Raw genomic sequence first — 72,089 nt, 5'->3', positions numbered from 1 at the left:
CATTATTGAAAATTTAAATGGAAAATGAAATTTCATATTTTATGGAGAATCTGTATATTTCCGTTGGCGGGCGTGGGTTTCCTCATCACAGCTCTCAATATGGAACTTTTCTTTTGAATATATTTTCTGGACAGACCAGCCTATTTTTACTAGATGGATCAGCCAAATAATGCCAATCACCTAGTGAGATACTTGATTAATTAATAGATTACCGTTAAAAGACCTTCAATAAATTATGTTTTAATGGGGAGGGTATATAGCAAATTGTAACATATGAAAACAGGCGAGTGAACAAGAACGTGAGTCGATATGTGTGATAGATAAAATTCATTTGCACGCTCTTGAAAAAAGCTACATTTTTAATGTTACCGTGGTCGTGTCCTGAACACAACCCTTTAATTTTTTTTCATCCCTGAACGCTTTGCAAGGGGGGATTGGTAGTTGCTACGTTTTTTACAAGGGGTAGGTTAGAATTTTGTGACAAAATGCTACGAAGAGGAAGGGAGGAGTCGAAAATCGCCGAAAACAGTATTTGTGTATTTGTATTTTTGTATTTGACAAAAATGTTTCGATATCATCTCGTATCTGAATATGATTTTTTATTAATTTTGTAGCAATGAACGTATACGTATAATCATGTATATTAAATTTTAGATTTTAATTTTTGGATTAATCCCGAATTATTTTAGTATATAAAGACTTTTTGATGAATCATTTGACCAATTGAGCTCTCAAACAGAGGTAGGGTTACCGCCTCTAGTGGTATTTTGACCAGCAGAGTTTTACTGAGCAGGGGATAGACGCATGGGTATCCCTTGAAATCAATTCGAATTAAAGTGATCACTCGACTGAATTATGGAGCGCTTCCATTGCTTTTTATTGTATAAAGCGCTTAAAAACAAATAAATATGCACTGTTTTATTTCTTAGGTAGCTCGCAGCACTAGGAGGAAAAATATCTGATTTTCTTCACATTCACCGTAGAGTGTCATGTTTTGGTGAATGTTTTTCTGTGAAGTTCACATTAAGTTGTATGTTTTTGCATTTGTTAACAGTTTTGTTGCTTTAGTTGGATGAGGTGATTCGCTTTCTCGGATATTCACAAAGAATCCAAAAGCACCAACCACTCCCGCTGTGAAGGATAACCACCCGAGCGCGCTTTGCTCTGCTTCTCAGTAAAAAAAAAACACGGGGTGTGAAATCACACTTCAGTTTCTTTCGAGAATCTTTGCGAGGAACATTAATCCATTGAAGCGAAGGTTCAATGGGGTAAAGTAAACCCAAATATATATAGGAATTTTCCTATAACAAATCTCTATTTCTTTGTGCGGGGTTGGGATTCGAACCCAGGTGAGCTGCGTACATGACATTCAATGTACAAATTCCGCTATGCCCGCTCGAATCTGATATTGTTTCGATGCTAGAATTAGGTTGTTAAAACATAGTTGATATCAAATATGCAGTAGTTTAGAAGTTTCGCTATTCTAGTTACCTCATACACAAGATATTGAATTTTCAATTGTCTTCTCAAATAAATTTTTGTCGAAAAAGTATTTGTCAAAATTTTAGTTTCTGTTAAAAATTCGGGCCCCCTTCAAAACTCCGGGCCCGGGGGGAAACACCCCCCCCCTCTCGGCGGCCCTGTATCCTACCTTTGTCTCTAAGCGCAAACCACTCTGCATTGCTTCGGTTGAAACAGTTTGCTGTCCCAGTGCGGATTTAACAAGAGATCCGTCAGCGGTTCGGCATCTCGATAAATTAAAAATCCTGGAGGCTGTGACTCGCCCAAACTTAAAAAGATGCCAATACGAACAACCCTGCCCTTTCGTTGCATTTTCAATTTCATGGCATGTTGTGCTTTTCATTTTCGCTTTACAGAAGCCAACAAATGCTACGGCGTTACATTTAGCTCTCGGTGTGTTTTTAAAATCGCTTACCAGACAATGCATTGCGTATGATTCCATCCTCGGATATGGCAGATGATATTTCAAACACGTATTTGTATGATTCTCTGGGCGGATAGCAAGAAGCAGTTGCATGAATCTTCCACTGCCACTTCTTGCTGTTTAAATTGCTGTCAAACCAGTATAGCTCGCCAGACTAAATCCGTCGATATTTTCATCGACTTTGGCCAGTGTCGGAACCTTCCATAATGCAGCTGTCATTTTGCCGGCCAGCTGTCAGTTTGCAAGAGAAACAAATTTTTGTTTTTTTTGCGTTTAAAAATCGAATAAAAATAATTAAATGTTAAAAACTATATGAGTATACTCATAAAGATGCCCTCTATCGATTGATATAAAAAACAGGATTTTTTTTTTCCAAATTAAAGATTCCTATTGAATACATCCAAGCATTTTAACAAGAAAGATACTTTGATTTAACAATTAAAACTAGGAGAAACACTTTTCGGCATTTGGAAGGCGTGCAAAGTATTCTTTGGAAAGACATTCACACACGGAGAACCAAAATTCGGCTCAGATGCGAAAACCTTAGTTGATTTACTGAATTGAATTAGTTATTATTTAGGACAACTAAGCAAATTCTCAATTTGCTGATTTTGATTAGTTGTTCTCGATCTTCCTGAAAAGAGCTAAAATGCTAGTTGTAATTTCTGTTTTCTCTGCTGATTTGTCGAGAATATGATGCTGTCACTTTTAGCGGAGACACATTCTCCATCTTCTCAACTAAATTTTGTGCAGAATTTAGTGCTATTTACTGTTATTTCAACTAATATATACTCTAAATTCAAATTTTTTTGGTATTAAAATTATCTAGTTATGTAGTTGAATTCCTGAAAAATATGCTAATTTTAGGGAGGTTGTTTTATTCAATCTAGTTTTTTTCTCAGTTGATTTCAACAAATGTCAGTTTTGAATTTAAGCCATTCTGTTTTTAAATTTAAAATTTTTCGTAGTTAAATTTAGAATGTCAATTTTTTAAATTTACGACAGCTTTGGTTAAATTTCGCGTTTTTTCTACTGCTTTAAAAAAATAAAATTCCTGCTTTTTAGGCTTATATTTCGACTTTAATTTGATTCAGTTGAAGTCCTTTAGAATACAATCAATATGGGTAGTTTCGAAATGGTTTTGACGAGGGTGTCGGAGGACAATGTTTAGCACCATTTTTAAATCCAAAATGGCGACTTCTGGTTTAACAAAATTTTCTTTAAGGGGGGGGGGGTGGTCGGTTAAAAGTTTCAGCGTAAAAAAAACACTTTTTTGCGAATTTTGTTAGACCTTTGTGATTAGCGAATTGATCAAAACTTTTGTACATTATAGTGTATTTGTTCAATAACATGCTGTAATTTTTCTAGGAAAAACTATCGACAAGCAACTCGGTGACGAAGCTTTTTGTCTCTGGAAAAAACATGATTTGCGGTGTTATTTCTTCGATTAAAGGGGTGTTTACTAATAAAAAGGCGGAATTTTTCGTGGAACGAAAAAAAATGAGTAAAAAACCCCTAATTGAAAATTTATCTTAAAAACTCTACGTAGGAGTTAGATATTTTTTTAATAGAATGTTTATGCAAAGTTTGAAAGAAATCGGTTGAGTAGTTTTTGAATGGCAGGTAACACCGCAAATTATGTTTTTCCAGAGGCGTTCTACAAAAATCTTCGTCACCGAGTCGTTTGTCGATATTTTTGCATAGAAAATTTTTTATTGAAATAATTTACTGTGATGTATAAAAGTTTCAATCAATTCGCTACACGCTAAGTTTTAAAAATCTCAAAAAAGTGTTTTTTTTCATGCTGAAACCTTTGCAACCCCTCCCCCCCTCAAACATTGCAACGTGGAGGGATGTACACGTCCCTTCGCATCGCAATGTTTGTAAGGATGTAAGGAGTATAACTAGTACAAAAAATATGTGAATTTGTTAATTACTTATTAGTTATAAACAATTAAAACTCGAAAATCCCGTTTTTTACAATAAATTCGGCTGTGTCTGAAATAAAAGTCCTAGAGACTCAAACATTTTTTTGAAAGTATCTAAAACATTGAACTAAATAATATATTTTTTGCAGAATTTTTCGTAGGTCAGTTTTTTCGAAAAAATGCGCATAAAACTCGATTAACGAGAGTTTTTGGGGTCACTGATTACGATTCTGATGCCAGAATTCGAAAATTCAAAATGGCGCCTACAAAATGGCAACCATTTTTACGAATTTGGCAAATTTTGTTACCGTCAGTATAAAACTAGATTCACGGTTTTTTTTGGGTCGCATAGTCGTTATACTGGATCCGCATTTTGAATTTTACATTTTTGACGTCAGAATCAGAATCAGTGACCCCTAAAACCTATATAAAGCTAAAAATAACAGTATTAACAATGAAAAAAACTCGCGTCGCAAAGGGCTAACCCAATCAAGATGAATATAATTCTGTAACTCATTCAGTATAGTTGTTTTCGAATAGGATTGATGAATATTTGCGAGAATTTTTCCTTGGTTCCCAACCTTGGCTTATAGCAATTTCTCGTTAGGAATATATTCCCGCTAATGGGATCTAAAAACGTAAACCACAAACTTTGACAAATATTCTTTATTTGAATCTGTCATAATTTCTGGATTAACCACATAAAACCCCAAACAACATCGACCTCTAATACCTATTCGTCACCTCCATTTCGAAAAAACTGTGATTAGATTATAGAATTTCACTTAACTTACACGCAGAAAAAAAGATTTGTAGGTTCAATAAAAATATGGATTAAATTCAATAATAAAATTATTGGCCGGGAGACAATAAATTTATTTATTTTGATTTCAATAAAATTTATTTATTGTTTCAAAAAAATATTATTCCATTTTTTAATAAATATTTTATTGAAATTAAAACAAAATTACTGAAATTAAAAATGATTTTATTGAAAACAAAATTTTATTGTTGTTGTGATAAAAAAAATATTTTCAGACCAATAAGTTTATTATTTGAAGTAATAAACAATAAATGATAGGATTCAATAACACATATGTTTGGTTTAAATATTCCTAATTTTTCTGCGTGTAAGGTTGCCAACTTGGATTTTAGAAAGGCGTAAAACATCTGTCTCTGGAAACAACTCATCCGAACCATTCCTAGAATAACCCTAATGATTAGGTTTTTCCGAAGTTCGTTAAACCGAAAGTCGTCATTTTTAATTTTGAAATGGCGCTAAACATCAACCATCGACACTCACTCGTCAGTTATTTTTAAAAATTCCTATACTGGTTCTGCTGCAAAAAATTTTGATTAACCGGGAGTCGCCATCTTGGATTTCAAAATGGCGTTTAACATCCACCTCTGACACATCTTATACGTAGGGAACTAAACGGACGTAAACATGCTAAATAATTTCATAATGCGATGATACTATAATTGTTTCACTGACATTAAGTCTTCTTTCTTGACAATACATACATTGCCACAATATCACTTCACCACGCCAGAATATAAGAGAAAAATAAAAACTTACCACCATTTTCAACCAAAATACTACACTTTTCATGGACAATTTCATGCAACATTAACTTCTCATTTTATCTGTGCACTACTTATTGACAATAATCGTTTTGAACTAAAACTAAACAACGTTAATTCACAAAATATTTCGTGCAAAAATCTGCCACAACATCAATTACTAACAATTTATTTTTTTTGCTCAAGTGAATTTGACATGAGCAAAAACTGTTCTGTTTTTAACAATATTTCTGGTTATAAAATTCAGTAAAGGTTTTTGTTATTCGCCGTGCTGAATTTTCACAGCATATATACACAGCCCCGAAATAACAAAATAGCATTCTTTATCTATTTGGTTGAGAATGCTGTTTTCATTCCTAAATTCAACCGCAAACAAAGTTGAAAATGCAAATTTTAGTTTTAGTTTTTGTTTTGCTGGATTGTGTCCTGGATTTTATTTAACTAAAACCTTCTCTTAAAAACAAACACTTAATTAGAAAAATAAAAGCTGAATTTTAACTAAATCGCTTGTTATTTTTAGGAATTTGTTGTTAAATTCAACTAATTTGAAAACAGAAATAGGATTTAGCACTAGAGCTGATTTCTATCTTTCTGTGCATGGGGGATCAAATCTTTGGAAATAAATTCGCAACGGGGTCATTCACAAGAGCGACATTTGGGGAATTTAGTAGTAGAGAACATATTAGGGACAGCAAAGAGATAGCGGACAATGATGACAGAAATAAGACATTACACCATTATGGCACACGGAAGACAACTCGGCTGGTCTTTTTTAGGGGCCCTACTTCCAGTCCATTATTTGCATTCTGTTTTCAATAGTGCAGCAATAGATTTTCTGCTAGTCTTGTAGTAGAGATCAGAGAATGATAGAAAAAAGGGAAGAAATAATTTATATTTGGATATTCATCGCCAGCCCATCCAGAACCCAAAAAAAATGTTTATCTGAGATCTGGCGCCACAATACTTGTCTCATGACCAGACAACATGTTCTATGTCGCGATAATCCCTAGCCACAAATTCAAAACCTGTTCTCCACAAGCCTAATATACCGGGGATGCGCATCCAACGTATAATGATTTGACATGGGCCTCACCCGAATTAAATTGCAACCCATATCTATCCCCTTAAAGTAGACGTTCGTGGACAGTTTTAGGATTAAAGAATGTTGCCACCTTCCTAAGTCTCTACTGCTCCACGAGATTTGCCTTCTTTCGAGTGTGCCTTGACGAGAAAAATACATTAAAATTCATTGAAGTGAATAGATCTTCCATAAAAATCACCTTCTAATGATTCTCAGATAAAACACTCAGGAGTTTCCGTGTTTTCCCCGGAAAATACGAAGAGTGCTATCCACGCTCCATCGAACGGAGGGACCCTATACAATTTATACTATCCGTAACGATGAAATAATGGTCTACAGGCAGGGTGTCAACGATCCCAAGGATATCCTAAACTACGGCTAATTCTGAGGCATTAACTGAAGCAGATGGGGAAAGCGGTGAAATTTTGATTGAATGTGCCGAAGCCAGGAGACTCGACGAGTATTGATGAGTCAGAGCACTCCACCATATTCTGGTTATTGAATTGAAAAAAATTGGAAAATTGATCCTATGTTGCCACTTCTATTTCAGATTTCTAATGTGGTATTCATGTCGAACCAGATGACAATATATTTTACTGTGGAGACTTGAGCGATAGTTTGTACTCGTGCTGAATCACGCTTCCTTGAAAATACGACTAGCTTTGTTTTGTTCTTGGAACCCCTTATACCCGGTTGATAAGTCCAAGCAGACAAATTATCTAAAGTGCCTTGCAGATCGATGGCTTTGGATTCAATTACGGAGACCTCTTCATCATCTGAAAGTTGCCTTAGCGTGTTAAAATTTACAAGAAATTCATAAATGTCTTTTACAAGCAAATTGTACAAAAGGGGGCTAAAAGGTAAACCCTATGGAAGACGCATGCCACTTGCCTTTTTGAATTTTATAAAAATTGTGTGAAATGATAAAAAAGAACAAGAAATCTTTCTATTTATCCGAATCATCGATTTAATTTTTTTGTCGGTTCACATGCGTTGAGATTCTTGCAGTGAGAATAATCCAGCAGAACTAGACTGTATGAAAGTTGTAACTAATAAAATAGTGATAAATTTGCTAAGCAAGAACAGTTTCCGCTTAAAATAATTGAATAATCTGAAGTAGTTCCAACAGGAACTCGCTTTGCTTCGAAGTAATCCTGAGTAATCGAGGAATTTTACAGTAATCGAGTATTTAATTATTAATCGGTTTTTCGAAGGAGTAATCTTTATAACCATGAAGTAATCTAGGTATTGCTTTTTGGAATGTTGTCTCTTTTTTCTTTGCCATAAGATAGCACAACTCGATCACTCAAGAAATTGGCGCTTGTCATAATCGTGTTTCGCTATATCTCAGTAACCCAGCAGAATTTCAAAATTCTGAAAACGCGACTTTATAGAGATTTTAAAATTTATTAACATGGCATATCTAACTTAGTTCACCCCAAAATGGCGTTTGTCATAAGCTAGCACAACAGCGACGGTTCGTCAATTGAAACTCTTCATTGCCAACTTTTATACTTGTCTAAACATATCGCGGAGGGTACGGCAGGTTTGCTAGTGCAATGTTGGTCCAAGCGTAAAGTGGCGCCCAGCGACTGTTTCGCCCGCGCGCTGTTTTTGGCATGACGGGTAACACAAAAAATTAAATATTTTAAAAATCTTGTGTTTGCTCAAAACATTGTTTCTTGGAATTAAAAGCTGATATTATAATATATGCAACATTTTACAACTTAAACGGTAAGAATATCGCGTGAAGAATCCGATTAAAATTGCATTTGTTTGAAAAATTGTTTAAAAAATAGTAGAAATAGTTAACATTTGTTAAACATTTTTTCGACATTTTCCAGACTAAATATTTGTTAAACAATCAGTCAAGTTTTGTGCAATTCGAAATTAAACTTTGGCTGTAAGAAATATTACAATAAAATGATGTAGAAAATTTCAATTAACAAAAACTATTATAAATGCTTTGAATAACGAAAAAATATTTCACGAAGATGCTCACAGGTACCTAAGCAATAAAATTAAAACATGTTTTGCAAAATTCACCACATTGTGAAAAATGGGGAGGGGTCACTTCAGATATTTTTACTCATTGGTAACTTTTCCAATTACCAATTCACAAAATTTACCAAACACCCTGTATATTGCGTTTAAAGGTAAAAAACGCTTTTAATCCACCTAACAGTGTGATGAGACATTTCTTATCACTCTCTTCGGATATTATATCGTTTGAGAACATTTAGAACTTGATGCTTCGCGATGTTTTTGATAACACATACTACATGGGATAGTGGCAGGACTCAGAGAATCGCTCAAATCAGCATAGGACAACATCAGTGCTAGAAATCTCAAACCAATTCAATGGGAAAGCGAAAAAATGGCCCATAAAATAGACATACCATCGAATTATTGCTAATGCTCTGTTAATAAAATATCTAAATTGTGGTGGGAAAACTGAATTTTCCTAAAGGGGTTATATATTGCACTGAGCCAAAAAAATCAAAATTTTTTTTGAATCAATTTGAAGTTTATACTTTACTCAAATTTCCAACGCGACTGAGAACTAAGAAATCAACGCTTTTTCTTGAAAAGGGCGATACTAGCAGTGAAACCATTCAAAGAAAATCAACAGTGAATATTTCCAGATTTGGTTTTATTTCCTATTTAAGAACTATTGTATTTTTTACATCCTAGATTGCACGATTCAGTGATCGAAACCCAAAACTTCATAAAGTATTTGAAATTATTAAATAAAATGTTTTTGCTATTGAAATTGACAAAATGATAGTATCGCCCGTTTGGCGATTGTTTACTTTTTCGGTAACACCTATCAGCATTGAAGTATCGCCCTTACGTTTTTTACAATAACTACCGTTTTACACCACCGATTTCGTCCGGGTTTTTTCAATAGCGATCATTGTTACTATTTACAGCTGGTATCAGCTTGATAATCCTAAAAAAAAACGAAAATAACAGTTTCGCCTCTAAACTGCTAGCAAAAAAAGTATCGCCCTGTTTGTTTGCATGGAGCGTGGAGGGCGAAACATTAAATAATCAAACAAAAATACAGTTTCGCCCGTTGTATTTTTTGCTGTAGTTTAAGAAAGCAATATCGTAGAATCCCAATTTTTAGGTTAATTTGTTGCGTTTCAAAGCCCTCATTCGCATGTATGAAAAAAGCCTTATGTTTATATTTGGAAGTATCGCCCTTTTCACAAAAAAAAGCGTTGAAATGAAATCGCAGCTCCTGATATCACGCTATCTCTGAAGTGCATGCTTGCATAGTTCCAAATTTTACTTCGACATCGACTTTTTCTAAAGGTGACTTCCCAGTAGTATCCTTGATTTGAATTATTATCGCTAATCCTAATGCCAAAGAACAAACAAAAACCTCTCGAAAACGAACCGTTTGGAAAAATCATCATCATTACTGGAATTTTCATTTTCACGAATCTTTTCGATAACCTTCCGTCACTTGCGTTAATGCACTGGGTGCACAGTGCTCTGAAAATCTAGCGAAATCGTCTTAGGGCACCAGCGGGTCTAATTCAGAGCTATTTGCACGGCGAGTTAAATCTGTAAAGAATACTAAAAATTAATTTCTATTCCATAATTTTCAGTTCAGCAATTCGAGAGATCGTGCTCACCGCAAGCCATGAAAAATAGACGTTGTGAAGCGATGGTCACTATTTATTAAAAAATCACGGTTAAATAAAAAATTAAACTATTAAAAAAATTTCAAATAGTTTATAATTTTCACAAACTTATTAGGAAAAATTGTTTAATAAGCTTTCGTAATATTGTGTAGGAAAAAAGCTGAAAATTGCAGTATTTTCTCTATCTGCAACATATAAACCCTTAAGTATACCAATTAATTGGTATACGAATTGGAATAGGTTCGCCAAATTTTGGAAGAAATCTATAAAATAACCCCTTGAAAGCTACCTAAACATTGTTGTAGTTCGATGCAATAAAAAAATCCCCAAAAATGAAATGTTCCTATTTATGTGAAACACAGTGAATAATACATGCAGTAAAGACCCATTTTCATCAATCTCATGGTGTATTTTAGGCTGACAAAATGGGGACATTGACTAAATCGGGCATTTTTTTTTCTTTATAATAAACTGAAGCTGTTAAAATATTCTTCCCGTCCCTTGATGTAGTCTGATAACTATTTCTGATTATGATGAACTTTTTATTTTTGCATATTTCCATCTTCATGATACGGAAAACATGCTCAAGAAAGGATTTACTCGAATTCAGTCTTGTTCGTCTGCTAGAGCCCATCAAACCTATGTTCATATTTGGCTCATAAAATTGGGGTGTCAATGTATTATAATAGATATTCAGCATTCGAAGAAGTTTCTTGTGAACGACTGTAGAACGACTTTGTTTCTACTTACTTGAAGTCAGCGGCGTAGCCAGAAATTCGGTTTGGGGGGGGGGGGTTTGGTGAAAATCGATCTTACTGTCTAAACGACATAATTCCGAAACCATAATTTTTGAAGTTTTAAAATTATGCAGAATTATTTTCCAGAAAATAGTAACAAGGTTCGTGTCTTTAGCGAATTTGTTGAGACTTTATTGTAGTCATGAATATTAGCCTGAGAAAATTCACCACAAATACTTCTTGGACGATATACCGTCAAAATAATTTTATCAAATTATGCGCTGTTTAACGTTTGTAAAACTCATCGAAGATACTAAACCTCCGAAATCGGCGGTTTCAAAATGATGCTACCTTGACTGTTTTACTGTTTTTGAACATTTGACCTATACATATAATTGGTCATACAACAAAAATCAAATGCTCATCAAAATCGATCAGAACCTGCTAGAGTCGAATGGAAATCGTCATTTTTCATAAATTTCTCTCTACATTCGGAAAGTGTTATACTCGTTATTAATCATACAGGTATACCTCGATTTAACATACTCACGATTTAACATACCCTCGATTTAACATATTTCGATTTAACGTAATTTTTGCCTCGATTTAACATACATGCAAAATTTTTTAAATTTTTTCCATTATCAATGTTACTAAAACGAAATGTTAAGAATCAATTTCAATTTTATACTATGATCCGCTTCCTATGCTTAAAGAAACATAATTTATTTTCGTTTTTTCGCTAGATTATGTTTAAGATTCTGAGATACAAAAACATTCTTATTTTGATACCGCACAACAAAATGAATACACGAATTTGTGGTTCAAGTTATTTCCTGATAATAGTTTTATGGGTTTTTATGTGTAAGATAGATAACTGGAAAGATATGGTTGATGGAATGTATAGGGCGGTGACGAGATATTGGCGGACGGTGAGTCCCACTAATAGGCATTGGGACTGTAGCGGTTATTACGAAACTGTTGGAAATTTGTAATGAAGTCATTACAGTTCCTCGATGGTGGAGTGGTTAACGCACCCAACTATAGCTTGAAAGGACGTAAGCTCGATTCCTGCTTAAGATAATATCTTTTCTCAGGCTGTATTGAACAGGTGAATTTCTCAGTGCATGTGGACATTTTTCAAAAAAAAACTTCGTTATGGATCGACTCCTCTTGCAAAAAAAAAATCCAAAACACGATAATGAGGAAGATTCAATGTAGGACTCCTGGTAAGCTCACGGTGTTTATTTATCAATACCGGTGCTGGTCATTACTTAATGTAAACAGAGGAAGCACACAAAAGCAATGTTAGTCCGACACTGATTGTGATTATATTCTTTTTATATTACTGCGTATTCTGTATATCTGTATATATCACTCTCAACAACTGCAACGGGTAGAGAATGGTCGTTAGTAAAGATTGGGATTCGAATAAACTGTACTGGCATTTGCGTACGATTCAAGATGATCGAAGACTCTGGATACATGGTCCCCAGGAGTACCATAATAAAGGTTCACGTTTAAATAGAAATCTAGGAGATGGATCCAATAAATGAAAAAGGAGATAGATCTAATAAAATGAAAAGAAGATTTCCGTCTTTGTCGCCTTAACCAACGTGGGAGCAGGAAACAAGTGGATCAATTCTTGGCTTTAGCCATTACATGCTACGCGACTACTTTGGAGATCGATAATAGTGACATCAACATTCTAGCGAATTTCACCTCCATATACATAAGGATTAAACAAAAAAATTAAAATATTTTTTGTATTGTAATTAAAATGTATCTGTCGTGTACAAAATGATTTAATCAAACTTTTTCTTTAAGGAGAACTACAGCGCTACAATGGCTTGTTGTGGTTGTTTTTTCAACAAGTAGAACTCCTGTGCTTACAAAACTTCGTGACTATTCGTTTGCTCGTGAACTCAAGTAGTGTACTCTTTTTGAATTCTGCGATTATCTGACGCACAGGTTTGTTTACCAAGATAAAGATGAGACAAAATAGAAACACAAATTTTCTTACTTACTAAAGTTAGGCATTGTGCTCTTCATGCACACAATGGTTAATCACTTTGTTGATGTTAGAAAGAATCTAGTGAAAAAAATTTAACTAGTACTGTACTGCTAATAATACTATTCTTATAAGTTATCCTGAACTCTGAGATAATTTTGCGACGAACTTTATGATATGAATATCTGTTAGAATTGGCGAATACTTGGCAAGGTTAAGATAAATATGTTGTTTATGTTCAGAAGAGCAATCTAATTGTTTAATTGTGAATGTGGCTTCTATATCACTGTTAGGTGCATACAATCAGTAATATCCTCGTAAATATTTCGTATGATGAACAAAAAAAAATAATTCTATTCGAAAACAAATATTTCGATTTAACATAAAATTCGATTTAACGTACATGATTGAATCGGAAAATGTATGTTAAATCGAGGTATACCTGTATTACGTTTTCGTCTCAACTCGACGCATTCCCAAAATATAAACCTGTTTTAATCCACCTAGTGGTGCAATTGTGCTTTTCTCATTTGTCCAGACTACGATTCCATGGCTGGTTATGTTCAATACAATGGTGGAAATGAATATTACATGCTCAGTACGATTTGCACATACATACAATGGATCGACAGCCACGATCTTGAGATACTATGTGTTGATACTGAAACATCGCTTGAAACCAGCTGTGGATCATGGAGAAAGATCCGGGAGGTCCGGGTCCTGCCGAATTTCCAACTTGTTAAGAAATTTTAAACTAGTTTTAATTTTAAAGTAGCAACCCCTCACTGCATACTCCCTCCGGGCCGGTATGATTGACGATTTTTAGAGTTTAACTTCGCTTCCTATTAAATAAAGACCCTTATTACAGTACATCTCTACAAAAGCGAGCTCAATTTGAAAAGAAATCTGAGGATTATGATTGATAACAGACCTCTGGAATTTTCTATTGGGATGTTTTCAGGCAGGAATTTGATATTGATGCAATTAGACAACTGTGAAATCAAGACCAATAGATCAGTTACATATCAGGACCCCATTCCGACAATTTATCAAAAGTCATCATGATGTTTACAACAACAGGTTATCAATTTACGGATCAGATAATTGTTATTGTAATATTGAATTAAATCAGTCTGCATCCATAAATTTTCAACTTCAATCCAATATTTTTTTTGGGTGTGGTGGGGGGGGGGGGGAGTTGTATGGTGTTAAACTCCAAAACCTTCTCTTGGCTACGCCGTTGCTTGGAGTTATTTATTTCGCTTTTCATTTTCCGATATGTTTCAGATCGATCCGATGGTCATAAGTTAGTAAAATTGCAGTCAGAAGGTTCGCACAAATGAACATTTTTGCACTGATAAGTTATCAAGTTCCTTCCAAACAACATGGAAGTGTTCGGTGATTATTTCTAGCGATTGTAGATAGAAAAATGAAATACAAAATTCGATTTATCGAAATAATGTTTGGCTTATTTCAATGGATTATTACTATATTGAACAATAAATAGGCGACAAAGAGTAAAGCACAAACAATAAGCCCTAACTTTTAAAGTATTCAAAATAGATATTTGAAGTCTTCAGTAAAGTTATTCGCAAAAGTAAGAGCTACAAAATTGCTGAAAGCATCATTTCGATATAATCACTTCCAAGAAAATTTGTGAAAATATCTCACTCATAGGGTGATTAATCAGCAAAAGCACAATACCAAAAGAAAGAGCATATTGCCTCCATTATATTGTCCGAAGATACTATTGACCTAAAATAAGCCGTTTTGGCGTTAATAACAGATTACATGTTTTTGGTCATATTTCTGACAATGGAAAATGATAAAAATCTTTCGTCCGAATTTAATGTTAAATATCTCTTTTGATAATAGTCCGATTTCAACAATCTATAGCTTGTTCGAAAGGTATTCGTTAAAGCTGTCTAAAAACATAAAAATTGTTAACCTGTATTGTCAATTTCGGCAGATAATTAAAAAAACTGCAAAAAACGCCCTTTTTACGCATTCAAACATTTATATCTTGGAAACTAAACATCAGAATCAAAAACAAATTAATAGCGTTCATACTGTTTTTTAGTTCTTTCATTTAAAATTGGTTTGGATAAGATCGATTCAGCCATTGCTGAGAAACACGAATGAGAATTTGTCCGTTACATACACACACACACACACAGACACACACACACACACAGACATTGTCCCAAATCGTCGAGCTGAGTCGATTGGTATATAAGACTCGGCCCTCCGGGCCTCGGAAAAAAATCTTGAAAGTTTGAGCGAATTCTATACATTTCTTTTATAAGAAATGTAAAAATATATTGATGAAATTCATGAACATTTCTGTTCATTTTTGGAAAAAACAATCTCAAAGATCAAGTTAAAAATCGCCATGAATATTATTTTGAATGATTTCCAATACTATGCAACAACGTCGGCGCTGACAAAATGCGCAGATCAGTATCAATCCAGAAAACTGCGCATGCCCGGCACAGTATCGTGTCTCGTACGCAGTAGTAAGCAAAACTAATGTCAGCGTGCTTACTACTTACGCTACGCACGATACTGACCGAAAACACACCGTCTGTACTACCGTTCTAATCTAATAATAGCCCTGCACCAGATCGGTTGAAGTTACGCGTTTCCGTGATCATCCTATTTTGCAGTACCCCATCAGTATCCAGAACAAAAACAACAATGGCCACAATCGATAACGATCCACTGTTCACATCGCTGTGCAGCACGAAAACCCTTCAATCCCAGCAGGAAGGCTTCTTCAATACCTTCTACCAAACGGTAGCGGAAAATTTCACCGGCAAAAACGAACACTGGCTGCGGGACGTGTTCGGTAAGGTCCGATCCGGTGATGATTGTGCAAAGTTGCAGCTACTGTTCGACGATCCGGTGGTTTGCTTCGAGGTTCTCGGAACGTTGGAACACGTCAAGCCGGTATTCCGCGGTAAGGATGCAAAGTTTAGCTGGCAGCGACGGGAACAGGCTCGGAAGCTGCTGAACGAAGGCAAAACACAGCAAGCTTTGCTGATGGCCAGTCAAGCTGTCATGAAAGCCCCTCCACAGGGTGTGGATCAACAGATCGATCAGGGAATGACTTTGGCTTGTGCGCTGTGGACCAGGGCCGAGGTACTTATTCAAGCGTTGGACGGAAAGCGAGCGTTGGTGGATCTGCAGATGGCTGTCAAGGCTGGTTTTCCGGTGAAGGAGAATGGGGAGTATTACGGAAGGATGGCAAAATGTTATGCTCGTAAGTATGTGATGGTTGGGGTTAAAATGTGATACCTACCAATTAAATATTTCCAGTGATTAACGAATTAAAACGGGCGGAAATATCGGCAAAATTGTTTCATCAACTGTCCGGCTTCAACGATTACGCTTTGGGACGACTTCAAGAGGATATTGAAGATTTGAAAATTCTGAAGTCGGAAGAAGTTTCCGCAAAATCTCGAGAAACGGAAGGAAAGCTACCCGAACTGGCCGGTGGTGAAAACGCCTCTTTGAGCGGTGCTTCAGCAAAAATCGCTCTCCGTGGGAGCCGTGAAAATGCCGGAAAAGGTCAATATATCGTGGCATCTGAAGATCTTAAGCCTGGTGAAACGATTCTCGTCGAGGCGGCGTACGGTGCTTGTCTTTATCACAAGTTTTTCGGAACTCACTGCAATCAGTGCTTTGCTAGGTAATCCAACTCTGATTTGTTAACGAAAATCTTAAAAAGTATTTCCTTCAGACTAGTCGCACCGATGGCCTGTCCGGAATGCTGCGGAGTTGCATTCTGCTCACCGGAGTGTCGCGATCGAGCTTGCTCCGGTTATCACCGTTTCGAGTGCCAATATCTGGATTTGATGATCGGTTCCGGAATGTCAATCCTATGCCACATGGCACTGCGTCTCGTTGCTCAAGCAGGAACACCTGAGAAGGCCATTGAGGTCGGACAGGAAATGCGTCAGGCTTTGTGTGCTCACTGTGAGTTTCGTGATCAGGAAGACTACTTTCAACGAGCGTTAATGGCCGCTTTCTTGCTACGTTGTCTTCAGAAGGCCGAATTCTTTGGTCGTCGCAAAACGGAAGCAGCCGAGCCAACGCCAATCGAAGCCCAGGTCGGAGGAGTCTTGCTGTTTCTACTGCAATCGCTGCAGTTCAATGCTCACGAAGTGTACGAAACAAAGATCGCCGGAGATCACCGCATCGATACGGCTAAGGTGCAGTACATAGGCGTAGCCTTGTATAAAACTGGCGCTTTGTTGAACCATGACTGTTACCCCGGAGTGTCACGAACATTCCTCGGAACGACAATGGTACTGCATACAAGCCGATCGATTGCCAAGGGGTCGGATGTTCCGGAAAACTATGGAATGCACTTTTTACGGCAACCGATGGCTTTGCGGCAGCGGAATCTTCGTTCACGCTACTGGTTCAAGTGCGACTGCAAGGCGTGCTCGGAGGATTGGCCCCTGATGGAGAAACTGTCGGATAAACCGAGACTTCGCTGTCCTCAACCGGGCTGCAGTAATGTGATCGATTATCCGCCAAAAAAGACCAAGGAGGCTAAATGTTGGAAGTGCCGAAAGAATGTTGATCTTGAGGCGTCTATCAAAATACTTCAGCAGTGCGAGGATATTTACGCCGAGGGGGCGAAGTTGATGGAGGTAAGTTGGAACTATACGGTGGTTTACGATCTGTTCATCGACAAGTCCCTTGATTTGATCAATTTACTATAAAAGAGCGCATTGCATTACTTCAATTGCGTTCCTTATTGATTTATTCATTTAGCTAGTGGACATTACGAGGAGGTATGCAAAACGCATCACTACTGAGACAAAATGGTGCACAACGAAAAGTTGTATATATGTAATATTTTTTCCTTGATTTGCTGTGATCCGTGACAGGCAGCTATAATGACTGGGTTGCTGATCAGATTTCCTCCCGCGTGTGCCCTGCTGTAATTATGCTTGAAACGACTAACTTAATGCTATGTTTACGTTATCGCTGATGTCATGCAATATGAGTATTATTTTTTTGATCAGTTCGTTTATTTGATGGGCACAAATGCGTTAGCTTCTCGGTGCCAAATTCTTTTGTTTTTACACGTTAAATAACTTAAAACAAGGAGGTTACAATGTTGAGATATTTTTTTTATATTGAGAGGAAGAATTTTTCATTTATCTTAAGACTAGAAATATAATTCGATGTACAAGAGGGGGAGCAATAGTTTTTTTTTTTAGAAAATATTTTACAGCTGCCTTAAATCCAAAAATGCAGTTTTATATGCAAAAGTAGGAACAAGTTTTTATGAGAAATATCACAGCTATCTTAAAATTACAATTACAGGAATACATAACACAAAATTTGATTTTTTATCTGAGGTATATGATATTAGGGTGACCATACGTTCTGGTTTCCCAGGACATGTCCTAGTTTTTCACTTACTGTCCTGGTGTCTTGGAAAGTCGAGGCAAAAGCTTGATTTGTCCTGGTTTTTCTCCTGTAAGCCTAATAACAGGTGCTCAATATAAATGAGTTTTTTCAGTCATGTAGTTGAAAAACAAAAAAAAATTCTTCAACGAATTCAGAATTTTCATTAAAAACAATTAGTTTATTCTTCAAAATAACGTCAATGAATATTGGGGAAGGGACCCTGGTCAGCCGTACGACGCAACTTAGTCGCGATGCTCTCACAAGAGCACTGGTCGGCACTGACGTCTTTCTTCCGGATCCTGGTGGTAAATTGCTTCGTATCCTTGACTCGCGAATTATTTTCATACATTAAAGCACTGAGGGAGCCGAAAAAAACCCCAATGGGACGGCACTGGGGCAAGTTGGTCGGGTTTCTTTCTTTCGGCACGTACGGTATCTTTTGCTGCTCAGCGTCTTCTTGGCGTAATGGGAAGACGTCTTGTCCGGCCAGAAGACGTACTTCCCAACCGTATGATGCTCTTTTAAGAACGGCCGAAGAATTTTCTCAAGACACTCCTCCTGATACACTTGTTGATTGATGGCCAGACCGCTCGGCTTGAACCACTGTTTTGAAATCCCTCTGTCCGATATGGCGATGTACAGCATAACATTACTTTTAAATTTATGCTTAAACTTATATTTTACTAAGGGGTGTGTGGCCCACTTGTCGCTGGAATAGTAGCTGTCATTTCCTGGAATGTGGGTGTTCGAGAGCAGCACGAACGACGTCTCGCGGTAGTTGTTCGTCATCCACCGGCACTGCGATTTTACGATCGCTATCTGCTCGTCCGTGTCATCGGGGGACCGAGTCTTCTTCCGACAGATGATGTCCTTCATCCTGAGGGCTCGGTGAATCAACGCCGGCATCACGCAAACTCGTTTCGTCCTTGTTGTCGAACAGCTTTTTCAACGCTACCTTCTTCTTCTTCGTCATTATCTTCGCCGGCGGCCGCTACCGACCTTCCGCTCCACGCTCAGGATGCCAGGATCTGGTAAACTGTACTCACGGGCACGTTTTCGTTTCGAAAGTGGTCTACCGTAAACTTTTTTCCACGATGGCCAAGTGTTTCGTAAAACCGCACAACGCACTCGCAGTACTTGCTGTTTCGACGCCATCTTCGATTGAACTGACAGCACCCGAGCGAAAAGAAACATGTCTCCCATTTATAGGGAGTCCAGAGAGCAATTCTCTTGGAGAGAAAAGAATTTACACTCTTTTCTTTAATTACAGAAAGGTATTGAAATCATTCTCATTTTTTATTGAACACCCGTTATATTTCTAATTATTGAATTTTCGCTTTATTCACTCTGCTCCAGAGTACGACAAACATCACTTAATACACTCGAATCTCTCAATTGTACCATCCGATGCCTTTTTATCTCTCGTTATTTCTTTATCCAACTTACTTTTTTTACATGTAAATTGAAAACAGAAAGAGGCTTTCGTATGTACGTACCATATGAATGAGCTGTAGTCTGTTTGCAACAACATTTGGCAATCGAACAAATCGACCCGATTCTAGTTGTGGACCAAACTCTGGCCGCTATCAACTTATAAAGGCGCATACTCGTAATGCGATAGCATAAAAACTAGCATTTAAAACTTTGGCCATGGCGAAAAGTTTGGCTATGGTAAACAACATGCAGCACGTCGTTGCACATGAAAATGTTAGAATCAAGATACCCATTTTGATTGACGATGATAAGACTGGTGTGCGTCTGCACGATCTATCCCCGCGTACAACAAAAAAAATCACTATTGATGTCGAAGTACGTAACGGTGAAAGTTTGAAACCTGGAGAAACTTTTTTCCAGGTATATCCAACGGTGTTCATATCGTGAAAATGCGAGTTACGTTACCAATTCCTTCATACCTGAACATTCAATACGAAATAGAAGGTATAAGAAAATCTCAAATCACGCTGTGCACATATGAAGGACAGATCCCTACGTGACAAGCCATGTGCGAAAGCTTCTAATGAAACAACATCAACTGCGAGCAATCCCAACAACATTAACAGAATCACCAACAACCGGAGTTGCAACTCAGCCACCAACGAATGCTGGAACAACAGAATCTACACACAGCGTGTCCAATCATTGTGATGCTACTTATCAATCAACTGCCAGCACCCCCGACAATAAAGTAAATGACAAAAAATACGGATACACGATCGGGACCCGTTGGTCCCACAAACCATTCAAACCAGGTAATCGTGAAAACCCATACAACATGAAGAGGACAGCATGGACGATAAACCGAGTGAAAGCGGACTAAGTGGTTTACATGGCTTCGCGCATGGGCATTAGGGTGGCACAAATTTTAGAATTCAGTAGAACCTATTTAAAACTACTCGCTATACGACCTCATTCAACCGTGCAAAATGTTGATTTGATATGTTGCACTATATTTTAGCACAAGTGGTTTAAAGTTTGTATGTGATTTAACATTGATAAACGATCCACATCATTTAATATTTCGTAGACACGTTTCTATGTATTCTAAAAATATATGCTATGCTAATTTCGGTAGATACGAGTACCGTGTACAACTTCCCCGAAGAAAGTAATAGGCTGTGACTTCTGGTTCAAAAGTTATTCTTTATACTGTGCTTAATTGTCTACATCGTTGGTGAAAATTGAATTTATCTGGATACTCTGGCTGATACTTCAATCAAGTTAACCGTAATATGCTAGTCATAAACCGAATTAGGCAGCTATCAACATAGGCGGTTTTATAGTTCAGATGCGAGCGTCATAAATAGACAGTCTGAAGGACATGAGTTCGGTTCTTAATTTTAATATTTATTTTTTTTGCTGCCTGTAAAGCGGGAACGTTATTATGTAGAATTGTTAGTTTCAAATGAAGTAATAAGGGAGATCGTAACCATTATTTCTGAGTGTTGTTTTATTTTAGTAAATTTATGTTCTAACGTTATATTCACGAAGCTACTCCAATCTTAATCCCTGGATGATTCGTTAAGTTTTGGTTGAATTCAAATCGTGCTTCATGGCCGGAGACACTCTTGCTGGCGTAGGGGAGACTGAGGAGACTTGATCCCCTTTTTTATTTTTCAATCCTACTCCGTGGAATGACAAAAAAAAACTATGTACTTTTTGTAGTTTTATATTGTTTCTAGGGTTGACTGATAATCATAAAAAAATTACATGGAAATATTATACTGGACATTAGATATGAGTATTTTTGGAAAACAACAAAAAAATGGAAAATTCTTTGATTAGTGGAGACTCGATCCCTAATTTGGGGAGACTTGATTATTTTTTGAAAACGTGTTTAAAAGAGCATGTATGGTAATAAGCCTATTTTTACCCTGTTTCTATTATCATCCTATCCATCTGAAGCCTTTGGTTAGAACAGCGTCTGCCATCTTTGCTCAACGCATTGGCTCAAATGGTGTTGCGATAATTGGGGTACTCGATTAGAGTTTTTGCTGCGCTCAAACAGAAGATTTTCACCATTCTCAAGACAATTTTGTCATTATATTGGCTCTTAATAAGAGGCGAATGACCTTAAGGCTAAAACCTCCATAATCGAAATAAAAAATGGCTCCTAATAACAAAGCAAAGAAGCTGAAATAATAAAATTAATAATGAAATTATGTGGTACCCTTCCTAATAGGGCAAAAGTAGGTACCTAACTCCATTCAATGTTATAAATGTATTGTGGTATTGATTAAATTGTTGTGATTAGATATTACTATTTTTGTTACTACATATTACCCATCTCTCACCTAATTTTTATTACGAATTCCCCAAATCTCTGTGCAATTATTTGAAAGCTGTCGTTATTATGGTTGAGGAACGTCAAATGTGGGATGCATGGTTGCTATGTATGCTGTAGTGAACATTTACAGTTAAGTTTTTGTATGATGAAACGTTCATTTTTGACGGTTTTTTTTGTTATTTTATGGCAACAATGACTTCAATTGTTCTGGTTCGAATTTGGTTATTTTCAGTACTGTGTATGAAGCATGGCGAAGGGGATCAAATCTCCACGAGTTTGAAGGGATCAAGTGAACCCATAGCATCTATTTCAGCAAACTTCAGTACAAATATAGTTGAACAAAAAAATCAGCTCAATCATAGCGTATTCATATAATTGACATTCTCCTGTATTTCTGTATGCAAAACTATAGTATGCAGTGGGTGACTTTATCAATTGTATGAAAGTTTGAAAATTTGGAAAATAAATCTTCTTCAGTTCTTCTGAGATTTTTTTCTTTAAATCGGTAAAAATTCGGAAACACATGTCCAACTTATTTTTCAGTGTTAAAGAAACTTATGTTTAGATAAAACTACGCAACTTTCTAGTATATTCGATTAATGTATTCTGATCCGCCTTTGAGTTTCAATGATGGGATCAAGTCTCCCCGGGGATCAAGTCTCCTCAGTCTCCCCTATAGTGGCAGATATTGCCCGGCTTACTCAATTAACCTTAAGTTTACGGGGCACTCTATAGCAGTTCCAGTTGCAGCTCCACAGGGATGTGGTGAACATCGGTTGAGCTTCAAAATAACGGGAATCTTGCCCGCTTCTGGCTCGTTTCAATTTTAATTTGCTCAATGTATATTATTGTACAAAAAAAATACATAAAAATAATTCTTATTACACAATTCGATCCCAAGTCCTTTAGATAACATGTTTCGGACGATACCATCTGGACTATATTTCCGCTTTGCACCAACGGTAAAACTGGTGATCACAACAAATACGTCAAGGTTCACTTGATTGAAGGTTCAGATCGCCGGGTAGCCATAGACAGTACAATTTTCATAACCTTCAGGACAACGAAAGTTTAATTTTGCAATAACTTATGAACCAGTTGTCATAGCTATGAACTGTCTTTAGAAGAAGTTGTTCTACTTGACTGAATCTATAGAATGTAGCATACAATATATTTTTCAGGTGCACCTGGCGGCATATTTATGAATTTAATGAAAATGTATTATTTTCTCATAGTAAACTCCATACAAACTTAGAATCATTTGTGCTAAAACATGCTCTAACAGATTTGATTCAGATTTGGCGTAGGAGTTCGTTGAAGAATTACGAATTTTTCTAACTTGGTTCTGCGATATTCAATTTTTTTCATACATCCTCGTGTCACCCTAATGGGCATGGCTACTTGGGACCGTTGATGTTTCTGCTTTGCTTCAATGACGTGTATGTAATGCTGAAAACTCTTCGCCTGTTCTTGCACAGACGATCTCATAATAATTCGTCTCAGTTGCTCAATTCAGGATTTCTGATTTCTCCAACAACATCATGAAACTTTCGCTGGTGGTGGTGTAGCGAGAACTTCGCGTGTGTGTGTAAATCCTAAAAAATACGGTGATCGAATTCCCACGAAAACATTTCTGGTAGAGCTCTTCCTCCAAGACCCACAGAACTTTTTTTTACTGCCGAAGTTTTGCCTGCCCGACCCAAGATCTTTGTAACTGCCGAAAACCTGTGGAGAAGGCACAGTCGATTGATAGGTAACGAGGGGAGGCAGTCTTTCGTCTGTCCTGGTTTTTTACTCGCCTCATATGGTCACCCTAGGTATATGCTTGATCAAGATATTGCGAAGGGGGCTTATTTTCAACATCGGTGTAGCAGCAGTTTTATCAGGGACAGGGGAGAGAGGGCGTAGGGTAAAGTGCCTATTTTTACCATACTAAGCAGGGTGCCTCACTAATTCAAAAATTTCTCGGCCTACAATCAAAGGAATGCCTAAAAATTGACATCAACAGCTTTGCTTTGTTGTTAAGAACCAATACAATAACACAAATGCGCTGAAAACAGTGAAATTCTCGTATTTGAGCGCAACAAAAACTCGAATCGAGTACCCCTATTGTTGCGCTACCATTTGACTCAACGCGTTGAACAAAGATGGCAGACACTGCTCTAACCAACGGCTTCAAATGGGTGGGGTGACCACAGAAACATGGCGAAAATGGGCGCATCACCCTATATAATGGTAGGGAAAGAAGAGCAAAACTTGTAAATTTCGGGTAAACGGGAGATCAGCTACACGAATTAGCGCCTCTCTCTAGTAGGTCGTGGAGTACCGGGTTGAAGGATGATATTCTGCGAACCCGCGTCATCAGACCATCGGATCGCTCTCGCTGCAATTTCCTTCTACGTAGGCGTATTGGTAAGGGCGATGGCGCGGTCTGATCGGCTCTACAAGGCAGGACAGCCTAATACGCCGCAAATGCGCATCAAACGTTTCGTGGTTAGACATAAGCCGGGACATTACACGAATGAAATCCCAACCCACATCCATCCCCGTGCACCAATGATTCGTTGATACCTTCGGGATAATGGAATGTAGCCATCGACCAAGTTTCCCATTGCTCCAGGAAGTTTGCCAACTGTTGAGTGTTTTCTGAAAACAGATAGTGGCTTGCTTGGGGTTCTCCTTGTATAGCCGTCTTTTTCCGATGCTGTAGCGTGTAAAGGTAATCTCGGCTCCAGGCACGCCAAAAGTGCTCACGCATCCTCGAACATCTGCCTTTTGGGCCCGCCTGGTCTTCCGCCTCCTGGCGAGGATCTTTTCCTCTTTGTAGTCACGGAAACTATAGTGTTCTCCACTCCAATCTGCTTCTCTTTACCCTGCTTCGAAGGAAGATCCGCGTTGCCGTGTCATACTCATTCACGGCAGACAATAGCGCCATTCGGATTCTGATGACCATCTGCTTAAAGTCCACAAACCTGTGGAGTTCCTCCACCAAGTGCTTCGCTGTCACTACTTTTGGCGTCTGTGGAGTGTAACTCAATCCTTGCTCTGGCTGTTGTTGTTGTTGCTGCTGCTTCTCCTCCTGATGCTCTTACTGAATAAGTCCAGCTGTTGCTGATGGTGGTGACCTCACCAACCCACCTCTGGTGAACGGATTCGCCGTGCCAGCTCCGTATGCGTGGGATTCATTTTTCTCCATTTTGTTGGGTCCCAACTCCAGGCCGCCATTTCCACTCGTCGTACGTCGTCGCCTCTTGTGATTCCATGATTATCAATGCTACTAAAATCTTAGCAGCAGGGAGGTCATGCTAGGGTTGACACTAGTCTTCATGGGGAGTAGTGTTCAGAGCCGGATCGGCGTAATATCGGGGAGGCTCCAACCGAATATAATACCACCAACTAAATTGTGACGAGTTTTTAACGTAGCCGGAGACCTGCCAGGGTTTTCTTGGTGACGGAGGCAGCCGTGCTGTTAATCCACTTGCCATTTCAACTCGGTGTCATCCTTCCTTACTCAGTGAATAGCCCAAATTCGCTAGTCCACGACGGAAGCTACCTCGACGGAAAGTTCCCTGACGAAAGAATGTCTCCCGCAACCGTTGACGGATGCGTGTTTCTTTCTTCGATGCAGTCCGGCAGAATGCCGAGGTCAGTCCAGCAATTCCGGGTGGAAGATTGCGTCCGCCTCACTGGTTCCCCGATGATTCAAGCAGGCGATTCGCTACGGACTACTCGGAATAGTCCCCGACGTTGGATCTTTCCTACTCCGACGAAGGGTTCCCCGGCAGTGGAAGATTTTCCGGAACCAATGCTACCCGGCCAGATGTCGAGGTCGGTCCTGCGATTCTGGGTGGAGGGTGACTTCCAGTTCACCGGCTACCCGACGAGCTTTTACCGGTACTTCTTCCTGATTTACTCGAACTAGGTACCGAGGCCAATTCTGCGATTCCGGAAGGAGGATGACTTCCGGTTCTCAGGTGCCCTGATGACCTACCATCGACGAAGTGCATGGTCTAGTCCCCGTGCCACTTGATTAAAGAGATTAAGCCTCGTTTATGGACGCCTCTCGTGCCTCGATCCCTATAACACACGCTATCTTCTTCGAGTATAAGGGTTATGGGAATCGTTCCAGCTATCACGTAGCCTGCCTCTGACGAGATAGTTCGATACGCGCTAGACACCCGCATGGCCATCAGCCTGAACGTGCTGTTCAGCCGAGATGTGTTCCTCTTCGTCTGCAGTGCCGTCACCCAAATAGGTCGTGCGTATCGGATCACCGATGTAGTGACACTCTCCAGTAGTCGCTTTTTGCTGCTGCTAATCGCCGAAATGTTGGGCATGATTCGAGATAGTGCAGCGATCACATTTACGGCTTCCCGCGTGCGTGGTCGATGTGGCTATTGAAGCTTACCCGGTCGTCTATCATCACTCCCAGTTGTCTAACTTCCCGCCTTGAGTTGATGATACACTCTCCGACCGAAATTCTTGCCTGCTGCACTGCCTTTCGGTTGCTTATCAAAATCATCGGTTTTGTGGTGAGCTAGCGTCCGCTTCTTATCGCGCATCCAGTCATCCACAACATCTATCGCCTCCGTTGCGAGTACTTCTACTTCCTCTAGTGATTCGCCGATCACTAGGAGCACCACGTCGTCCGCAAAACCAATAATCTTCATGCCCCTGGAGAGCCTCAGCTTCAGTACTCCGTCGCACATAGCATTCCAAAGAGTTGGGCCGGGTATGGAAACCTGTGGAACGCCAGCTGTTACTGTTACATCTCTTTTTCTGGCGTCAGTTTCGTAGAAGTAGCTCCTCAGAATCCTACAGAGGTACTCGGGAGCTCTCAGTCTGTACAACGAATCGGCGATTGCGGCCGAACTAGTGTTGTTGAAGACGTTTTTTACGTCCAGTGTAACCACTCCGCAGTAGCGGTTTCCTCTTCTCTTTTGCTTCTGCGCAGCCTCCATAGTTTCCACGACCGTTCGTATGGCATCCACAGTGGACCTACCTTTCCGGAAACCGAACTGCATATTGGATATGCCATTCTCTCCCTCCGTGTATGTTGTAAACCTGTTAAGGATTGCTCTTTCAAGCACCTTGCCAACTGTATCCAAAAGGCATATCGGCCTGTATGCTGAAGGATCTCCAGGGGGCTTGCCTAGCTTCGTTACCAGCTTTTGTCGCTTCCAGATGTCGGGGAAGTTACCATCGTCGATGCACTTTTGAAACGCGGTCCTAAACATATCCATGTTCGATATAATTGCTGTTTTCAAAGGCACGTTGGGGATAACGTGTGGTTCCGGGGCCTTCTTGGTTCTCAAGGCTTTTGCCACCACTATCAGCTCCTTGTTGGTTACCCGAGCTTCTTCTTCGTAGTCATACTGTCATACTGAGCTTAATTTCCTTCCTCCGGCCCTATACACTGGTTTTAGAGCATCTCTTTCAGCGATGTTGTGGGCTTTCTGCATTTTCCTCCGGACTCGGTGGTAACATGCACGTAGGTTGGCAATCGCCGAATTCCACCAGAAGACTGGGCGGTGACTGTACCTTGGTTTACCTTCTATTGGCATGGTTGCATCGCACGCTATTGCTAATGCCGTTGTCACTTCATCTGCACATGCCCTGTTGTGTGTATGTGTGTCATTTAAACTCACACAATTTTCTCAGAGATGGCTAAACCGATTTTCACACACTTCAAATGAAAGGTATCACGCTCCCATAAGCTGCTATTGAATTTTTAGTTGATCCGACTTCCAGTTCCGGAGTTACGGGTTGAAGAGCGCGGTCACGCAGCAAATTCCCATATAAACTGGTAACACCATGATGTCTAAATGATGTAATACATATTAAAATGCGCTCCAAAAAATATGAGTTTTATCGTTGACGTAATTTCAAGCATGACAGAATTTGACAAACCGTAATTCACGAAATGACGAAATATAACCATGCTCCGTGTAGTTTTACATGAAAGATATATATTACATGCGCAATGACATAAAATTACACTTACTGCCATTCAGAACAAACGCTATATGAGGAGTAAAATTACGTGATTTACGAAATTCAACGTCATGTAAAATTAAAATCAAACTTAAAAGTAAGTCATTTTTGATGCTCGTATATGTCAGGGTCGGGAGACGTAAATTTACGCGATTTTTTCTAGGTGTGTGGGTACAACATTACTTGGATTTGTAGGTCTAGATCACTTCTGGCCAATCAAAGTAGCTTTGACCATATTGGCCAACTATGATGGGTCTTGATGCTCCATGGGAACTGTCAAGTTTCTAAACAAATATCACACCTATTTCCCAGCGAATTCTTGAACGATTTTTACAAACTTGATTCCAAATAAAAGATACAATAATCCCATTGACTGCAATTGATTTTCATTCGGTTCTGACCTTTGGTTCGGAAGTTACAGTATAGTTAGTTAGGTCACAATGGAATTTCCCATATGAACCATTACAAACATAATACCTCAGAGGCTGAAAATCTATTGGAATGGTCACCAAAATACATCGAATCGCAGGTCTAGATCACTGATTGCCAATCAAACATTCTTTGAATATATTGTCCTCCATCGACAATTGCAGAAATCCCGGTTTCCGGGCATGTTCCGCAGCTAGAGTCACATCTATTCTTCGGTGATGACTGAATCGATTTTCTCAAACCAAGTCTCAAATGGAACGCAGTTGGGTGTTGCATGCACCCCATGCACCATACTGCTTCGTAACACTGCTCTTGTGGTCTTATACAACGTTTGGGCCAACTTGAATTCCTGTGGAAATTCTTTCATTCCTCATTTCGGCTTTCTACATTACTTTCTTGGCATGGTTACGGAATGCCTGCTTCAATATGGCCCAGTATTTCTCAACAGGGCTCGATTTCGGTGTGCACGGAGGATTCTTTGACACAAAGTTGACCTCTTTAGCCTTGTACCATTCCAGAACATCTATTAAGTAATGGCACTAGGTTAAATTCGACTATAAAAGCGTAAATCCGCCGTAAGACCACAGAAGTGAAAGTTTTTGAAGGCACTGAAATTCCTGAATTTGGCAGGAATTTTGAGGATTTACTTAAACTAAACAACTTAGCCTTATTAAGTCTTTGGAGAAGTTTTCGTAGTTTATGACCCGAGCAACACCAGTTGTTGACTAGCAGTTTCAGCAACATAATTCGTTACATAAAGGTATATGGCAACCATTATTGCGCTGGTTTAGCGACCCAAAAAGCGCACGTGTAAAAGCCTTTGCTTATGCAACTAATCGCTGTCGTTGCTTGTTACAAGTGCTGCTTGGGGAGCCCCCTCTTTTTGTTAAAACAACAGTCAGGGTTGTTCTAATTTTACCAAGATCAAAAAATTAACTTTTTAATCATTCTAGCCAGAGTCAAACGACCTTCAGCGAAGTTGTAGAATGACAAATTTTGGAAAAGTTTGCTGAAGACATGTAAGCTCTATCTGTCATACATTTTATTATACAACAAATTTAAAGTCGGAGCTTAGAGTGTTTCTTACAGTTACAATTTTTTTTCAAATAACTTTTGCTGTATTCATTTAAAACTGAAGTAGTCTTCAGACAACTTTAAGATTGTTTCAAGACGAATAATTTATTTCATGGCACCATATATCTAGCTATTTCCATATATCTAGTTATGAGCACTTTTTCGCCAAAAATGGGGTTGTTTGGAATAACAATATCAATCATTTGGGGCAAATAAGAGATAATTCTTTTTAACTATAAATGAGAGGCTGAGAGCAAGAGTAGGTTAAAATTTTTCTCAGAGCAAAAGTGGGTTAAAATATTCTGTTAGGAGAGAAATGGTATATTCATCACAACCTCAGGCAAAAGTGGGTCAAATATTAGGTGATATGAATAAAAACAAGAATCCAACTTACTTTGCTAAAATTGACACGATGATGCTGTTTGCCGAGCATTTACTCAGATCGATATGATAAAAAAATAAGATGAGCTAATACTTTTCGAACATCAAACATCTATCAAATTAGTATGAATAAAAATTAACAATTGGAGCATATGCTTAAAAAATGTTGAGCATGCTCAGATAGCATCTACTTTTTAAGTGTGACCTGATTCCTGTAATGAAACCGCATTCGTTTAATTTTCTACCAGTTCCTCTTCGATTACTTGCCGTTTTTATACGACGGTGGCCCTGATTTTAAAAAAAATTAAGTGTAAAGTAATTTGCGATCATTTTCATAAAAATCACTACAACAAAAACATTTTATAACTAATGATAGTTCCCTAATCTTGTGATTCCAGATAAATAGTATAGGTTAAATCTCGATGAAAAATGGTTGTTTAGTTACTCCCTAATCCATTCCGACGGATCCTATTCAGATATGCTATTTTTTGCATCATACAAAACGTAGTATTCACTAAACAACAGTTTGTTAAAATATATGGAACGTGTATCAAGCAGTCATAATCAAGACTCACGAATAGATAAATTCGCTTCGAATATTGCTATATTGGTAGCCAGATACCTTTTCAGATTTCAATCCAGGATATTTCAGTGTCCTTCGTCAAGCAGGAAATTGGTATTTAGTGACATCTTAGAACATCACCAAGCATAGTTTCTGGTGAGGCAGAAACGGGGACCTGAGGAAGGGCTTCTGGATTTTTTTTTACTACGTAACAGGCCGACAAGGGTACCCGGATACCCGCCAATAATGAATCGGTCGTAAATTGTCTCCATGTGTCCAGATGACTTCAAACGAGACCGCAATATTCATAGATCATCGAACTGATATAATTTGATGTGTCACATGACAGGTACAATCACTAAAAATGTTTAGTCCGAAGAACCGGATTCCGGAATATCCGGAACCGGTCGTAAAGTGGCCCCGTATGCCCAAATGACTCAAAAGGTGATTGAATTGTTCATAGATCATCAAGCAGATGTAATTTGATGTGCTGTGAGATATGTATATGCTGGTTTAAATATTCCACAGATAAGGCTTGCTGTTTCTGGGAATCGGTTCCTGGAAGTCTCTAGGAATTTGTTCCTGGATGTCCCGGATACTCCGAAAAGGTCCAGAAATAGTTCATGAGTATTCAATTTGCATTGCACATTTTTCAAAAAAAACGTAATGTTTGGTATGCCTTTTGGTATAGATGGTGCATTTTGGATTTACTAGGTCCTCCAGAACCGGTGCCAGGATACCCGGATATGGCCATTACGATCCTTGAATGACTTCGAAGGGGCTGCATATAAGTTTTAATCATGTACGGGCTATGAATGATATGAATAAAACGAGAAAACGCTTATGCTAATTCTTGTTTTTGCAAAGTAAACTTATTAAGCATTTGCTCAAATCGGTATGATGAAGCATTTACTTTGATCAAAGTAGGCTCGAATTTCGAACAAAGCATTTGCTCTGTCAAACAAACATATGCCACCGGTTGGTCGTGTAACTTGTTTACAATTTTTTTTAGATTTTCCCGCATTGCGAATTTTTTGCTTATCCGATTCCAGTAATGTTATACGAGGAGGAATTTTTGAACAGCGGTGCTGATGGTAAGTACCATTTTTTTCTTGATTTATCTGCAAAAAATGTACGGTATTTGTGTATTTTTAGCAGATTACGATGAAAACGTTGTACCGAATACCAGCACCACTGAATCAAAAAAACGCAAGCGTGGAAATAAATGTGAAGATGATTTTCATTTCGTTGCAGTGCTGGAACAGATGGGTATTATTTTATTGGAGAAATCTCAGTCGCCTGTAGTAAAGAGCCAAAAAGCCACAGCAGCGCAAAATATGTGCAACGAAATGATGATCAGATACGGAATTTCGATGACTAAAGACCAACTGATTAAAAAGATACACAACATGAAAGCCAGATTGAAAAGCAAAACTGATTTAAAACAAACAGGTAACTGGAATATGGTATTGAATGCTGCTGAGAAAAAGTTGTTCGAGCTTTTAGGGGGCGTCGACAATCCGAGTGTAACAGCACGGAATTGTAGGTTTAGTATAATCGATACGTTTCCAATGTAATAACATGTTGCCCAATTATTTAAGATGGCTTGTCAATCGGGAAAACAAGAAACGACCCAACATCTGTTCTAGAAACTGTTGTTTGGTGAACACCGAGGTCCTCGTCAACTCCAACCTGAAATTTGGAAGCAAGCTAATCTCAAACACCATTTTGAAGTGTGATGCTAAAAACATCAAATCTGTCGATTAAACAATCAATTGGGTTACATGTAACATGCAATCGTTTTATAGAGAATTATCACAAATCGAATCATCAGGTGAATATCACTAGTTAATCTGTCAAAAAGTTAATTTTGTTGTTGCAATATTTAATAAAATATGCGCTATTTATTTAATATTTCTACTTCCCTGAAAACCTGGGTCACCAACGTATCTCAAAAAACACTTCATTTTGTGTGTATTGCTTAAAGCACCTCCTCGCGTTTCATCATAATCGGCCAAAAAAAGTTCTACCAAACGGTCCACGTTTTGACGAGAAAATCTATACAAATCTTTAAAATTTCTGTCATCCCCGAAACGTCGAGATGTGTAAATTTTCACAGCACGGATGGGATCACATTCCCAATTGTTTATTCCAGCAATTAATGGAAGTGGAAGTGGCAGAAAATTTAACGAATACATTTTGATTACAGTCACAATTCACATTTAAAAAGTAAATGCTACCTGAGCACGCTGAATGCCGTGCTCAACATGTTTTGAGCATATGCTCAAATTTTGAACTTTTATTCATACCAATTTGATAGATGTTTGATGTTCGAAAAGTTTTTACTCGTGAGATTTTTTATCATACCAATTTAAGTAAAAGCTCAAAAAACAACGTCAACATGTTAGTTTTAGCAAAGTAAGCTCGAGTTTGATTTTTATTCATATCACCTAATAGCAGACTTAAAGCTAGACGTTGAAAAATTAATGATAATAGCATAAATGACCCTCGGACAAACCCAACGGAATTTTCATATAAATCCGGAACCGGTTATCTGACCTGACCAACATATACAGCCTAAGAAACTTGAATGAATTCCCGATTGTTTGCAAGTTTGGTTAAAATCCGTTGACAATTGTTAAAACTAGAGCGAATTAAGCACTTAAATTGATGACTGAAAAGTATCACGAGGGCGCAAAGGTTAGAGGTGTTTTTTTTTGTTGGACACAACGGTTAACGGCTCGTCTTTCACGAAAGCTAAGCTCGTATGCATGATCAAAGTTGACTTCAACGTAAACAAAATACATGGTTAGTAACGTGCTTGTTGAGCAGCAACTTGTTTGACAGAAATATGATCGAGCAAATGCTATGTTCGAAATTCGAACCTACTTTGATCAAAGTAAACGATTTAGCGTACCGATTTGAACAAATTCTCAACAAGTTTACTTTGCTCAAACAAGAAATAGCATGAGCATTTTCTCGGTTTATTCATATCACCTATTATTTCGCGCAAAAGTGGTTCAGGGCAAGACTGGTATAGAATATTAACCCATTTTTTGCGCTAAGCAAAGAATCAGATATTTCTTATTCGGACTTGTGTGTAATAAAATTTTAGTAAATTTTTCAATGCCTTAGAAATCGTGTAATATAGGATCCGTATTGGTCAACAGGCACCGAAAATTTACGATTACCACCAATTCGAAATCCAAGATGGCGACTTTCAATTACCACAAAATAGTGAGAACCACCATCAATATGGGTGTCATCTGAAAGGGAGTGGTCAGTAGACATCGGAAATCGATAATCAATGGAGTGAAAAGCGCATGAACCTGCGTTATATGGGCTCGATTCTGTCAACGCCATTCTGGTAGTACGAATTCCAAACAGCAGAACATTACTCTAGTGACGAGCGAACCAGCGTGCAATAGAGTGATTTTAAACAGTATACGTCCCTAAAGTTTTTCGATAATGAGCCCAAGCTGTCTTAATGTCACGAAGTATGAAGTGTGTGGTGCTGAATCCATGATGACTCCACCACCCTTGACGTGAAAGTGTCTTGGAATGCTCGAGTCGAATAAATGGTAGTTAAACTGAATCGGATAGCGTTTCCGCGTAAGCGTAACGATTGAGCATTTACTCGGATGTAAAACCTTTCTGTTTAGATCACACCACGTGCTAAAGCTCTCCAATTCGGCATCGGTTTTATCCCATATTTGTCGAAAAAATTTCATGTCATGGGCGACATAAAGGCGTATTTTGATATTGACGTCGTTGAAGAAAAGAAAGAATATTACTGGACCGATATGGCTTCCTATTGAGATGCCGGATGTAGTGAAAAATGGTACAGATAGGCAGTCTTTAATGCTGATTTGGAATTACCTTCCATCGAGGTAGGAACGAAACCAGCGGAGGAGTTGTCCATGAATACCGAGTTTGTCCAGCTTCGCTATTTCGATATCATGGTTGATTTTGTCGAAGGCCGCCGATAGATCTATGTAAATAGTATCGGTTTGCAATCCGTCAGCGAATCCATCGAGTACATATGTTGTGAACGAGAGCAGGTTGGTTGTCGATCATTTAGGCATAAAACCGTGTTGTTGCAATGTAGTGTTTGCAGTGAAAGAAAATCGGATCTAAAACGACTTCTACAGACCACCCCCTTTCAAATGATACCCATGTTGATGATGGTTCTCACTATTTTGTGGTAACCGGAAGTCGCCATCTTGGATTTCAAAATGGAGTAATTATCGATTTCAGATGTCTACCGACTACTCTTTTTCAAATGACATTGATGATGGTTCTCCCTATTTTCTGATAACCGGAAGTTGCCATCTTGGATTTAAAAATGGCGTAATTATCGATTTCCGATATCTACTGACCATCCCCTTTCAAATGATACCCATATTGATGATGGTTTTCCCTGATCGGTGATAAATCATTTTTGAAAACATTCTTAGGATAAAAATGGAATATATATCCTCTCAGGGCAAAAGTGGTACAGTAATGTTTCGATTATATCACGGTCGGTCTGTATTTTAGCGTGATATATTTGAAGCGTGATATATTCAAAGCAAAACAAATAATTATATTCAAACATTAACCCATGTATTTCTATAAACAAAAAATAATAGAAAGTTAAAGTTAGTCAAAAAGAATAAATCATAGTAGGGTAATGAGCCTATTTTTGCTATGTTTCTATTATCACACTACCCCTTTGAAGCCGTTGGTTAGAGAAGCGTCTGCCATCTTTGTTCAACGCATTGGGTCAAACGATATGTTATAAGCGGATATTTTTTCTCCACACAGCTTCACTTTACCGTTTCATAAAGTTGTTGAACCACCCAAAGCTAAACTTGAAGGAATTTGGCACGTTAAGGTTTTGGACAAATATCATGACTATTAAAATCAGTGTATTCGAAGAGACTACGATTCAGCTCTCGTTGTTTCAACATCCATAGAAATAATCCCATTTCCAATTGTTGATGTCCTTTCAAAAGAAAAGGTAATCAAGTCAAGAGAAAATGCATATCTCGGAATACCTACCATATCTTGCGTATTTTGGTTTTCTCATTATTTTATTAGATTTTCCTGCGGATAACTAACAATTAAGCGAAAAAAAAGCAGTAGATTTATTTACCCAATACACCAGAATGCCCTTCAAGGACACGGCAAATAAGAATTTAAAACTAAAATTGGAATCGACTGTAAGATATTTCGGCACTCCTAGACATTACAACAACGTTTTAGTAAAACATGATTTCGAGATTATTCGCGTTTATAGTTTCGCGCCACGTCCTCCGTTCACACAAAGGAATAAGATGAACAGCGCTATAACTTTGAAGATAAAAGAATAAAAAAGTTCGACTTTTTAACCGACCTCATCATATATATACCCTTAACGAAATAGTCCAAAATCAATAATAGGCTCATTACCCTACATGTAAATAAGTGGCTTAATTGGATCAAAACGTAGTGTGCCTTGTATGTTTTTTTAAAAAGCGTGATATAATCGAGGGTGATATAAACGAGTATTGATATAAACGCATAGTGATATAATCGAAACATTACTGTAAAACCGTTTTTTAACCGTTGTGTGTCCGACGCGGTACCCGGGTACCTTTTCAAGTTTCAATTAATTAAATTTCTATGTTTTATCCATAGCTGGAAATTGAAACTTTGTGACATCTTAGAACTTCACTAAGTCAAGCTTTTGGGTTAATAATATTGTTGATATAGTAAGGGTGGGAGTGAGGAGGGGCTCCTGAATTTTTTTACTACGTAACAGGCCGACGTGGGTACCCGGGTACCCACAAAACTAAAATGCCCGTAACTAAGGTAATATCCAACCGATTTCGATACTTTTGGCCGTTTTGGATTCAGGAACTCATCCATTTTTGGACTTGGTAAAAATGAATCGGGTTACTTCATTCGGTTCTCGGGAATCCGGGTTTCCGGAAGCAGGTTCCAGTGCTGGGGTACTATTTGCGAACTTCAAAGGAATACTAGCAATATGGGTATCAAAATTCTTGGAATTGCATCAGTAGGCTGTATCTCGTGGTTTTGGAACCATTTGGTGATTTGACCCCGGAACGGACATTCCGGAGCAGGTTCCCGTGGGGCAGTGAGTGGCCATTCCATTCCAATTACATTTTTCAAATTGCCATAGGGTCCCGTAACAATAAAAAACAGACTTCCGAGACAATTTGAAGAGTTTTGATACAAATATTGCTAGCACATTATTAAAATTTACAAATTATATCCTAGTACTGGAACATTACTCCGGAAAATCCGGATTACCTAAAACCAGATCCATTATTCTGGTTCTATTGTACAGAATCAAAAAGTGGACGAGTTCCTGAATCCAAAATATCTAAAAGTGTCCAAATCGGTTAAAGGAAGCCATAGTTATGAGCATTTCAATTTGTGGGTACCCGGGTACCCTCGTTGGCCTGTTAAAGGTGTTTTTTTTGTTGGACACATAACTGTTAAGGAACACCCTAAAGTTTGCATTTGAATTTCTCGTGCAATGGAAAATATAAAAGCTAGAGCTTGCATGTCTTCAGCAAATTTGTCTAAAATGTGTTGCTCTACAACTTCATCGAAGACAGTAAAGCTCTATCTCAAACCGTTAAAAAGTTCTATTTTAAATATTGCTAAATTTAGAACCAACCTAGCATCGGTTTAAACAAAAAGCAGGGCCTTGAAAAGTACAACAACTTTGCCAAACATGTTGTAAGGCTAAGTCATTTAATTTTGGCAAAAAGTTAAAATTCCTACTAAATTCGCATTCTGGACCACTGTGCACTGTTTCCAGTACATACATTGACTGTTCCGACTGTTGACAAATTGCATGCCAAATCATGTAGTTTTTGACAAACTGTCCTTTCTAACTTCCTCAGGAACTTATGACGAGCAGTAAAAAAGGTCCTGGCTGCCGTAAATCTGATTTTACATAAGTCTAATCATACGTTATGCCGTTTCAAAACACGACTTACCGCAGATTGGGCCATTCCCAGCGTCTGGGAGCATTTTCCGTCTCCTATTTCGCAACGGTTGCCCATTTGCGAATGAAGTTTATTCAATGTAAACAATACAAATTGAACTAATTTCGCCAAAAATTTCAATAGAAGACACCCCAGGGAATGAAAATACATACATCAGTTTGAAACTGATGCAATTTGATTTCATACACCCTTTACGCCGCTGACGCTACTCTTTACATGGCCGTTGTCGTGATTACCGCATTTTCAAATAATTGGCGATGTCTTCAAGACCTTGCCGTTGTCACACCCTTCCTATTTCACGGGGATTCTAACGCATTATACTTCTATTGCCTCTTTTTAGTCAGCCTATTGCGACGAATCATCTGGATCACAGGTAAAGTGTTGATGCGGTTTTACTCCGTTGCCCTTACTGATATAAACGTAACACTATACTATTATTATTATTGATTGGAAGAATAACACCACATAGAATGGATTTTTCTCTCTAAAATTGCTCTTTTATCTAAATCTGTACATTTACTGAACTTGATACTTCTTGTATCGAATACTAAAGTTTTAATTTTTCCTCCCACCTAAACAGGACGAACGCACGGCGGAAGCTGTCGGGGTGCTGATCAAAGGAATTGCACTGTTCAACGAGGTTGCCGTACCACCCCACAAACCGACGCACGTCGCCGAGGAATGCCTGCGGGTTTGCTTCGCTGATCAGGGCAGTGTGTATCGAATGTAATCTTATTTTTAACTTTTTCTTAAAAATATGTCTTGTTTTATTACCTATCACATATTTTATCTAAAACTATCAGAACTATGTTCGTTGATTTCAATACATATCACTAAGTCTTTTGGAAGATATCTCTGTTGAGCTATCCGAAGTGGCGATTGGAGGTTTTACTGTACGATTGAGAGGTCCTATTTAACTTGTTGTTCAGAATCTTCATCCACCGGAAGATGTCCGTTGATTGTTGGCTGCTGCTCGCTTTGTATCAGTCCATTTTCTGTTGTTCCTGCCTCAAATGTCTGCCCTCGTAGAGAAATGTGGACACCACTAAAAACAAAAATTAAAACATAACTAGTACACATAATGATATGCACAACCAGCAATGATACTAACAGCGTTAGCGCAAACACCACCAGCTGGGTTGCCATCGTTAGCCAGAAGAACGCCTGGGGATAGCTGCTGATCGAAGCATTGTACACCTGGGTGTACAAAACCCCGCTAAACAGTGGCACAGCGTTATCGAAGACGGATAAAAACGAAAAAATAATCCCCCGCTGCGAGGCGCCTACCATCTTTGAGATCATGGACCGAAGCACCGGTGCCACCACCGGACCTAGACTGGACACGGTTGCCCCAACGTACAACAACCAATCAACTTCGGCGAAAATGTAGAAAAACCGGGCAGTCGCATGAGCCATCGCCCCGATCATGATGATTATCTGAAATCATTGACACAGGTTAGTATCATCCATTTACTGATATGGAAATGATCTCACCGTATCCCTCATCTGGAGGATTTTGGTAAAGAACGGAACACCGAGAAACATCATCACCACGTAGGCTGCTGATTGGTACGTTTTGAAGTTACTGTACAAATCCGCGTCCCAGTTGAACTTGAGCTGCGTGTACAGGTACATTTTAGCTTTCTCGTCCCGCTGAAATGTGTAGAAGGACATGGCGACCATCAGGATGTACAGATAGGTTCGCCGATTGAGGGTTCGTTTTTCGAAGAAGGTTCGCAGCGATAGGGCGACATGTTGCCGATCGAAAAAGTCCGCTGGCATTCGATACCAGGGGAGCTCCCGGATCGACACCTGTCGATCGGTGGTTCGGGATTTGAGACGCAACGCTGAGTACGTGATCGATAGGAACAAAAGTGAGGCGTTAATCGCGAACATTACGGTAAACGATTTGGCGGTGTGATTGTAAATAAGTCTACCGATTGCGACTCCAATTGGCATTGTGCTTAGGTAGGTTGCGTCCAGAATGGTGATCCGGATGGTTCGATCCGCAACGGAGGTTACGTCTGATATGTATGCGAAGCAGGAGGCAAAAATTGCTATGTCCGCTCCCGTTAGAACACTGGGAATGGTAGCCGTATAGATGATGTACTCGACTGGCCAATTGTCCATCCGAGTATTGACCACGATCATGACGGAATAGACCAACTTTCCCGTCAGGCCTAGAATCAGTGGAAGTTTTCGACCCCGGCGATCGGACCACGCTCCTAGAAAGAGCGCCAGGACGATCGGAACGGCATACATTGCAACATTGTTCCACATGTGGAAAGTTGAAGTTGTGATTTGAACTTCTTTTTTGATGTCCTGATGACTTTCGATGTTGATACAGACGTCGTGCGAGTAGCCATGGTTAACTGTACAAGCTTTGTACAGGAAGAATACCTGCTCGACCACCGATGTTAGCATGAAGGCCATCATGTACAGGAACATTGACGGTTCGACCGTGATTTTGTGGTACCATCGTTGCTGTCCGCGGTCAGACGTCGCGCTCTGTAAGTAAGTTAACCGAACTGTCAATTATAATGAAAATGAGTTTAAATCATAAATTTGCGAACCATTATTTGTTTTCCGTCGGACATTGTGATAAATCATATGCCCGTACGAGACAGCCTGGCAATGAAAGAGTCGAACGAATCGATTGTAGTTGAGCGCTGATTGAAGCGAGTGGTGCCTTTAATCAACTGATACTATATTTAGATAGAGTATGGTGGGTTCTTTCAGAATGAGATTGTGTCGGCTGCTGCTGCTGCTGATGTTGGCTAAGCTCGACGGTTACTGCTAGTACACGATACATCCGAAAAGATTCGACGAATGACACTGGAGAGGTAATGTTGAAGCTGCAAGGGATGAAAGAAATCAGCTTATTATTACTGTGTCACATTTTATGTTAGTTAAACTAAACAATATATCTAAAAAGAAGGTTTGAATCGTGCTAAAATCTGAATTTTAGGCGAAACAATCGAATAAAATTCAGAAAATTTAGCTAAAAGTCATAAAGAATCCGAAAACGGTTTTTTTTTTTTCGAAACAATTTGTTGTTAAAGAACCTTTACCATAACACTTATGCCAAAAATCCAAATTTTCTATAGAAGGTAGTAGGATTGTCTGCATGAATGGTTTAATGCGTTTTACCCTAATTCTTCCCAAATGTTGGGTTTTTAGTTTAACTTTACTCAACATTTCGGAAGCAGGCATAATGCCGCTAATCAAAAGCAATGTAGTGAAAATAAGTGAAGATGGATACATTGACCGCACGGAACATATGAACAGAGCCGTACCGTGGTCTGTTAGTGCCCTTAGCGAAGTCTCAGTTTTGCGCCTCTTTGTTGTTTACTTTGGCACCTTTTCAGTTCGATGTACATCGCGATCGATGACACAATTTGCGTAAAAAAAAACTTCAGTTTTCTCCATAAACGAGAATATTTCAGCGGGCCAATCTAAAGGCATTTCAGAGTAATTTCAAAAGAATAAAATGATTTTTTTTTCTTGCGACCGATTTACAGATGTGGTAAAACTGGCATTGAATTCTACTTTTCACAACTGATGCAACAGAACTATTTACATTCCCATTACGAGAATAAATCATGTATTTTTTATTTTGCTTGAATTTAAACAAGTAAATGTTTGAATTAATGCCTCGGCCGATAGACTATCCAACTCAATTCATTCGCCAATATTAAAAAATGGGGGTGGGAAATACCACATCATAAATGAAACTCACGTGATACATATTCGATAAATCTTGATCGCGTTCAATAATTTTTTATTACTCCAATCTAGGGCCAGATCACTCTAGGGATGTATAACATATTTGGATGAAATCAGCAAAAATGCATTTAATTCCCGTTTTTGAATAAACTTTACACTCCCTCGCAGAAAAATTTGTCTAACAAACGTTCTACGCTGATCCACTTTGTTCAACGTTTTGTTGAGTATAGGACTAATTTTTTATAGGGATTTGACACTTTACACGCAACGCAAAATACATGATGAATTTCTATTATAATGGAAAGAACTGCATTTCATTTCGCTGATTTTTAAAAATGCTTCACAAGTGATCTGCCCCTAGACTACAATATTAACAGTGCACAACCGCAATTAAAAATAAACGGTTTATTTCTAAATAGTATAAACACCAAATTATTGAAAGTATTTTAATCAGGTGATTCTGATTCGGTTAGTGCATAAAAGAACACAATCTACCGACAACCTGCAAATTTTAATGTCTCATAGTAATTTTGAATATTTTTAAAGCCAAGTGCCAAGATTTCACAAAGTGAAATCTTTGAAAAGTATCGTTGATTTATCCACTCATAACACGGCTCAAAGCGCTAGCTTAACGAAGCCTTGGATCTATCATATAATTTTATATTGTATAAAACTTAAAACAAAAAATGTTAAGTGGGTGCCCGACAGATCACGCACACGAAATCCGCTATTTTGCGTGGAGATCTTTCATCTGGGAGAAACATGGGCTTTAAATCACTCTCGATGCCGTTATTAGCATCTTTAATGATGCGATGGTGTTTTTGTTCAGATCTTCTTCCTTGTTTCAACTCCTGGATCACAAACCGTCTGTGATATTAGCGTCCTGCTGGCAGTTTATTCGAGGGTACCGGACGCAGCTTTTGACTACTATGTTTGTCTTGGATATAAGCACCGCTGGTTTTAGACTGATTACGTTTTGGCGGCTCTGTTGTTTCATAATACATTGCGCATGTATGTATATATACAATCATGTAAAGCGACTAAAATGTTGCTACTGATAGCCACATTAGGTTCCCTTATGATAAAATTATCTAAGAGCGAATGATGGAAGCAAAAATTGATACATATTGACGTGACTAACAAATCTATATGTGATCGGCATCCGACCAAAAGAGACGACTGAATCACGTAGCTTACTTTAAGGGGAGGTTTTCATTCAACTGACCAAAAAGTCAGCAAAATTTGGTTATACAAAAAAATTATACAAGGAAATAGTTTTAATGATTCAAAATTATAGAAGGAAATAGTATTATGATTCACTTATATTTTTATCTTCATTTACAAATTTTTTCAAGACGAAAAAACAAAATGGCGCCCGTGGCGACGTTCTGTCTAAGGTTAGGTGTGCGTGGAATACCAAAACTGCATAGAGCCTGCTGCTTAAGGATCGATCTAGAACACCAAACCACAGTGAACAGACGTCCATCTTCTGCATTCAACTTGTGTAAAATCTCTAATGGTTTCGAAGATAGTTGGGATATCCAAACCAGGTGCGCTACTGTCATCATGTTTTTTTGTGGCTGAGTTCGACAGAATTGACAGCGCTTATTCCTCTACCCAGTCAAACTAGTCCGGAACCGGTTCGGACTTCCAGCATGAATTCCAGATCAAATTCAATAACCGATAGAATCTGAATCGGTTGTTTTCTTTGAGCAAGATTCCATACGGAATCCATTAAGGATTTCGAACCGGTTCCGGAATAGATTTGACGGATAGTTGGAATAGGTTGGTGTGGCGGTGCTAGTGTTTATCGTATATTAATTCAAATGTCTGTTCTCTGTGACCAAACTTATTATAACGCTCTAAAGTAAACTAAATTTATTGGAGGAATGACCTAAGAATGAGTAAATAACTAAATAATAATAAGAATGAGTAAATAAATGCACAGTGGCCCCCCATAGGCCAATAATACAAAAAACATATTTCGGCCAAAGCATGTTTTTATTCTCTCGATTAGATGGTTATGGATGTATGTTTTATTATTTCATACTTGATTTCGACAATAATGAACTGATTTTTTATATATAGAAGAATGCATAAGGTGGTTCGTTATTAACCGATATGTTGAATAATATTGATATTCGATTGCTAGTCAGATTTTTTTTTGCTTTTCGAACTGTAGTTACCAATATTAGTATTTTTATCAGATAACGTTACTACTAGCTGTGTATTGGACGATAATTATCGGGTTTTGGTGAATATGGCGTGCGGAAGAGTATGTTTGTATATTTATTCGGAGAATTTAAAAATATTGAATTTGGCTTCAACTAATTTTTTCCCTCGATATCCCTCGCGAATTTTTCTTTAAAATGGTCTTCAGACTGTTCAGTTCCACATAAACTATTCTTTAGCTGCGCAAGTTTGCGCCCAGAATAGCTAGAGAATCTAAGATGTTGTATATGTTTGACAAGATAATACAAGACAAATAACATTATTTCACATTTTAAAATTATAATATTTTATTATTACCTCAAATCTTTAAATTAAATAGCTTAGTTATTATTTAGAAATTAAATAATCGAATTATTTATTTCTTTACGATCGGATCATTACAACTTGAGTTATATTAATTTATCGGACGCTACGTTTGAAACACAGGTTGTTACGGAATATTCGATAAACGGAGCAAACGGCTCACTCCACTTCGTACCACAACGATGTTCTCAAATATGAATTTTATGAGAAAGCCCAAGTTTCAATTGCCAAATAAATTTGAATTCATGAACTGTTGCTCCTTTTTAAAATAAATGGTACCATCACGAGGATATTTTTATTCATGCGAAAAAAAAAAAATATTTTTACCGTGGACAAACTCTTTGTAAGCATAAAATCTACTTTTAGGGAAAAATTAATTGTGATTTCAAATTTTGTCGTTAGCTTGCTATTAAAATCACGAACACATTCCAAAATTGAAGATTGGTCTGTGAGTTGGTTCACGAGATATCATGCTCACTGCAAACGATATCAAAATATTGGCAGTCAAGCACAAAAGCTGCATTTTCGAGAATTGTCAATGAAAAATCATGATTTTTTTTACAAGCACATCAAAATGTGTACTATTTGATGCTCAAAAAATGTTAGAATAAAAAATAGTGATAATTAGATGCGAATGATTGGTGTAATAAGCAAGGCCATATCACACTGTTAGGTAGATATGATCTCTTTTTGCCTTTCTCATATAAAGAAAGGCTATGCAATCACTGTAAAAATCGACTTTTTAACCGAGGCCCGGAGGGCCGAGTGTCATACACCATTCGATTCAGTTCGTCGAGATCGGCAAATGTCTGTGTGTGTATGTGTGTGTGTCATTTAAACTCACACAATTTTCTCAGAGATGGCTAAACCGATTTTCGCAAACTTAGTTTCATCTGAAAGGTATAACGCTCCCATAAGCTGCTATTGAATTTTTAGTTGATCCGACTTCCGGTTCCGGAGTTACGGGTTGAAGAGTGCGGTCACACAGCAAATTCCCATATAAACTAGTACTACCATGATGTTGAAATGATGTAAAACATTAAAATTGATGTAACATTACTCTAGTTTGCGGGTTTGGATCACTAATGATCAATTAAAGCAGCTTTGACCACATTGGCCCCCTATGACGGTTCATGACGCCCCCGGGGAACTCGCCAAGTTCCTAAGCTAATATAACACCCATTCCCCAACGAATTCTCTACCGATTTCATTTTCATTCAGCAGCAGTCAACAGTATTTCTGATTTTTCAGTATTACTGACTCTTGCTTCCGGAGTTACAAGGGTGTTAGTAAGGATACACTTCCCATATAAATCGGTACAATCGTAATACCTCAGAGGCTAAAAACTATTGAAATGGTCACCAAATTACTTCTAATCGCAGATCTAGATCACTGATTACCAATCGCACATTCTCTGAATATATTGTCCACTATCGACGATTCCGGAAGTCCGGAATTCCCGGCATATTCTACAATTAAAGTCATATCGGTTCTTCGGTGATGACTGAACCGATTTTCTCAAACCAAGTCTCAAATGGAAGGCAAAATATGCAGTTGAACATTGCGTCGCCGCGGCTCCCCTCCCCCCCCCCCCACCTTGCCCTTACACCTCCCTCCTTCATCACTCCCCTCCCCTTGGACCACCCTCATGCCCGCATTTCCTTCATCCAACCCGTATACCGAAATAAGATGAAGGATTTCTGACTCATCCTCCACTCCCACTCTACTAACCCCCCATTCCCTCCAATTTCAAACCCATTCCACCAACATTTCAAAATATAATCACATGAAGATAACATTGAACTCATGCTGATTAAACCAATTAAATATTATTCTTTTGCCTTTCTCATATAGAAAGGTTATGCAATTGCTCCAAAAACCAACATTCTAACCGAGGCCCGGAGGACCGAGTCTCATATAACATTCGACTCAGTTCGCCGAGATCGCAAAATATCTGTGTGTATGTATGTGTGTATGTATGTGTGTATGTATGTGTGTATGTATGTGTGTGTGTGTGTATGTGCGGATTTGTTAACAAAATGTACACATCGGTTTCTCGGAGATGGCTGAAACGATTTTTACAAAGTAAGATTCAAATGAAAGGTATCATATTCCCATAGGTTGCTATTGAATTTCATTTTCAACCGACATCTTGTTCCGGATTACGAGTTGAAGAGTATGGTTACAAAACAAAATTTGTTGATTTGTCCACATCGGTTTCTCGGAATTTTCTGAACCGATTTTGACAAACTTGATTTTAAATGAAAGGTCCATCAGCTGCTATTGAATTTTGTGCGGTTCCGAGTTCTGGTTCCTGAATTACAGGGTGATACGTACGATCACGCGAATTCTGCAATGAATGTAAGAAGGTGATTTTTTTTTTCCAAAATGTAAACACAACTGTTGAATTTGTCCATCGATGGATCCGGAAGCATCCAAATTCAGAATAACGGTTTCTCGAAAATGGCTAGATCGATTTGGTCAACTTAGTCTCAAATGAAAGGTGTTGCGTCCCCGGAAACTGATAATAAATTCCATCTCCATCCGAATTTCGGCTATGGAGTTACGGGTTGTGGAGTGCGATCACATAGAAAGCTCCGATTCAAACCGATACCGCGATGAATGCAAAAATGTGCTCTTATATATACTTACCAAGTGTAATAAGAATGAAAGACATTTCCATAATGTTATATTGTACGAACCAGCTATTAAATCATAGTTTGGAGAAATGAGAAAGGCACAATTGCACCTCTAGGTGGATTAAAACAGGTTTTTATATTAACCCATTATTGCCCAACTTATTTTTCACGCGCATCACAAATAGTGTTTTCCGATCGAAGAAAAATGATATGGTCATTCCAGTAAAATTATTTTTGTACTCAAAGTAGCTGATATTATAAGGAACAACCAGTTAAAATTTAAGATTGATCGGTTAATCGGTTCCTGAGATATCGTGATCGCCGCGGATGAACTTTTCAACAAAATACAACTCCAAGATAATCGAGTTTTACTGTCGGTGCAGCGAGTCAACGGTCTAGCGTATCAAACACTACGTACCGCCTACAAGTGGTGAATGGGTAGCGGTCTATGAATAGCTGTAACTTAAGTTATAGTATTCCGATCTTAATGAAACTTTGCGAAAATTTTCCTCAGCGTATGTAGTTTCAGAATATCTAATTTACAAAAATTCGATTTTTTTCATCCTAACAAAAATGTGTAACCCATTAAGTGAAAATTGATTAAAAACAAAACATAAACACCGGTTTAACCACTCTAACTTCTCTAAACATATTCTTCAAGAGTATATGAACAATATTAACTCGTTGATAATGCCTGTTCTGCATTATTAATTGAGTAATAGGAGTTATTCTTCGCAACCTACTATATATAGTAGGTTGGGCAATAATGGGTTAATGTTTGTATTCTTTTTAGTAGCTTTTTTTTTCATTTTCATTGATTCCAATTTTTTTCCTAATTTCCTATCGATTTTTCATTATTTTCACCATCTATTCAATAATGTTCGATTTTTTTAATCTTCGCAATATGTTTTTCTAGTTTCCTGTTTTCCTTTACCAATTTTTTATAGTTTTTTTTTAAACATTTTTTGACAACAGTGTTTCAAATAAACCACACATTTCACACCAAGGAGCCTGTTAACAAAGAAGCGGTGGAAACCAATCATTGTTATGCACGTTTCTGGGAGTGAGTAAAAAAATCAAAGCAATCCAAGTGGGTTTTGACTCTTAGGTTTTCACTCCTGGTTTTGGCTCATCCTGTCCACTCCGGTTTGTGATTCTTGTTCTGTCGCCGATCATAGACCTAATTTAATTTCAAACTTTGCTAACAGGTCTTCAAAATTTGTATGTATAATTTCTCAATTATCCCAGCAGAAGGTACAGGGTGCGCCAGCTGGATGTATCCTTTTTGAACATTGAACAACTCCGCCATTTTTAGCCGTTTTCAAAAAAACAAGCTATTTAGTACATTTTTGGCAATTTATTATAAACCAGATTTAGAATATAACGTCGATTAAATGACCAAATGACCATTAAATGAGCATTAAATGACCAGTTATCGTACCACCATTTTATACACAAAAAACAGCTCTTTTGCGAGCATTTTGCATGACATTGGACAGCATGTCGGGCTTGATCGCAGCAATTTCAGTTCGTATATCAACTTTGAGTTCGCCAAGGTACTTAGATTTGCTACAATACACTTTACTTTTCAAGTAGTTCCACAGAAAAAAGTCTTGCACTGTCAAATCCGGCGTACGAGGAGGCCATTCCAAATCACCATTTATTGAGACAACGTGTCCTGGGAATTTGCTCTGCAAGAACTTGATTGCGGTGTGGCAAGATGCCCCGTCTTGTTGAAAATAGAAGTTTCTCAGACCTTTTTTCTGTATTTGTGGACAGACTAAGTGCGCCAAAATCCAACGGTGGCGTGCGTTGTTGATGGTCTCTCGCTCTTTGAAAAAATAAGGACCGATGATTGTTTTGGAGCACACTCCGGCCCAAACAGTTACTTTCTGGTCGCGAAGTGGTGTTTGATGTATAACGTGTGGGTTCTGTGTCCCCCAAATTCGACAATTTTGTTTATTTATTCCGCCGGAAAGGGTGAAGTGAGCCTGCCATATTTTTTACGATAAGCACGCACAGTTTTCACTATTGATCGATCGTTTTCAATGTAAAGCGCTACGATTTCAGTGCGTTCTTTTGGTGTAAAACGACTTATAGCTAAAATGGTACTAAATGATGTTTCAGACATGTGTTTATCTGTCAAAATCGGCTGGAAAATGGCGGAGTTGTTCAATATTAAAATAGGATACATCCAGATGGCGCACCCTGTATATATTGAAACAAGTCATTTGTTTTTAATTTAATTTTCTTTAACAAATATATTATTATAACAATAATAACGGGCAAACATATCTCAAATCCGGTGTAATCGAAAAGAAGCTTTCGCCATGAAGGATCTGTTTTGCTTTTGTGCTTGATGAAATGAAAATTGACAATTTAAATTGAGCACGGGCTTTTAAACTGTATGCTGCAATTATAATCTAGTAACCTGTTTTCACTCCTTGGCGGTTTTCACTCCTCAGGAGCCAAAAAAACCATGAGTGATGAAATCATGGATTTTAATGATTTATCAAACTATGGTTTTTTCAACGCATGCTGATAGGAGTGATTTTTGAAACACTGTTTGACAATTGACATTTGTTTATGTGGTTGATTTTGTTGTTTTTAGCTTTTTTGTACATTTTTTTAATATTTAGTTTTCCTATTGTTTTTTATCTTTTTTTAATCTTGTCATTTCCCTACTTTTATAAATACTATTACAAAAATGGCGCTTTTCAAAGCCACTAAAACTGTCGAAGAGGTAATAAAAACTCCCAAAGTATAAAAAACTCTACGTTTTTTTCCTTCATTGGCACTACAAACAACTAGAGCAACAAAATGGTACATAAATATAAAATTTCAGTATACTATACATGCACAGAAAAAAATATTTTGTAATTTTAAATTTATTTTCATGCACATATTTGGAGCATGAATATAAATGTAAAATTTAGTTCCAGCACAAATACACACAACTTGTCGTGCTTTTTTCAGCGATATTTATTGTAATTTTACACGTTGATTGAAAGTTACAGTTTCATTAAACGGCAAACCAATGCTCTTGAATGTATTTTTAATCCCATATTGCTGTAAAATAAATGACATGTAATATCAAACGAACGAAAGTGTAAAATCACATGCATTCTGGTGCTCTCATTGAGTGCATCGAATTCAACTTAATTTTCAATCAAATTTTTGATTCAAGCTTTATATGAGCGACCGAAAATAAAAGTCGCAAGGATAGAACATGCTTCGCAAAACCCGTTTCAAATATATTAGAATATAAAAATCGGAAATAAACTTCAAGCATAAAAATCGGACAGAAATCCTTCAGCATAAGAATCACTTAAAAAGTTCTTACCCGTAAAACTCGGCTAGGATGAACCTCCAGTATAAAAATCGTTTAAAAATAAATAAATCGCTCGTAGGAACATCCGTATATCTTGATGTTCAAGATTAAAAGTCGGCTAACAAAAACTACTGTGTAAGAATCGGATGTTTTTCTTTCCGGTTTTTTTTACTGAACGTTTTTTTACCCGATTCTTACAAAGGAATGTCCCAGTCCGATTTTTATGCTTGAATTTCATATCCGGTTTTTATATTCTAATATATTTGAAACGGGTTTTACGAAGCATGTTCTGTCCTTCCGACTTTTACTTTCGGTCGCTCATATGTTTACATTCGTACTGATTAACATGTCGTTTAATTTTCATTATTTTTTGGTGTGTAATATCAGTGAACTCCAATGGATTTCAAACATTGACTTTTTTGTACTCAGGCAATACACAGTGGTGGGGGCCCGTACGTTGGACCCCCCGGGTCCGTATTTTCTCTCTGCGGCCCTGGGGGTATCGACTAGGTTTTTCAAGCAAAACTACTCTGAACATACTTCTTGCTGTTCATGTAAGCTTGAAATCGCATAACATTCCAACATTTGACCTAAACTGGCATCTACAGAGCACATGACAACTTTGGTTAGTGAATGAAAAAGCATCAATTTGAAATGAAGACGTACGGTTTGGTCATGAAAATCCCGCCAACTTGAAAGTGAATGATTAAGGGAGGCTTTGATTTTGAATCACAGTTGGGGTTGAATTGAACTAGAAGTTGGCATTTGAAAATGAAAATTTGCACCACTGCTGTTTTCTAGTTTACAGAAGTGTGCCTCAATGTGCCACACATGTGATAACGAGTGAAATGATTGTGTACTACTGTGGATCGTATTCTTATATCGTGTTTTCGTTGCTAATATAGTGTATATAGCACTGTTCTTCCCGATCTATCCGCCACCCAGTTACATGTTATCAGGTGCGACGGCTCTTCAATCAAAGCGACGTCACACATAGTTTCTGGCTTAGACTGCCATAACAGTTGCTGTTCGGTGTCACAGTGATTCAGATTTATTTGGGTTATCTCCATTACCGTTGGCCTGCAGTCGCCCTTTTATAGTCAGAGCATTTGATGGAACCCTTGTCAGCAGCGGTTACTGGTAAACGAATCATCGCTGTCTGAGTTACTCCGTACCCCTACTTCAACCGGATCGTCATTTGCACCTCGCCCAGGTTGCACTGCTGCTACAGTGCACCTCTCAGCTCAGCGTCTTCTGACGTGATCTCAGCCAGGTCCTTGCACACAACCACCGTTTCCGGGCTTAAGCCTAAAACTTCTACCTCTTCTCCCAGTGATTAGGTAATAATCTCCTACATAGTCTAACTGTTAATCGAGGGATCCTCATTCAACTCGAAGAGCATCTCAGCTTTTTGGGTACGCCTGGTTTTTACCACGTTTTCCTCCAAATCCCTCAGCTCAAGATCTTTTCAGACCTTTGTGAGGATCGCTGCATACGTCGTCGTCACGTTATTGGCTTTGGCGAGCAATCCTTCTCCCTTTGGCACTCCCTGCAAGCCGGAGGTTTTCCTCTTTTTCTCCTCTTTTCTATTTTTCTTCCCCTTTTGCTGTTTCCTGTGATTCTCCATCCGACCTAAAACAGTACTCCAGTTGAGTGATGTGCCTCTCTTCACCAGTAAAAGCATCCTCGTGCATCTGCTTCTTGGGCCCGCCTGTTCTTCTGGTTCCAGGCGAGGTTCTTGTTCTCTTTAGTCACGGAAACTGGCGTGCTCTCCAGTTTCCGTGACTCTGAAGGGGGGGGGGGGATAGTAACCTTAGCAATGTCAATGCTCTCGTGCTCGATTGGCATGTCACTAACAGATAAATGGTAGACAAATGATAGAGATAGTGAGTCTTTATCCAGAGAGATTCAACGTCGTTAATATCCATTTGACACATTCTTCCGTGACGTTTACAACGATTTGACGAATTTTCATTCGACAAATATGTTATAACTTTATCAAATAAACGCCTACATCAAAACTTATTACAGATTCGGAAAGTAGACAAAATTTCACAAAAGATTCAATCAACATAAACTGAATATACAAGAGTTTGATGATTTGACTTTTATTGAAATTCGTTGAAAGTTCTAATTTGTCACGCGTTGTAACGTCACGTTACATTATCGGTCATAAAACAATCCTCTTCCAGTATATTCAGTCAATGTTGACCGAATCTTTCGTGAAATTTTGTCTACTTTCTGAATCTGTAATAAGTTTTGATGTAGGCGTTCATTTGATAAAGTTATAACATATTTGTCGAATGAAGATTCATCAAATCGTTGTAACGTCACGAAAGAATGTGTCATTTAACCAATCATAGGCCCCGTCTGAAAAGATAATGCCTTGCTAGTAACCTGCAAAAAATTCGTTTGATCGAACAGTCATTTTTTATTCAAAGCTCCAATACTTCGAAACGTTGTTCCAGTGTATATTTTGCATACTAAAATTGGAAAGAAAACTGAAAGAATTAAAATAAAGGATTAGGATCGTATTTCAACTCAGTTGTGAGAAAATCCCATTTGAAAACCATGACGCTTAGTCTCTCTATTTAACTCACTAACTGACTAGTTATTTAACAACTATTTGATGGCGGTTCTTTCCCAGTTTTTGAGGATTCGACATGGGTGTTGCGACTTACGATCCCTTCTCCAATCGGGCCAGTGGTAGCAGTGATTCCTGCGGTGTTGTGTTTTTGCAATGTACGTAGTACTTGTTTTAACAAAATGTTGTGTTGCAATTTTACAATTGGAATATTTTTGATTCATGATTATAGCTACAAAATTTCAATTTGATTTCCTTAACGTTCGGTTGGGAGTTGGGTCACAAATCATGTGCATAAGTGTTGACTAATCGTCCTGACAGCGTCAGTAGTGATCGGCACTTCTCTCGGAAACGCTCGAAGTAACTAATCCTTTCGACGAGTTTGCTGGCTACTCCGCTCAGTAGCTTCACCTAGTCGGCATACATCTTGAGGTCGTCCATGTAGATGGTATGTACCCCTTCTTACATACCTTGTTCGATAGCCTAGTAATCGATCGCTTAGATGCTAATGTAACAAATCAACCCCCAATTACACACTGTACCGATGTAACGCTAATGTAAAAACGAAATCCGCGTGTAAGATATTTCATCACCAAGCAAAATACTCACAATACTGTGAGTGGCGTTTATGAACTAGCGAATTAAAGTTAAATTTGCTTGTCTGTGCAGTGACTATATTTTCCTAAGCGTTAGCAAACCATGTCTTTCCACGATCTTTAGGAAATAATTGGTTACTCTATCCCTAGTAAATAGTTGCAGTTTCTGTCCACTCATGATTACAAATAATGTCCAAGCGACAGTAGAAAAAGAATAGAATAACAAAGTTGTGATTGCCAGTTAATTTGAATAATTACTTTCCGCTGCTATCTCAAGCAATAAGTCACATTAAGAGTCAAACAAAATCTTATCTATCTCTACAAACAAATTGTCTGAAACTTTGAGATTGGTTTGATGAACAGTTACTATACGATCCTAGATTACTATAAGACAACGAAGCAAGATGATTTGAACCGGTGCATTTACTGATAACGCTACGAAGCTCGCCTGCACTCGACGATAGAGTTGAAGTGTGCTCAAACAGCGAATGATACACCGCTTTTAATTGGTATGACATGAAAAACTATTAATTGTAATCACTGTTTGCAAGCACTTCATCTACATCAACAAATAATAACGTGAAGGATGCGATATCGTACAACTTATGGCAGTTTTGTTTTTGACATTGCACTGTACCGGTGTAGACGACGCTACACTCATTCAAACTTATGGCATTTTCGTTTTTGATAGTGCACTACACTGGTGTAGTTGGTGCTACACTCATTCAAACTTGGGTTACAGTCTATCTCTTTCTTTGCACTACACCGGTGTAGCACCAAGAAAAAACGAAAACGCTATTAGGTGTAATCAGTTTATCTCATTTTTTACACTGCACCGATCTAAAACCACGTAGAAATGAAATAGTTACTAGAATACAATCCATATACACATCAAGTACGACTATCGCACGAAGAAGTCACATTCAAACGAAAAGCAAACCTTGCACTTTTGTTTACGGCAAAATTAGGTGCCATTACCTCAGAATAAACAAACAAAATTCACTGACGCAGTGCTTTTCTACACTGTTTGAACAGTCAACAAAACCATTATGAAACGACGCTACACCACCCAACAAACTGCAACACTAATCGATGTGGTACACCGGAAGCAAAACAATCCACTGCACTATACCGACACATTAGCTGATGATTTCGTAACACAGCACCGGCTGTTTAATGTATCCCGCACATTTATATAAACACTAAAACACGGCTCAGATCTGCTGATGCAATCTAACTTAGTTCAAGCACCTTAACAGTCTGACAGCTGCTTGCTGTTTTCATCTATATTATATTCCCTCTGTTGGGTGCACTCTCTCGCTCTTCCTATAATGATAGGACAGCTCTTTTTTATGGTTGCACGTGTTGTTTCTTTTGAATAAGAAACGTGTTTAAATAGATCATCACTGTACTAAAACAACTAGCCCTCTGTGTAAATCTTACTAGTAGCTTATTCTACACATACCCAAATTCATCAAACGGTTCAAATTTTTTTCAAATCATAAAACATAAACATCATAAACCTTCGTGCTTCAGTGCATCGAAAGAAACACGTGGTTTGACTGGTAGATTCGATGGACGCTTGTCATGCATTCTCATTCTCACTCTCCGTTTACCACTCAGCGATGATACCCACCGAGACGTCGACAAAACTGTTTGAAAATCATCCAACATGGATACAATAATAGACGCTTGTTCTACGATTGTTTGGACGCTGTCTAACGAAGAACTCTCATTGGACTCGAATTAAACTCTATCCGAAGAGAGCTGCTCTCTGGAATGAGAATGACTCTCGCACTCGCACAGTTTCTCTGCAATAGGGCTGGGGTTGATTTTATGGTTTAGCTGAAGCTTTCGGCTTGATTGCTATAAATATTGTGGTCCGGATGGGTAAAAAGTTATGCTTTTGTGAAGCTTTTATGCTCATATGAAACTTAAACACTAGGCGTGTGAGGGACTGTATTCAGCGTTCAAAAATGTTCTTGAAATACATTGAAATAAAAATGATAAAAAATTGCTAGTAATTTGGATTACAATAGACACATTTTTACCCTCTCAAACAACCAACACGGCACTTTACATTTTTTTTGTGAATAAGACGTGTTGAATCGAGTGACTAGTACGTTGTATTGTACAATGAAAGCGATTGGATAATGCAGGATTTTTTTGGACCACCACCATATATTGGATCGTTTGACTGCATTTTGTATATATTACCACATTTTACTTAATCATTTAAAAACGTATTATCATAAAAGAGCACATCTCTCATTTATTAATTATTAAAATGGTAAAGGATGGAGCTGTCAAAAAATAGCGAAACAAGAATAACTATATGCTGATCATCTATCTATATATATAAAAATCAATGTATGTTTGTATGTATGTCCGCTAACTACTTCTAAACTACAAGTCCGATCTTGATGAAATTTGGCATACGTATTTTTTTTCCCCAAGAAGATGTTCATGGAATGTTTTTTTTTGGGGGGGGGCACACTTAGCTTTAGGGGGGGGGGTTGTTTTTAGGCAAAGAATTATTTATATCTCCATATTTATTAGTATTTGACATATGTATTTCTCCCACTGAGCCGATGGATTATGGGAGTGGACCAAGAAAGGGGGGGGGGAGGGTTCTGAAGTAATCCTTATCTATTCATTCAATGTGATTGTTAGCGATGAATTCAATTTTGACATAAGTATTCCTTCCACTAAGGAGATGGTAATGGGGTGGTTTTTGTGAACGATGGGAAGGATGAGAAGTACCTAATCCGTGGAAAGGGAGAGGGGGGGGGGGTGCACTGAAGAACTTTTTTTAGCTATATATATTATATATGATTTGGCACCAAAACGGTGGAAATGATTGTTGGTTTCGGAATCTGAAGGAGATGGAGGGTTTCTGATGCAATATCTATCAATTACTTCAAAAATCTAAAATTTTGTTGCATTTATGTTTACCAGCATATAAATGAAATGGCAAGAATTTATTTGATAGAGATCTATTACGCGAATGACAATATAATACTGATGAATTGCATGAATTTGTTGAAAATTAAATTGAAAATTGCACCTGCGATCGCTTCATCTGAAATTAAATCAACATTGCTGGATTATGGACGAACAGCTCTGCCCTAAAACAGCCACTAAATCTTGCGCTTGCGGAAAACGTTATTTACAATATCAATCAAAATTCGTATGTAAGCAAAATGCTGAAGGAATGCAACACTGTTATATAGGACGAATTCACGATGACCCATAAAAGGAACTAATCGAATATTTGGTAGCGTGGTCCGCGATCTTCGTCAAATTTTATCCGTTAGTCGACACGTACTGATGAAATCAGTTCTTGCTTAAGGGGGTAGGATTATTGTTGAAAAAATATCGTGCTTAAAAAAAATTGGCGATACCGAGCAACATTTAAGCAATATTTTTCTTAATGTTCACCGCAAAATATTGAAAATCTTCAGGAGACACCACGAATAAATGCGATGTACAGAATAACTTTAAATCTACTGAACCAAATTGTTTGAAATTTTGCACAGTTCTCCTTCATATCATATTATCATTAAAGATCATAACTTTGTTCACAAAAATAAGTTTCATGAATTTTTTTAGCGAAAATTGCATTTTTAGCTGCAGAACGCTATACAAAATTCAAATATTAAGAAAAAAATAAAAGCTTCGATCAATACCTGGGGATATGTAGAAGAACTGTACAAACCTTGAAAACGATTGGTCCAATATATCTTGATTTATGATTTACACCACAAAGCAAGTTTTAAACGAGATACCTCCAGAGATTTTCTGTCACTGGCTCAATTTTTAGTATTCTGCTATGATATTTGAAATACTGTTCAATTGTGCAGTAAATATATGAAAAGTGAATGAATATACTAACACTCTCTGTATCGCCAAAATATTTTTTTAAATGCACCATTTTTTATGAATTAACTTTACCCACGTCCACCAACACTCCGTTATGTCTTCGTATCATTGGAAATATGTTTCGAAAACAGAACTTTTCACTATATGTGCATACTTTTATTGAATGATTCTTATAGTCACCTTCGCAGGTTAATTCGCCAAAAAAGTTAGATATATGGGTTGGGAAAATGTTAATCGATGCAACAATAACTTGCACCACATTTCCTCATGATTTTGTAACATAATACAATCTGTTGTAGAATTAATCGATTGCGTAAATTGACTTCAATTTCATACACTACTCCATCCAGAATAAAATCGATGGTAATTCTGTTACGCATATAAATCTATGGATTATCGTATTGAATTATTTAATTCAGTCGATCCACCATGCTTTCAGGAGTATTGGTTTTATACGTTACCGACCCAGCAGTCTCCGTCAGACGAAGGTTTTTATATTTAATCGAAAAAATAAAGTTCTTTCTGCGAATTTTTGCGATTAAGGAAGTTGCTTAAGGTGTAAATTGATAAAAAATATTCGAAAATTGACAATAACTTTGTTGTTTCGAGAGCTACAGATTCATCGTTGTTATAAAAATGTGTATTTTATCGCTTTTAACAACTTTGTAGAAGACACTTTTAATAATAAAAAGTAATCGTAAAAAGTTATATTCGAAAACTGTTTTGAAGGGGTCTATCCCAAGCAAACCTACATATCTCGCTACTGTTACTATATAGAGCTTTAGTATCTTCAGTAAAGATTTTCACAATAATATTTTCTAGAACTTTACTGAAGACAGTGAGCTTCTAGCTAAATTATTTGGGGAAATAAATTTTCTATCTCACTTTTAGGGGATTATTCACTCAATTTATTGTATCGAAACATGCATCTATTTATATCCAGAAAATTCTTCGAAAAAATCCATTCTCCAAAACCAATGGATCAGGAGTTATTAAATTTTGATCGTGAAAACGTCGTTTTGCAACACTGTGCACCGCATGTGTTGCAATTGAAACTTTGTGTGCCTATTATATTAGTTACTGCGCAACATCGACCCACCACAATTGTGCTTTGGTTGAAAAATTTCATTTAAGCGACCGTTGTAGCTAGAAAATATAAAGGAGCAGATGTACCTCGAATTCGAATGATATCAATGGATTTCAAACGATTGTGTATAGGAAAACAGAGCAGTTAATTTAATTATGCTCCAGGTGGTCAAACTAAGAACATTGTCTATCCGCGAGCAAAAATATTTAGTATTTTTAGTATTTTTAAAATATTTCGTTTAGTCCTGGTGGGTGTAGCGAAGCGCACCGGGTTACAGCTAGTATTGCTATATAAATTAACAAACGGTATTTCAAAAACAAATTAATATACAAATACAAAATACAAATAAATCACGTGATGAGGGCCTTCCGATCGATCTTTATCTGAATTGTAGTTTGATTAGCCATCCCACCAGCTTGCCAGTGAGAGGAGGCACAAAAAAGTGGCTCTTCAAGGTGAATCTTTGCGCGAAATTGTGCAGCTCTTAGTGCACAGATCTTTCTCTTTTTCGTTTTCAAGTTTCTTTTTGTGTAGTCGTTCTACATATCGCACTGTTTTTGTGCTTCTCCTCTTTTCATCGGTGTATTTCGCTCTTTGTGCACATTGTGTGAGCAAATAACAAGCTTGTAGGCGCGGTGGAAAAAATAGTAGTAGGCAGTATATCAGCCGAGTATTTCGCTAAAAGTGGCTTATAACCAGCCCTAAAGTACAATATTGAAACTAAAAGCTCTGCTACCCCTGTTCTACAATCGACTAAAGAACCGAATTGATGCCATTTTCACGGTTTAGTGATTACTTGGGTATAATTCTTGCTGTAGTAATCTTTTTTTTATAATGGAGAATACAATTTACGTACTAACCCAGTACACGTGCTATAAGCAGATGCCAAGCTACCACACGGGGTGTACTGGGGGTGTGTCGGGCTCTAATGGTAACGCCGCCATTAATACCGACTAAACTCCATTGGGCTCCGCCATCGTTCCTCCCAGGAACTACCTCTCGTTATTACTTCTGGGGGGATGGCTGTACTTGATGTACTCACTCACTCTCGCTCGCGCGTTCATATATCCTGTATGAGGCTTACTTGGGTGCTGTCACTGTCGCACCTTGATTCACTCTCAAACACTCCACATGAGGCTTACTTTTGTGCTCACCTTTTTCGTTCCTTGCGAGGCTGACTTTTGTGCTCACCTCTAACATACCATGTGAGGCTGACTTGGATGCTCACCCTTTCGCTCCTCTGCCACGCCATGAGGCATCGATAGCTAAGTCTCAACATACTACGCTACGACCCTCCCGTCTTGGCTTGAGGCAGTCCACATATATACGCCTATACACTCGCTCTTCTGCCTTGCTTCGGGGTGGCTGGGTTTACCCCTTACGCGGTTGCCAGTCGCTGCGCCAAACCTGCCTCAGCATGAACGAACCATTCATTCACTTTTTTGCGCTCGGCCTTTTTTCGCTCCAACTAACCAATCACTAGTTAGTCGTGCCCGTCGTCTGTTGCTCGGTGCGCCAGATTCCCTGTAGCCTGCAGTCGAGACTGCATTCCACTTCACCACCACTTGACACATCCTCTGAATAAGGGTATCAGGGGTTGTGTCCCAGCCACAGACGTCAAGCATTGCTCTTCTTTCGACGTCGAACCGAGGACATACGAACAGTATGTGTTCGGCAGTTTCATCTACACCTGGGCAGTCAGGGCAGGCGGGGACCTCCGCGTGCCCGAACCTGTGGAGGTACGGTCGGAAGCAGCTATGGCCTGACAGGAATTGTGTCAGATGAAAGTGAACTTCCCTATGGGGTCTGCCCACCCAGCTCGATATGCTAGGTATCAGCCGGTGGGCCCACCTACCTTTCGGGGAGTTGTCCCACTCACGCTGCCATCTGGCGACCGAGGTCAACCTGGTGCGCTCGCGGGCTCCTCTGTTTCCACGTAGCTCGAAGCACTCCTCATCTTCCCGAATGACCAGCCCGACTGGCATCAATGCTCGCTATCACGCAGGATGCATCGTGTGATAGCGTGCGGTAAGCAGATATCACTCTGTGGCACATCACGCGGTAGGTTCTCTCCAGTTTCTGTAGATAACTGGTTACCCTCAGTGCTCTTGACCATGACGGGCCGCCGTACCTGAGGATAGATACGGCAACGCCTGCCAGTAACCTACGTCTACTGGCGCACACCTTTGAACTGTTGGACATCATCCTCGATAGAGCCGCAACAGCAGTCGACGCTCTCTTGCATGTATAGTCGACATGGCTGCCGAAGGTCAGCTTGTCGTCTATAATGACTCCGAGAGACTTCAGACTTCGCTGTGAAGTGATCGCGACTTCTCCCTCATGGATAACTGCATGTTATGCCGACTTGCGGTTGTTGACGATAACCACCTCCGTCTTATGCTGAGCGAGCTCCAGGCCTCTCGCGCTCTTCCATTCCGCCACCGTGTTGATCGCGTGTTCTGCGGTTAGTTCTACCTCAGGGATCGACTCCCAGTAGATTTCCAAGGTTACGTCGTCGGCAAAGCCGACGATCTTGACCCCGGGAGGGAACTTCAGTCTCAGAACCCCGTCATACATGAGGTTCCATAGCACCGGGACTAAGATCGAGCCCTGCGGGACTCCGGCGGTAATCGAAACCCTTTTCTGACCGGCATCGGTCTCGTCTAGCAGTACGCGGTTCTGGAAGTAACATTCCAGGATCCGGAACAGACCCACCGGTAAGCTAAGCCGGTGTAACGAGAGCGCGATGGCATCCCAGCTTGCGCTGTTGAATGCGTTCTTCACGTCAAGTGTCACTAACGCACAGTATAGAATACCTCGCCTTTTCCGTTGGATCGCTATCTCGGCAGTATTTATCACTGAGTTGAAAGCGTCCACTGTGGACTTACCCTTCCGAAAGCCAAACTGGTTGCTTGACAGGCCGTCCGTACCTTCCGCGTACGGGGTTAGCCTGTTGAGGATGATCCTCTCAAGCAGTTTGCCAGTCGTGTCGATCAGACAGATTGGTCTGTACGCCGATGGGTCGCCTGGCGGCTTCCCGGGCTTCGGCAACAGCACCAATTTCTGCCTTTTCCATCTATCTAGTTCTTCATTCGTCACTGGAGCCACCATTTCGGCCGTACCCGCACTGTCTCGTAGTGCAGGTGGCCAGGGGCTTGTGGCTCGAGATGGGAAGAGTGCTTAGATAATCGTCGCCAACTGGTCCGGAGACCGTTCTGGGGGTGAGGAGCCCCCTTTGGTCTTGGCCATCACAATCCTGTAGGCGTCACCCCACGGATTCGCGTTGGCACTCTCACACAGGTTGTCGAAACACGCTCTCTTGCTGCTTTTAATGACCTTGTTAAGGGCCAATTTCGCAGCTCGAAACACTTCACGGCGGTTCTCTCTTGCATCCTCAGTGCGAGCTCTTTGCATCCTACGTCTAGCTCTGAGGCAGGCTGATCGTAGAGCTGCAATCTCGGCACTCCACCAGTATACCGGGCATCTACCGTTTCTTGGCAGTGTTTTTCTCGGCATAGTGGCGTCGCACGCGCGTGATAGAACAGCTACCAGCGCATCCCCGCTTAGACTGTCGGTGTTGGCCTCCAGTCCCAGGGCCGCGGTGAAAACTTCGCTGTCGAAGTGATTGGACTTCCACCCGCGTACCTGACAGGGATATCCCGCCCTCGGATGCAGCACACCATAGTTGATCCTAAAGCGAATTGCTAGATGATCGCAATAGGTGTAGCGCTCGTCTACCCTCCATTTTATGCCTGGAACCAAACTCGGGCTGGCAAATGTTACGTCAATCCATGCCTCCACCCCGTTTCGACGGAATGTGCTAGCGGAGCCATTATTGGCTAACACAGCGTCGAGTTTCGCAAGCGCCTCCATTAGCGCTTGACCCCTGCTATTAGTACAGCGGCTGCCCCACTCCACTGCCCAAGCGTTAAAGTCTCCCGCTGTGACTACCAGTTTCCGGCCCACTAGGTCTGACGAGAGCCTGTCGATCATCGGGTTGAACTGTTCTTTGGGCCACCTTGGTGGAGCGTAGCAGCAACCATAGAACACACCATTGATCTGGGCAATTGCAACACCCTCGGCAGAGGAGTGTATTACCTCTTGAACCGGGAACCGTCCCGTTGTACAGCCAATTGCCGTTGTCGGCCGGGATGTTGTACGGGTCGGATAGGAGGGCGACATCTGTCCTCGACTCCGAGACCGACTGCCACAACAGCTGTTGGGCAACTGCACAATGGTTAAGATTTAGCTGTGTGGTCTAAAGGTCCGCCCATAGCACAGTGGTCCCAAAGAGCAAAAAAGGGGGTTTTTTAGATTGTGTCAAAACGGTTGACTTTAGCAATATGGTGTCTTTGAGAAAGTTTCTTGGAGTAGAACTCCCCTTCTTTCTGTCTTATCAGATTAATGATTAATCCCCCTAATAGTGAGTTACGGAATTTCTTTTCTCCAATAATTCAGATAGACAAATACTTACTTCAGCAAAGTTATAGAGAAACTCGTTGCAAACATTTTACCCGAAGACTTCAACTCTCTATCTTTTAAGGTTTTTGAGATATGGGACATTATTTGTAAAAGGCCCCTTAAAAACAGTTTTTTCATCATAAGTTTTCTTCTAGATTTTTTTCCATTATATAAATGTTCTAGAACATTGTTTGGACTATTAAACTGCATTACTTTGCCAAAGACGGAAACTTGCTATCGCTAGTATGTGTGGAGAAATTCACGTTTTACATTTCTTATAAAAGAAATGTATAGAATTCGCTCAAACTTTCAAGATTTTTTCCGAGGCCCGGAGGGCCGAGTCTTATATACCAATCGACTCAGCTCGACGATTTGGGACAATGTCTGTGTGTGTGTGTGTCTGTGTGTGTGTGTGTATGTAACGGACAAATTCTCATTCGTGTTTCTCAGCAATGGCTGAACCGATCTTATCCAAACCAATTTTAAATGAAAGAACTAAAAAACAGTATGAACGCTATTAATTTGTTTTTGATTCTGATGTTTAGTTTCCAAGATATGAATGTTTGAATGTGTAAAAATGGCGTTTTTTGCAGTTTCTTGGAATTATTTGCCGAAGTTGACAATATAGATTAACAATTTATATGTTTTTAGATAGCTTTAACAAATACCTTTCGAACAAGCTATAGATTGTTGAAATCGGACTATTATCAAAAGAGATATTTAACATTAAATGCGGACGAAAGATTTTTATCATTTCCCATTGCCAGAAATATGACCAAAAACATGTAATCTATTTTTAACGCCAAAACGGCTTATTTTAGGTCAATAGTATCTTCGGAGAATTTAATGGAGGCATTATGCCCTTTCTTTTGGTATTGCGCTTTTGCTGATTCATCCCCCTATGAGTGAGATATTTTCACAAATTTTCTTGGAAGTGATTATATCGAAATGATGCCTTCAGCAAATTTGTAGCTCTTACTTTTGCGAATAACTTTACTGAAGACTTCAAATATCTATTTTGAATACTTTAAAAGTTATGGCTTGTTGTTTGTGGATTACTCTTTGTCGCCTATTTATTGTTCAATATAGTAATAATCCATTGAAATAAGCCAAACATTATTTCGATAAAACGAATTTTGTATTTCATTTTTCTATCTACAACCGCTAGAAATAATCACCGAACACTTCCAAGTTGTCTGGAAGGAACTTGATAACTTATCAGTGCAAAAATGTTCATTTGTGCGAACCTTCTGACTGCAATTTTTCTAACTCATGACCATCGGATCGATCTGAAACGCATCGGAAAATGAAAAGCGAAATAAATAACTCCAAGCAATGGCGTTGCCAAGAGAAGGTTTTGGGGTTTAACACCATACAACGCCCCCCCCCCCACCACGCCCAAAAAAAATGGATTGAAGTTGAAAATTTATTGATGCAGACTGATTCAATTCAATATTACAATAACAATTATCTGATCCGTACATTGATATCCTGTACATCATGAGGACTTTTGATAAATTGTCAGAATGGGGTCCTGATATGTAACTGATCTATTGGTCTTGATTTCACAGTTGTCTAATTGCATCAATATCAAAATCCTGCCTGAAAACATTCCAATAGAAAATTCCAGAGTTCTGTAATCAATCATAATCCTCAGATTTCTTTTCAAATTGAGCTCGTTTTTGTAGAGATGTACTGTAATAAGGGTCTTTATTTAATAGGAAGCGAAGTTAAAATTGATTTAATGTCTATGAAACATAGAACAGCTCACCAAAAAAATGCATAACTTTCAACATTTGCTAAAATGTTTTTGCCTTTCTCATTCACTCTAAAATTCGTCAATCTAATCCCGACCGGGAGGGCCGTGTCATATGCCAATCGACTCAGTTCGTCGAGATCGGAAAATGTCTGTGTGTGTATGTATGTATGTGTGTGTATGTGTGTATGTGGAAAAAAATGTGACCTCTGTTAATCAGAGATGGCTGGATCGATTTGCACAAAGTTAGTCTCAAATGAAAGGTACAACCTTCCCATCGGCTGCAATTGATTTTTTTATTGATTGGACTTCCGGTTCCGGAGTTACGAGTTGAAGAGTGCAATCACACAGCAAATTCCCATATAAACTGAAATGAAAAAATTTCAAAATCAAATTTGTATTTTTGATGCCAAATGACTTTATAATGCATGAAACATCTAGATTTGATGTAAACTCGAAAAAAATAATGTTTGACAAAAATTGATTTTTTTGGGACATTTTTGCCTTTCTCATATAGAAAGGTTATCCAATCACTCTAAAAATCGTCAATCATACCGGCCCGGAGGGAGTATGCAGTAAGTGGTTGCTACTTTAAAATTAAAACTAGTTTAAAATTTCTTAACAAGTTGAAAATTTTCGGCAGGACCCGAACCTCCCGGATCTTACTATGTGATACTGAAACATCGCTTGAAACCAGCGGCGGTCAGTATCTCAAGATCGTGGCTGTCGATCCATTGTACGTATGTGCAAATCGAACTGAACATGTAATATTTAATTCCACCATTGTATTGAACATAACCAGCCATGGAATCGTAGTCTGGACAAATGAGAAAAGCACAATTGCACCACTAGATGGATTAAAACAGGTTTTCATTTTGGGAATGCGTCGAGTTGAGACGAAAACGTAATATGATTAATAACGAGGATAACACTTTCCGAATGAAGAGAGAAATTTATGAAAAATTACGATTTCCATTCGACTCTAGCAGGTTCTGATCGATTTTGATGAGAATTTGATTTTTGTTGTATGACCAATTATATGTATAGGTCAAATGTTCAAAAACAGTAATTTAAGGTCAAGATAACATCATTTTGAAACCGCCAATTTCGGAGGGTTAGTATCTTCGATGAGTTTTACAAACGTTAAACAGCGCATCATTTGATAAAATAATTTTGACGGAATATCGTCCAAGAATTATTTATGGTGAATTTTCTCAAGTTAATATTCATGACTACAATAAAGTCTCAACAAATTCGCTAAAAACACGAACTCTGTTACTATTTTTTGAAAAATTAATTCTGCATTATTTTAAAACTTCAAAAATTACGGTTTCGGAATTATGCCGTTTGGACAGTAAGATCGATTTTCACCAAACCCCCACCAATTGTAAAATTGGTATTGTAAACAAAATGTAAGGGTGATACTTCAATGCTGATAGGTGGGACCGAAAAAGTAAACAATCGTCAAAGGGGCGATACTATCATTTTGTCAATTTCAATAGCAAACACAAATTTTAATTTAATAATTTCAAATACTTTGTGAAGTTTTGGGTTTCGATCACTGAATCATGCAATCTAGGATGTAAAAAACACAATAGTTCTTAAATAGGAAATAAAACCAAGTCTGGAAATATTCACTGTTGATTTTCTTTGAATGGTATCACTGCTACTATCGCTTTTTTCAAGCAAAAGCGTTGATTTCTTAGTTCTCAGTCGCGTTGTAAATTTGAGTAAAGTATAAACTTCAAATCGATTAAAAAAAATCGATTTTTTGGCTCAGTACAATATACATAACCCCTTTAGGAAAATTCAGTTTTCCCACCACAATGCATTGATTGAGGAATTTAGATATTTTATTAACAGAGCATTAGCAATAATTCGTTTGTATGTCTATTTTATGGGCCACTTTTTCGCTTTCCCATTGATTTGGTTTGAGATTTCTAGCACTGATGTTGTCCTATGCTGATTTGAGCGATTCTCTGAGTCCTGCCACTATCCCATGTAGTATGTGTTATCAAAAACATTGCGAAGCATCAAGTTCTAAATGTTCTCAAACGATATAATATCCGAAGAGAGTGATAAGAGTTATAAGAAATGTCTCATCACACTGCTAGGTGGATTAAAAGCGTTTTTTAATTGAAAATAGCTCTTTTTCCAATGCCGATAACTTTTAAACGGGCAAAAACGGGCAAACCACTTTGTAAACAAATTAAAGTGCAAGAAAAGCACAACAAATGCAGGAAAAATCAGATCTCCCCAAGGCGGCCCTCTATGGAAATACTAGAGCCTAAGTTTGTCCATACTAGAGCTGTTCCGGCACCATATATTACTGTTAGTTTTTTTTATTTCGATTATAGAGGTTTTAACCTTAAGGTCATTCGCCTCTTCGGGTTAGAAAAATCTCTTATGAAAAATTTCTAACCCTATGTGCGGGGTCGGGACTCGAACCCAGGTGCGCTGCGTACAAGGCAATCCATTTACCAACTACGCTACACCCATCCCCTACTGTTAGTTCGGAAATAAAGGGTTAAAGTCGTAATAATTATCCTTTCTTACTTTTGTAAGCACGTCTTGAGTAAATACCCAAGCAACCAAATGTTGATATAAAGGAACTACATAAGCTTCTCGTTTTAAGTAATTTTGCAATACATTTTATGTTCTAATAGCGGGTTAAGCAGTTCTCTCAAAGCTTGAGCAGCTTGAAAGTTCCCTAAGAACTTTTTGTGAATTTTAAAGTGTGCTTTTTAAGTATTATCCGAACTTCTGTTTGCTTGTGTCAAAAGTTACAGTTGTTCAAAAACTCAATGCACACGCCTGACACCGGAAACTGACAATTTCCTTGCGCCTACTTCATAACAATGGCGCAAGTGCAACCAAACGGCGAGTAATCAATTGCATTTGATGACGGAATGAGCCAAACTTCAGCTCAAGTATTTCCATAGAGGGCCGCCTTGGGGAGATCTGATTTTTCCAGCATTTGTTGTGCTTTTCTTGCACTTTAATTTGTTTATAAAGTGGTTTGCCCGTTTTTGCCCGTTTAAAAGTTATCGGCATTGGAAAAAGAGCTATTTTCAATCAAAAAACGTGAATATCTCCACAGATACTAGCGATAGCAAGTTTCCGTCTTCGGCAAAGTAATGCAGTTTAATAGTCCAAACAATGTTCTAGAACATTTATATAATGGAAAAAAATCTAGAAGAAAACTTATGATGAAAAAACTGTTTTTAAGGGGCCTTTTACAAATAATGTCCCATATCTCAAAAACCTTAAAAGATAGAGAGTTGAAGTCTTCGGGTAAAATGTTTGCAATGAGTTTCTCTACAACTTTGCTGAAGTAAGTATTTGTCTATCTGAATTATTGGAGAAAATAAATTCCGTAACTCACTATTAGGGGGATTAATCATTAATCTGATAAGACATAAAGAAGGGGAGTTCTACTCCAAGAAACTTTTTCAAAGACACCATATTGCTAAAGTCAACCGTTTTGACGCAATCTAAAAAACCCCCTTTTTTGCTCTTTGGGACCACTGTGCATAGCATGACTGTAGGTCCGCCCATAGCATGGTTTCGGGCTTGCTTCTTAGCGGTGCAGATAAGGCATTTATGCACCTTAGTGCAGACCCGCTCTTTATGCCCCTCCTCGCCGCAGCGACGACATAGTTTGCTCCTGTCTGTACCCTTACATTCGTACGACTTATGGCCAGACTCAAGACACCGATAGCACCTATCCACTGAAGACGGCTGGGCTATGCTAACTGCCGATCTTCAGTTTACCTATCACGGTAACCTTTTTTGCATCTGCTTTCAGTAGCCTGAGGTAGGCTACTTGCGTACCTGAGGATCCCGCTCTCAAGCGCACAGAGGCCCGCTAAATTCTTACGTCACATTGTTCCTTGACGGCTGCGACGACATCGTCTGCGGTCGTGAACTCGTCCAGTTGCTTACACTGGAGAGTCATTTCCGCCCCTAACGACCTCACCTGGGCGCCTTCACCCAGGACCTCTTGGGCCAAGGCCTTATAAACTGCACTGGATTGTGCGCCTCGTTTCAGCACCAAAAGCATTTCGCCTGTATTGGTGCGTTTCACGCTGCGCACGTGCTGGCCTTATGGCTTTCGGCCGCCCTCATCGACTTTAGGACGTCGGCATATTTGTCCTTGTCGGTCTTTAACCACAAGGCCTCGCCTCTGTACTTGGCCTTCTTCTCGGGCCGCAGTGCGTCCGGTGTCGGCTTCAACCTAGTGACCAGCGTCCAGGGGTTTACGCCCCCTGTCCCGGTTGCGCCGAGTTGCTGGTGCCTTCTTTCTGCCCGGCGGGGTCATTTGCGCCCCGGTTTACCTCGACCAAACGGCGTTTGGCCGTGACGGTTACACGCCGTTTGGTGTTGTTTTTTGCACCCTCGCCTGGTGACCTCCTAGGACGCTTCGCGTTCGAGGTCATCTTGCGCTTGCCCTTCGAGGGGAACTCAGCCGCCGCTTCGAGCGACTTTGCTGCTCCATAGAAGGGGAAGGGGAAAACCCCTGTCTGGGTACCTATGTAAGCCTTCTCTCTTCCCTCGCATTTGGAAGCTACTGTCTGGGTTTCTCTGTCGGACTTCTTTCGACATTCCACCCTCTTGGCGTAAGCCTGCTGTTCCTGTCTTGCGACACGAATAGCCTTCCGGAGCACCAGCAGGCTCTGTTTCAGCTCCTTGCTGATATTTTGCTTCGCGTTACTGAACTCCATTATAGTATCGAGCTGCTCCACCACTTTACGCATCACGGATAGTGGTCCGTCCAGCGCGTTGGTAGGGCTATTGTCTACCACTGCTGGGGGTCACTGGTGCTGTCGGATATAGCCCTCGTCGCTCCGCTACTCTCCCCACTAGGGGGAAACCTCATCAAACCACCAGGTTCGGCACCTCTGTTTGTTTGTTTTTGTTTTTCACGTTGCTCATTGATCCCACGAGTCGCGCGAGAAAGAAAGGTCCGCCACGCCAGAGCTCCGCAGTAACGTGGTAAGGGACGCTTACTGTGGGGGTTGCCTAGGTACCCCACAGGCTTCGTTAACGATCGAGCATCTTTTTCACCCCCTCGATCAATCATCCCTCGGCACGGGTCGCTTCACGCCTTGGAATTGGGGTTATGACCTATTTTGGTTTACGTGGTGACCGCGGCCCAGATCATCACAACCATCCTCCTTTACCAGGGCTTTGGACCTGTAGCTCTGGTTCTCAATAGTTCCAAGTACGTAGATTATTACAGACATGCTACTATTGAGATCCGTCATTCGCTAGCGGAGTTTTGCTGTAGTAATCAGTCGAGATGAGTAAGTAGCAGAAACGAGCAGTGGTGCTTCGGTCAAATACGGTGATTTTACAGGTATTGATGACTCGCATATGACCAAGCATTCATTATGTGGAACATTTCCTGAAGGTGTAAATGGAGGTTAGATTTTCAGAAGCCGCCTTTATCGAGTTCTACCATGTCAGGCATTCAGCGCTCATAGCACCCAGCAAATTAGCCCAGACGAAACCATTGATTTCGAAAACACATGGTTGTGTATGACAATGCTATAATTAAGATCTAATTAAGATACATTGAAAATCAGCCCTTGTTTTTATCAGTTTTTTGACCCGATTTTTTCGACCAACCAGTATTATGAGACTATGTTTAGGAATTAAAGAAGAATATTTGCGGAGCTTCGGTTTATTAAAAAGAAATAAACAAATATGTTTTGCCATTGTCCCCATTTTGTCAACCTAACATAAACAAAGGGGCTGATAAAAACAGGTCTACGCTGTATGTGGTGAAGAGAAATTGAAGGTTCCGATACAAGATCGGACACCGATTACTTGCAGATTCATCTTACATTTGGGAGAAATGTAATCCATTTCGAAGGACACGTGTAGTAACTACTTCCCGCTATTTCAAGTAGTGTTTATGTGGTGAGAATGTTGGTGGACCGATATTCCTCCTACCTGATTATGCAGTACAAAATAAGTACCGTTACACAAAGAATTCTTTGCACATATCAAGGTCAAATTAATATGTGCCAGCTCTGTGAATAAAACGGCACATTACGGCCTACCCTGCTTAGAAACCGCTGAATATAAACAATTGCAAAATTTGGGGGTAAGAAAACCAACCGCACATGCACCGGTACGGTTCTCAAAATCTCAACACATGGTGCACACCGTGTGCGGCTTTGATTTCGTTCAAACGGTAAACGAAACCAAAACCTCAAACAAGTCTCTGCTTCGAGAACACAACCGAGTCACTCAGAACGGTTTACGCGTGTCCACGAGTTTCAACTTGTGTTGATGTATTTTCAACAGCTGTTTTTGTTCGGCTTTAGAAAACTTTTCTGTACACGGTGCTTCAGTTGAAAGAAGAAGCAGTAAAATGATGTGCAGTGCTGCCGAATAGACCATCGAAATGAATGAACTGAGTTCTTCAGAGCCGATGGGGTAATATCGAAATGTTATGTTCTGGGAAGTTGTTTACAGTTCAACCATTGATGTTTGCCGTCATACTACAACCAAGACGGCGGAAACAAATTCAAAATGGCGACCTTGTGTTGACGACTATTCGTATTAAAAATTTAAATGTGAACATATTTGGTTTGGGAAAGCTATCTAAAAAATGAAAATCGATGTCCTGTGCCAGACCGTGGTGAACGATTGCGCTTCGTTGCAGAATGGTGTACGGATTTTTTCGTCAGAGTTAGTCAGCTTACTTACATGCGCATTTGAGAAATATCAGAAATTATATCCAAATTAAACATTTTCTAGGATCATTTTCTATTTTCAGCACATGCAGAGGAGCCCTGCACTCAATTTCACCTGTCAGCTAGTGTACCCGTACCGAGTTACCCAATCGAACTATAATTCGGAACGCATGCCTCTCAACCACCACTGGGAATCAAAATGATCGGTTTATTGATCTTTCAGCGAAACGCAATAATAATTATTATGGTGCGATAACAATAATAACAATTACTTTCATTGTTAGAGGCAGGTAATGATTGAGTTGAATTTCAAGTTTTGTTTGCGGCCATATTTCAGTGGCCTACGAGTTCAGAGATTGCGCAATCAGTTCCTCAGTGATCACTGAGGAAAATGTTGAAATCAGACGAGAACAAATTGTTCTGAATCTAATGATCTATTCACTGATAAGATCGTTCCAATACCTTGCAGCAAACAAGGACAGTGTTATTCCTGTACTCATAACTTTCCTTTTTTCCAGTTTCCGGTAGCAAACCGGACTAAACATCAGGAGTGAGTTTGCTCGTGAGAGTTTGGTAGTAAGAGGTTAGAACTGAAACAAAACTAATCTTTCCTATCCCAGCCGAAAAGTGGTACTCAATATATTTAAAAGAAGTGTAAAATTGGGCGCATAAACATCACGATAAGATTTGTTTGATAGATGCAGTTAAAGTGTCTGGAAAAAATCTAATACTAGAGATGGGCCTATTCTCCGTTCTCCGTTTTTCGCTACCCAAAGTCAGCGCTCTCTAGAGAACTTAATTGAATTCAATTTAATAAATGCTTCAAACTGCCTACTACTCTGGATGGAGAACACCAGAGGACTTAATAATTGCTAGGTTTGTATATATTTATAAAAAATCATCCAGTCACCACCCGACGGTTACGATTCACATCTATGCCAAACCAATTTCTTAAACACGCGAAAAAAAAGCTCTCCAACACCCGTTAGGAATGAATGTTTCAAGCATTTCTAGCTGACTCCACATAATGTCCGGCATCGTCGGCGGTGGCGGCGCGGTGCTGTTCTCGACTTAGCGGATCCGCCAGCTGGCCAAAGAAAGGCGGTGGGGAAAATGTACCACCACTCTCCGCTGACTGACTGACTGACTGAGTGACTAACTGCACGGTGTTCTCCACCGCTTCTC

The 72,089-nt window shown here is 39.0% G+C and overlaps 2 protein-coding genes across 3 annotated transcripts; one reads left to right on the top strand and one right to left on the bottom strand.

Moving 5' to 3' along the window:
- The first annotated feature begins 15,440 nt into the window (after positions 1–15,440).
- LOC131685347 (SET and MYND domain-containing protein 4) lies at positions 15,441–38,405 on the top strand. Of its 2 annotated transcripts, XM_058969008.1 has the most exons (5): positions 15,441–16,204; positions 16,261–16,633; positions 16,685–17,603; positions 37,941–37,973; positions 38,181–38,405. In XM_058969008.1, the coding sequence occupies exons 1-5, from the start codon at positions 15,640–15,642 to the stop codon at positions 38,328–38,330; spliced, it is 2,040 nt and encodes a 679-aa protein (XP_058824991.1). In that variant the 5' UTR covers positions 15,441–15,639; the 3' UTR covers positions 38,331–38,405. The 2 variants fall into 2 exon arrangements, with proteins under 2 accessions (XP_058824991.1, XP_058824992.1); XM_058969009.1 differs by lacking the exon at positions 37,941–37,973.
- LOC131685348 (proton-coupled folate transporter) lies at positions 38,320–54,285 on the bottom strand. Its single transcript, XM_058969010.1, has 5 exons — positions 53,990–54,285; positions 40,174–40,455; positions 39,095–40,108; positions 38,712–39,037; positions 38,320–38,645 (listed from the first exon to the last, which is right to left on the bottom strand). The coding sequence occupies exons 2-5, from the start codon at positions 40,195–40,197 to the stop codon at positions 38,510–38,512; spliced, it is 1,500 nt and encodes a 499-aa protein (XP_058824993.1). The 5' UTR covers positions 40,198–40,455; positions 53,990–54,285; the 3' UTR covers positions 38,320–38,509.
- Between the last annotated feature and the right edge of the window lie 17,804 nt (positions 54,286–72,089).

This window comes from Topomyia yanbarensis, chromosome 2, assembly GCF_030247195.1.
Source record: "Topomyia yanbarensis strain Yona2022 chromosome 2, ASM3024719v1, whole genome shotgun sequence".
NCBI classification, from domain to species: domain Eukaryota; kingdom Metazoa; phylum Arthropoda; class Insecta; order Diptera; family Culicidae; genus Topomyia; species Topomyia yanbarensis.
The sequence above is the reverse complement of the archived record's forward strand: the minus strand, read 5'-3'. Positions and strand labels throughout refer to the sequence as shown.

Excerpts from the sequence above, each read along its gene's own strand:
- LOC131685347 (XM_058969008.1), top strand. The coding sequence starts at position 15,640 with ATGGCCACAATCGATAACGATCCACTGTTCACATCGCTGTGCAGCACG. Across the intron at positions 17,604-37,940 it reads AGGGGGCGAAGTTGATGGAG|TCAGCCTATTGCGACGAATC; the intron begins GTAAGTTGGAAC and ends GCCTCTTTTTAG. Across the intron at positions 37,974-38,180 it reads ACGAATCATCTGGATCACAG|GACGAACGCACGGCGGAAGC; the intron begins GTAAAGTGTTGA and ends CCACCTAAACAG.
- LOC131685348 (XM_058969010.1), bottom strand. The coding sequence starts at position 40,197 with ATGTCCGACGGAAAACAAATAATG. Across the intron at positions 39,038-39,094 it reads TCCTCCAGATGAGGGATACG|ATAATCATCATGATCGGGGC; the intron begins GTGAGATCATTT and ends CAATGATTTCAG. Across the intron at positions 38,646-38,711 it reads GTGGTGTTTGCGCTAACGCT|TGGTGTCCACATTTCTCTAC; the intron begins GTTAGTATCATT and ends TTTTGTTTTTAG.